This window comes from Carlito syrichta, unplaced genomic scaffold, assembly GCF_000164805.1.
Source record: "Carlito syrichta isolate Samal-C Ts95f unplaced genomic scaffold, Tarsius_syrichta-2.0.1 Scaffold309261, whole genome shotgun sequence".
NCBI classification, from domain to species: Eukaryota; Metazoa; Chordata; class Mammalia; order Primates; family Tarsiidae; genus Carlito; species Carlito syrichta.
The window spans coordinates 1-70,046 of NW_007253357.1; the positions used below are offsets into that span (position 1 = coordinate 1).

Genomic DNA, 70,046 nt, shown 5'->3' on the forward strand with positions numbered 1-70,046 from the left:
GCACCCAGACTATTACCACATTTTTATTACTTTTCAAATGAAATTCTACTCTTCTCTAAATAAGAGAGATCTAGTGCAACTACATAGTACTTCTTGCTTCATACAGTCTCTCAGTTAACTCTGTCAAGAGCGTCTCTCTCCTTGCCATGAAGACAGATCTCTGCTTTCAATTCTTTCCTTTGTCCAGTTGGTCTTTAAACATCACATTTTGAGAACTATTGAGTACAGTGCAGGAAAACTGGGACAGCATATAACTTCTAACTTAAGGACAAGTACCCTGTAAAGGGTAAGGCCCCGTATTGTCAATTATTTGTACAAATATAGAAAATACAGATGCGTGAAAATAATAAAAAATAAATAACACAAGTCTTTTAAAGAGATAGAAACTGAAACATAAGGCAAAAATAAGAAGACAATAATTTTCATAACTCCTTAGATAATTCTACTTGAGAGCTTCAGTTTGTGAGGAATATTCACTTCTATAATTTAGAAAAAAGCTTCTATAAGAAAAAAATTAAGCAAAGATTGACATAGATATCTCTCTGTATCAATGGAATAAAAGTGAGAATCTATAAATAAATTCATATGCGTATGACCAGTTGATTGTTGACAAGAGTGCCAAGTCCCCTGGATGGAGAACTAAAAATATCTTTAAGTAATGGTTCTGGGAAAACTGGGTTTCCAAATAAAAAATTATCCTATTGGAAGTTTACCTCTACCAAATAAAAACATGTACTCAAGATGAATCAATGACCTAAATATATGTAAAAACTAAAGCTAAAAATTCTTAAAATAAGTGTTAATAAGTATTAATCTTCATAACTTTGAATTTGGCAATAGATTCTTAGATATGACACTAAAAGCATGATCAATAAAGGAAAAAACGAATAAACTGGACTACATCAAAATGAAAAACATCTGTAACTAAATTAAAAAGACAACCTACAGAATGGAAGACCATATTTGCAAATCATATATCCAAAAAGCGTTTAATACCTAAAGATGTTTTTACAAAATTCAAAAACTCACAGACAAAAAGATAACCCAGTAAAAAAATGGTCAATAACTTAAATAGATATTTCTTCAAAGAAGATACAAAAATGGCCAGTAGCTACATGAAAATAATGCTTAACATTGTTAGTCACAGGAGAACTGCAAATCCAAACTACAGTAAGATATTTCATACCTACTAAGATAGTTACAATCAAAAAATGGTTGGGGAAATTTGAACGTGCATATATTGCTAGTAGGAATGTAAACTGCTGCAGCTGCTAAGGAATAATTTAGCAAATTCTTGGAAAGATATGCCATGTGACCCAGCAAATCCACTTTCAGGTATATAACACAAAGAATTGAAAATAGGCACTGAAGAAGACATTTGTATGTCATTATTTATGCTAGCATTTACACAAGAGTTGAAAGGTGGAAACAACCTCAGTATCCATCCACAGATGAACAAATAATCAAAGTGTGACATATGCTCACAATGGAATAGTATTTAGTCTTAAAAGGAAATTACATCTAATACGTGGTACAACACAGATAAACCTTGAATACATTATGCTAAGTAAAACAGACGAGACACAAAAGCTCATTTATTGTATGAATCCACTTATATGAAATATCTAGAATAGATAAATTCTTAACTGGAGGTTATCAGGGCAAGGATAAGGGTGTCATTAGAGAATGTTATTTAATGATTATAGAAATTCTGTTTAAGATGATGAAAAAGTCTGAGGCTAGACTTGATGACAGATGGTTGCAAATATTGTGAATGAAATAAATGTCACCAACATGTACACTAAAAATAATTAAAGTGGAAACTATTTTTCCAAAATAGAATTTTTTAATATACATTTTATATTCTATATATTACCAAAATAAAATTTAACCAATATAATTAACGATGATTTAAATTTTTTATTAAGACCCTGCATAAATTTTTAAAAATGATATTGGGTTAAAAAGCAAAGAAAGAAGAAAGTCTATCCCTTGTTCTTTCTTCTAAGGAAATTAATTGAATTATTCACCTTGAAAACATAATATCACAGTTAGATTTTCAGCATGAATGATATGTTAATCTTAAGAACTCTCCACGCCAAAAAACCGAAATACAAAGGTAAACATTTACTCAGAATAAGGAAATATATCACAACAAATTGCAACTTGAAAAAAATGACATATAAATATCGAAAAATCTACACACGTAAGATTTTTGTTAATTGACTTGTTATACAATTCTATGCTTTTCTTATGTCTTTTTGTTATTTATTCTTTGAAAATCTCTTCATATTTGTAAACCATTTTTAACAGGATGAATAGAAAGGTGATTTTGTATTTCCTGTAGTATAATCTGTACTGAAAAGTTTAGTTTTGTGGTAAGAGTTAGTTTCAAACCCTAGGATCCTCAGTATCACTTTAAGGAATCATTATCCGCAGCCATTGCAGTTCACTTTCAGTCACCTACGGCGCTCACCCATCCCATAGGAATAAATGCATGTCCTTAGGGCTGTGTTCATTATTCCTCGGGATTTATGTGTAGCTCAGGTAAAGTTTTGAACTTCCTTGGAAGATTTCTAGGCGAGGTTTTTGTGACACATGATATGTATACGTCAGGCTCTGTGAGGTTTCAGTCTTCTGATAAAAAAAGAGATTTAAGAAAAGCATTTAATAGTGAAGTTCAAAGTGACCATAAAAAGCATCTAGTCCAGGAATTTTACAATTTTACTCATCTAAGATCCTCCATCACAATTTTTTCATTTTCATATACTACTTCTGTTGTTATTCCCTTACCATCTGTTTTTCCATTGCTTACTTAATAATCCACATTAATCAGGCTGTACACACTTCTACTCATAAAGTCACATGTTTAGAAATATACTTGTTTTTCTAGTGTACAATAAAATGCATTTATAGATTAAAAAAAAGAAGAAAGCAACAAAAAGAGTCTGTCTTTGTCCACCTATTACTGCTTCATGTCCTGTGTGTTGTTGCAATAGATGTTAAAACAAAGCAAGTTGCAGTGACTAGGGGAAAAAAAAACAATAAACTTTTATTGCGGGAGTTAATAATATAGGAATAAGAAATCCCCGAGATCAAAGAAACTTTATGGAAATCCTGTTATCTTTAAAGGTCAAAGGAATTATCCTTTTTATTTAAGTGAAATGGTGAAAACAGATATGCGTTTATCTTCTGTTTTTATTTAGAATGTTTTTAAACAAGAATGATGTTCATTAGATTCTAGCAATGCTTTGTACACCCAAAAGTCATTTTAATCAAGTGAAAAAAAGGAAAGGAAAATTGAATAATAAAGAAAGAGAGAAGAGCCAAGCCCAGGGTTAAAGAGGAACAGAAAAAAAGAGCTTGATTTGGCCACTTCTTGTATGAATCTATAAAAACTTTCTTGTTTCCTCAGTAAATCTACACGTATAAGTAACCATTCCATACCTGCCCTATCTACATAACCTTTTGCACTTTGTTTTTTATCTTTTTCTCCTACAATCTGCAAGCTCCTGGAAGAACTGAGCAGACCTTATTCCCACAGACATTCCTATTGCCTAGTATCATGTTAAGTACATCAGAGGTGTTTAATATCATTGAATAAATGACCAGAATGGAGAAACAGATACCTGAAAAAGTTATTGTAACACCTATTATTAAGAATAAATTATAATAATAATAAATAATAAAATGAATAGCAGTTCTGAGATCAGAGGCCCATGAGGAGAACTGAATGATTATAGATTTAAGGAGATAAAAAGACTAGAAAAAAATGTTATAAACTTCTGTACTACCTCAGTCTCTCCTGTATGAAAATATCTCACAAAATTCATGCAATTGGCCACAGGCACAACAAGTGGTTCATACCTCTGAATCCTGAAACGAGGGAAAAATCCTTGTGGAAGGCAAAAGACATGTCGTCTCACCCTGCCATCGGCTATATTTTCTTCACAGTGAGATATTTTATGTCCAATAGGAATTCTGCCAATATGAGACATCTAACAGGATCATGTATAGTCAGTTTATTTCCTAAAATAATATTTTCAATAAGCTTCCACTTGTTTTAGCACTTGTCATACATAAAATAACAGTTTATAGGTGGGTTCGGTCGCTCAGTCTGTAATCCAAGCACTTTGGGAGGCTGAGGCGAGTGGATTGCCTGAGCTCATGTGTTGGAGACTCTCCCCGGAAGTTGACGAAACCTCACCTCTACAATAAATCAAATATTAGCCGGGCGTGGTAGCGTGCGCCTATAGTTCTGGCTACTTGGAAGGCTGAGGCGGAAGGATCGCCTGAGTCCAGCGGTCAAGGCTGCAGTGGCCGGGAGCAAGTCACTGTACTCCAGTGTGGGTGACAGAGTGAGACTTCAACTCAAAAAACAACAACAAAAAACCAGTTTATTTATACTATTTATTTTTTATCAGACAAAACAGATAATATCCCTGCCACCACAAAGGTTTTATCTTAATAAGAGAAAGTCAATAACATTTTTTAAAAGCCATGCATTATTGCAAATGTGCTAAATGGCAAGAAGAAAACACCTAAGATTCACTGACAGAAAATATCTGGAAAACTTACTTAGATAGGATGGACAAGTAAAAGTTTCCTTCCAGCTATTTGCTGCACTGAAATCTGTAGTCATCATCTTTGTGGTTCAAAAGGAGAGTTAGCACCCCAGGGATCAAATTTATGTAAATATATATTCCTTCCTTTACTTTTCCTATATTTTGATAACTGGTGTATTATTTTTTCTCCTGCCTTTCTAATATTAGGAAGATTTATTTTATTTTTATTGATATTTAATTGCACATCTTTGTGGGGTATATTTGATATCTTATGAGTTTGTAACTTATTATTCTAAGATAATCATTTAACTTCTCTGAGAAAGAAACTGAGAGGCATTAATTGAGCATAGCTCCTAAAATTCTTTTGCAGATAAGGGAATAATTAAGAGTGTCAGCACAAGCAATAAAGAGAAGTGGAAATAAACTGAAAAGCACTTATCTCACCTAAGTGGGAATATCTACTACTATGCAGCCCTAGGTGATTGCTGCCACACAAGAATCTTCAGAGTGTTCTAGAGAATCCAGAAATTTAAATTTTATGTGAAATTTAGTACGTTTTAAAAGACTGTATAGGGCAAAAAAATAACATAACTCTCTAAAGTCATAACACTACTCTAGGCTGTCGATTTTCTCTGGTTAAGAGCGTGAACTCCAGAGTCAGGCAGAGAGAACTAAATGCTCAACTAACAGCTCTTATACAAATAGATTGTTTTACTTGGCTCAGTTCCTAATTGGCGGAGCTTGTTTTATCATCTGTAAAATGAAAATAACAATAGAGCCTGCCAATGATTGGGTTGTTAGAATTAAATGAAAAAATGTATATAAGGTATTTTAGCACCATTCCTACTACACATTAAGTTACTCAGTGAATCTAGTTATAAGAATAACAACTGAGCTTTTACTATGAACCAAGTACTTTCCATAGTAACACCGGATTTAAAAAACCTCTTTCACAAACTTATGAGAATAATATAATGTGTTTACAGATGGAAAAACTGAGGCTGAGAGAGAAAAGAAATATTCTCAAAGTTTCGGCACTACTGAAAGTAGAAGCTGGGATTCCAATCCTGGTCATCTTCCCGGAGCTTTAATTTCCTTATATCAATCTGTTTCTATTAGACACAGATTCTCATCTGCAGAATTGGCATCTTCTGTACTGAAGAAACAATTAAGTAGTTTCAGATTGCTCTTTCTTAGTTCCATCTAGAAAATAAAACCAAGGTGATGTGTTCTTCTATGGTTTCTTGTATGGTTTATGATCTGAAAACTTCAATCAAGTAATGGGAAAAACTTTTTATTTTCAAATTTTTATATGTTATGCTTGGTCTGAAACCTTGATTAACTCATGAAAGAAAACTATTACAAAGAATTAAGCAGGCCATATTACATATTTAGCAATATTACCAAATTAATTAAAAATTCCACTATCCTCTTTTATTGTGAATAATCTGACTTTTCATCCTGCTATAATTCCCTTTTTACCCTCATTTCAGATTAATTTTCTATTTTCTAAAAAGAAACACAAAAATTTATTTGTGCAACAGTTAATATCATTTAGAATTTATGTAACAGGCATATGGCTTCAAATTTATTAAATTAGAAACAATTCTTTGTTACATTTTATCTTTAGTCTCCATGCAAAGAAATGAAGATAAAGCAAAACTATCCAAGCAATGGAATCCAATACTTCATTTTCCAGCATCTAATTTTATGTTGCATACCCTAGACCAAGATTTGGCAGCCTACAGTTTGTAGGCCAAATATGGTCCTCCACCTGTTTTTGTGAATAAAATTCTGTTGGAACTCAATCATACTTATTCATTTATGTATTGTCTGTGGATGTTTTTCACTATAATGACACTATTGAGTAACTGTGATTGAGACCATGTATCCTGTAAAGCCAAAAATATTTGCTATTTGGCCCTTTTCAGGAAGAGGGTTGATTCAGGAGGTTTGAGATATTTAAATCCTACAGGTTTCGAAGAAAAGCTTGGCCCTTGATCAGCTCCTAGGAAGTACTCATAAGCCCTTGGAATATTCTGCCTGGAAAGAATGTCTTCATTATCTGGGACCTTGGGCTATGCCTGATAGTTTATGCTAACTGTGTGTTCTTAGGTCACAAAGTTTTAGCTTGGCCTCTGGGGAGACCTAGAAAACAACTTACAATAAATTTCCATATATATATATCCCCAAGTAAAGAATCCTAGGATATAAAAATGTGTTGGGATTTCTTTTTCTGTTTGTTTGTATTTTGAGTTGGAGTCTCACTCCATCACTCAGGCTGGAGTGTGGTGGCACACTCACAGTCACTCCAGAGTCGACGTGCTGGGCTCTGGTGATCCTTCCCCCTCAGCCTTCCAAGTAGTAAAAACTACAGGTGCACACTACTACGCACAGCTAATTTTTTGATTTTATTGTAGAGATGAGGTCTCACCAAGCTTCCCGGGCTGGTCTTGAACTCGCGGGCTCAGGCAATCCACTCGCCTTGGTCTCCCAAAATGCTTGGATTACAGGCTGAGCCACCGAGCCCAACTGGATTTCTTATCCTGTGTTCAAGAAGCAGGGGTCTCCAATAAAATCCATTATCAGAACATGCAATTAACAACAACAACAAATCATTTAGGTAGTATGGTGCTGTACATCAGAAATATAGCCAGTGAATGTAATGAGAGAATTTTAAATTCATTCAGGGAAAACTTAAATATGGTAAAGTAATGTTAATAGTGTTTTAGCCTAAAGGAATAACTGCAAAGTCATTTAATAGGAAAGACACTTCAGGAGTGAAAATGTCCTGTTAAAATAAGTGAGAATCAACTTTTATGCCTTACTGGTGTGGCAAGAAAATCTGACTGACTCTAGAAATCTGTACTAGTGTTAAATTACACAGAAAACATTCCAAAAAAGGAGACAGGGACGTATTACTCAAGCATTATCCTCTTATCTCAGATCGATCGTGAGTTTGGAACAAAAAATTTCTAAACTGTACATAATTTTCATAATTTTATATTTTATATTTGCAAAATGAAGGATACAGCAGAAGAATTTTAGCTAGTAATAAACAAATCTTTAGAATTTGGGGGAAGTTATATATCATATTTCTATTTAATTAAATAACTTAGTTTAAAAATACAGATCATTGGCCTGTACTCTGAGGCAGGCACTAGTCTAGGTGGTAATGTGAGAATGTGGAAAAACATAATTAAAACCCTGACTTCATGGTGCTTCATTTCCAGTGTAGAAGAAAAATAAAAGGAAGTACATAAACAAATAAATCATATTAATACAGAGAAATATTATGGGCTAAATTACATCTTTCCAAAATTCCTGTGTTGAAATCCAACCCCCTCCTTGGAATATGATTATTTATAGATTAGGTCTTTAAGAGATACTTAAGTTAAAATGAAGTCCTTAAAGTGTCCTTTAAACCTATGCTACTGGTGTCCTTATAAGACAAGGAAATTAAGACACAGACACACAAAGAAAGAAGACCATGTAAAGACATAGGGAGAAGACGATCATCTGCAGGCCTCAGAAGAAACCAACTCTGACAATACCATGACTTCCAGGCTCTACAACTGTGGAAAATGCATTTCTGTTGTTTGAGCTGTGCAGTCTGTGGTACTTCATCAGCACAACCCCATCTGCCACAGGGACACAGCTATACAGATAGGTTAGAGAATCTCAGGAAGACCTGTCTGAAGAGAAAACATTTTGACTGAACAAATCATACCAAAACCCAGGTAGCCATGTTCCTGGCAGAGGAGACGGAGTTGCAAAAGCCTCAGAGAATGCAAATGAGGCCAACGAGGCTGAAGGAAGTGAGAAAGCAGGAGCACAACATGAGGTGACTTTGGAGAGGTCATCCTTAAATCTGGTTGCATGATTTTTGAGATCTATAAAACATAAGGACAATATGCCAAGGCCTAGAATTGCATTTCTATTCCCTTCTCACTTTTGGAATCCATAAAAACAAAGCTTTGGGGCTGCCAAAGTCAGAATTGAAGCCAACACTTAACTGAGGGCTGAGGACCTACACTTTACTCTCAAAATGTGAACTATATAAAAACCACACTGAGAATTTGACAGGTTTCATCATCCGAATAATTTATCTGTTGTCCATTGCAACTTGATTACCTTTGAAGGAGATAGAAAATAGAGTACCATACGGAAGAGAAAAAGAATAAAAATTGATTCAGGGAAATACAGAAACACAGTGATATAAACACTGAATTCGATGCTGAAAGATGTTTCCAAAATTGCTTTGATAAACTCAAATAATATAAGAGAGTTAATGGTTAAAAAAAGAAAAAAATATGACATAAAAAATGCCCTCCTATCACCCCAGCTTCCCCATAGACAGAGTTAGACATACTGTGAAGATACAACCTAATTGAGTGCTTAAGAACACTTTCAGCTTTAGAAAATATTTCTCAGAACAGGCATATCAAACCTCTTGAGATTTCAGAAGAAATCAAATTTGTGGTGAAATTATTTATAAACTATATCAAGGGTAAAAATATGCAACAGATATTCCTCCTCTTCCTTGCCTGTTTCTGAAACTTATGACAAATATCACCAAACACTCCTGACCCTCTAATAGCTTACTGAAATTATCTCAATTGGGATGTTCTCAATTGTTCTAAGGAGGGTAATACTATTCAAATTATTTAAATGTGGTTTTCACCTTTACATTTCTGTCCATAGACATCCCCGCTAGTCTGTCTAAGGTCTCTGCTACCTAAATGGGGGACAGAGAGAGGATTAACAGCTTGTCACAGCAAGAAAATAAAGAGGGGGAAAAAAAGATAATCCACTTTTCTCAGCAATATGACAATAGGCTTGGAAGTTCACCTTTGTTAGAGGAAAAAAAATGTCATAAATTCCTTTATCTGCTATTTTGAAATGAGATTGCAGGCTTAATGGTCTTCATAAAGGAGCTTTATTTTAGAGAGATAGATGTTGACCAAATAGCAAGCAGAAGGTGGTGATAAGGTTTCAGTCCTGATACTCAGGCATATGACATATACTTCTTCACTGCCAAAATCCCCAAAACGGGCACTATGTTAAAAAGTTTGATAAAAATTTAGAGTTCTAGAAGTCAATTGTCTTATAGACTATCCCTAAGCAAACCTAGAAAGGGCTATCTTTGACAAAGACCAGGCCTCCTTTGGTTCCCCTGTGGCATGGTGTACAGAAACCCAGAGGTTCCCATGTGTCATGTGAAGATAGTGAGTTAGAGTCTATGGATGTGCCCTAGGGAGTTTCCTATAGCAAAACAGAGGGAAATCCCAAGGCAAAATCTAAGAAACTATTAATAGCAGATTGGGTTATGGAGGTGACTGTGCCTCAGCTGGGAAATACCTGAGAAGTGACTTGACACAGAGTTAGGTCTAGCTGTCATCAGTCAAGTAGTAATCCAGACTAGTTACACCTGGCAGAGATCAGAAAGATCCCAGAAGATGCCATAAAAACATAAAATCCTTTCTGCCCTTCATCACCAAAAGGGCACATATTATAAATACCCCAACATGACCAACTAGAAAAGGAATGGGGGAAAGGGTAGAACTTTAGGACTAAGAATTTTTCTAAAAGTACTTTCATTATTACATTACTCTGAATTACAACCAATGTGGAGTTAAATCTTTGGTTGTCACCCCCCTATGCATATTATTCAGCAATATAGAGTTTCATGAGGAAAATTCCACCAGTTAATTTTGTTTAAAGAAGCTATATTTTATTTCTCTCAGTATAAATAAATTTGTAAACCTACTCAACAAAAAACTATTTAAGTTTGTGGGCCAAGTGTTTTCCCTGGACATTGCTATCATGAATGTTAACAGTGTTTGTCTTTGTGACTCTGTTTTTTTCTAGATATACTTAACCAACTTTTCTCTACGACTTCAGATTGACACATTTCCTCTGTAAAATGTCAGTTCAGACAGATTATATCAGATCCTGTCAGTTGGAAGACGTAATTCTTTTTCAGGGCATGTTTTCCTAATATCCATGGTGTTGATTAACAGTTTTTAATTTGAAGACTAATCTACTTCTTTATTCTCAAAACTCTTCAGAGAAGATGGAGTGAGGAGAGCAAATGATATTCCCAAATCTACAGCAAACACAAAAATCAGTATATTAAGTTATTTTAGCTCAGTCTAATTATATTTATTTACAAAGTATCCTACAAATTGCACTTTTGGTAATAAGTATTAAAATACATATAGACTAATTATGGATTCATTAAAGTACTTTAAACAAGTCTCTTTCCCTGAGATTCTAAATTTACAAACGTTTCTCTCCCCTCCTCCCTCCTCTTCCCTTCCTGGCACAATATTTTCTCACTATTTTTCTAATTGAATTTCCTGGTTTCATCTTGTAGGCATAAAAATCCTCCCATAATAGCCAGGGTTCACTTTGACTTCTATTTCTTTTATCTCTGATTTCAAAAGAAGTTTTTCATGAAGAGGAAAAACAACCACATGTACTATTATGTAGAGCTGTGCATTCCTATCATTCTGAAAATAAGTAGCATAATTTAATATTATGAAAACATATGCTCTGTTCAGATATTTATGGTCTCTCTGAGCAGTGCCATTTTTACCAATGCATTTCATATTAGTATTCCTAGGGGGCTAAAAAGGGTAAAACCAAAAATCTTCATTTCTTCCAAGCAATGACCTCTTTTGAAGCTATACTGCAAATGCCTGAACGGATAAAGAAACTCAAGATGAAAAGCAACAAACACAGAAGTGCCTTCAAAAGCTTTATTTCACATGTTTTCCATTATAAAAAGGATGCTGTGCTACCATTTCATTTATTATTTTACATACCTAACATAATTTGCAATTCTGTGCTTAGATATTATAGCTATCTTATTAAGTTGTTTTAATCATACAAATACCAGAATTAATTTAGGTTTATTGACAAAATTTTGTTTAAAAACGAGCAGTTTTCAAGAATGAGTTAGTTTAACCAATTACAGTTTTCAAGAAAGAGTTACTTTAACCAATTACAGTAGTGTGTAATATCTTGATCATTCAATTTGATAAAGTGAAAAGAAAAAACAGGCCGAGATCCTGGGTTGTGGACTATAGCAACTACAATCTCTGTCTCAGCCTTTCCATGATCTTTGTTCTCTGTCTTTCTGTGCCCCCATATCTAAATGTCCTTTTCCTTAAATGAGCACCCGTCATACTGGATTTAGGACTCACCCTAATCCAGCATTATTTTATCATAATTTCATCTGCAAAGACTTTGTTTCCAAATAAATTCACATTTTGAGTCCTCAGGCAGACATGAATTTTGGAGGGACACTATTCAACCTAGTACATAGATATATAGGAGGTGGTCCTGGCATAGGACTTGCATCAGGTAAAATTAAATAAGTTATCATTTGAGTGATGTTACTAAAATAAGTCCCCCAAAAAGAATAGATGACAAACTGTCATTATGTTACTTTTATTTAGGTAACCATACATTTGTATTACTGGGTGAAAGAGGGAAGCGTCTTATATTTGTCTAGTAGCCATGAAGGATACATTTAGAATAGAAACATTTGAAGCTGGTTGCTCTACTTGCACACACGAGTGAAATTCATTCACTTGCTTTATTAAATGCATTTTTGAGTGCTTACCTTTACTAGTCACTATTCTAGGCACTGAATCTCCAGCAGTGGGGTAAGCAAAGTCTCTGACATAGATACGAACATATCTGCACTGGCATGCAGTGTTAAGAGATGAGAAGTAAATACAGAGTGATGAAAGGTGTCCTGCTAGCTGAGATGACATTTGATCAGAGACCTGAACATAGTGAGAGATGGTCAGTCGTGTATATATTTGGGAGGAGTAGTCCAGGTAGAGAACAGATTGCATTGGAATGGCCTGAGCATCAGAAGACAATAAAGCTTAAAGAACAGATTTGGAAATAGTATGATCTGATTGCATTTTTAAATATCACTGTGGCTGCTATATAGAAAATAGACTGTTGAGAGAGCAATACGCAATGAAGAGTGAACAGATATGAGCTTACGTTGGTCCAGTGAGAGGTGTTGGTGATTTGGTCAAAGGTAGTAAGAGTAGAAATGGTGAGAAGTGACTGGTTCAAGATATATTTTGTATTTGGAACCACAGGATTTACTGAGAAATTTATTGTGAGATATGAGGGGAAAAGAAATATTGTGGAAGAATCCTTAGAGTTTTAGGCCTGAGCAACCAGAACAATGGAAATTACATAAATAATATGGAAAAGCTACAGGTAAAGCAGATTTGAGAGGAAAATCAAAGAATTATGTTTTGATATATCAAATAGATGTCAAGTTAAATGGTTGAATATAGTAGTCCAGAGCTCAAGTTGGAGCCAGAGGTAGAAATTCATAACTTTTCAGCCTATGTATAACATTTAAAGCAATTAGCCTGTATTATGAGGTTTGAAGTTTCCAAATTTATAAATATAGTAAATACATATAATCTGTTCTCATTCAGTTATCAAATATTTCTAAAGTGTTGACTGTAATCTAGGCACTGTGTTAGATCCTAAAAATACAGCAGTGAAAGTATACATTCAAATATAAATACATAGCATTAAATAATTTCTAGGTTTTCCATTAAATATTGCTTCAAATATTACAGTAGTCATAAATTGTTTGTATCACTCAACTTGGCAAATAAATATGCCATCTGATTCTTTTATATTAATTTAGTTTTCTTAATTAGTTGACAACCACTTTGAAAGCAAAAGCTGTGTTACTTTAAAATATATGAACATATTATACATGATACTTGTCACAATTCTGGAAACATTAAGTATCCAAAGAATATTTATTAATTGAGAATATTATCAAATTCTGGTCCCTAACTCTATTTTTTTTTTTTTTGAGTTGGTGTTTCACTCCATCACCCAGACTGGAGTGCAGTGGCACGCTCCCAGCCACCACAGTCTCGACCTGCTGGGCTCCGGCGATATTTCCGCCTCAGCCTTCCAAGTAGCTGGAACTACAGGCGCGCTACCTTGCCTGGCTAGTTTTTGATTTATTGTAGAGACAAGGCCCCGCCAAGTTGCCCAGGTGGCTCACATCCTGGGGCTCAGACAATCCACTCGCCTTGGCCTCCCAAAGCTCTGGGATTACAGGCTGAGCCACCCACCAAACCTGGCCCCTAACTCTAATTTTAAAAGGCTATAGTGGATTTACTTTCTTCACTTCCAATAGTGCCAAGTTATTTTTCTTTATTTTATTCACATACATATATTTCCTTCAATTTGCAGTCAAATTCTACTGCAACTGAAAGAGCAATTGCCAGGCTAGCAATACACGCTATTCTAAAGAAAAAGATAGACATGCTAAAAGCCATATACTTAAAGCATGATTTTTGGATAATGGCTATTCATTTTTTAAAAATTTTTATGGTCCTTTTCACTCTTCAGGATTTTTTATATTATGAATGTAAATTTCTAGAAAGTGTCTGATATCTGAAGAAAAACTAAATCTGTTTTTTCCTAAATTCTAATATATTAATATATAATATGTATTATATAAATATATTTTTGCATATAATATATGCATGATAAACTTGAATGCAATTGGTTTTCTACATATGTACATGACTCATTACTTTTGGTTTAACCAAATATTTTTATTTATATATGTATGTATTATGAAATATATTTATAAGGTTAAATGCTTTTGTCACAGGTTATTGCTCTAATATAAATTCCAATTGTCTTCTTAAATGTTTTCAAATAATTTTGAAAATACTCTACTAAAACAATATTGTTTCATGCTTCAATGTTAAAACAAATCATACACTATGTTTCCTGCAGCTGTTATGCAAGTCTTTAAAGATGCAAGATAAAATGTTGCTGAAGTCGAGTCACTAAAAAATGCCTTAGAAGAAAATCATTCTAAGGATACGTTGTGTTCAGGTGATAATAAAAGTAAGTTACGTCATGAAGGAACTATTAGAAGTGAGCAAAAAATGAAGGAATCCAAAATATCTGCAAAGAAACCAATAAATAATTCAAAGAAAAAAATGGGCAAGATGGAACATGGACGCAAAGCAGTGGACATTTCAAATTCTCCATTGAAACCTTCAAAAAATGATCCTGTGGTTTCCACTGAACCCAAGAAGAATTCTGCTGGCTCAAAACTGAAAACAGTAAGTCAAACCAAAAGAAAGAAAAGGTCTGATAGCTCGCCCAGTAGTAGCAGTGATGGCGAAGAAGGATTACATGAAGAGGAGTATTTTGATGATAGCACAGAAGAAAGGTTTTACAAACAGTCTTCCATGTCCGAGGAAAGTGATAGTGGTGATGACTTCTTCATTGGGAAAGTCAGACAGACACGAGAGAAGAATAGTAGTTGTCATTCTCCTGTTAAGGAACAAAAACCTCTCCAAAAAGTGTTACCCAAAGAAGATACACATGAAATTCATTGGGATATAAGAAGTGACAAAAATAAGGAAAGTACAGATGCCAGGAAGTTAGAGTCACTGTTGTTTCACACTTTATCTGGATCTGAAGGCTCTAGACGGTAAGGTTATTTTTCTGTTATGAAATAATTATTAGCTATATTTTAAAGATAAGAAATATCTACATGTTCTTACAATGAGGGAAGAGACTGTAATTCTAGTTTGTATGGCTCATCCTGTTTTTAGACTTGGTCCCTCCAAGTTGATAGTGGGATAATATATACAAATATACATATGGCGTTGCCACATTAGTCTAGCTTCATCAGGAAATCAGACGTTGTAGCCAAATAATGTGCCTATCTAATTTAAGTTTTATTCCTTCAGTTTTTCAAGTTTTGAGTTAGTTTTTGATGACCCATGTTTGAAAACATTTTATATATCTCTCTTTATAAACAAAATTTTCTGAAAAGTATATGGGTTTTTTTGATTTCTGTTTTGATAGCACAGGACCATTCTTGTAAACTTCAGTCATTTTACTGTCTACTCCCATTTCAGTATATGAGGGGAGATCCAAAAAAACCTGGAATTTATTTATTAAAAATTGTGTATCTATTCTTACATGTTTAAACTTCAGCCACCTTCAAAGTGCTCTCCATTTGATGCACTACGCCTATTGAGACAATTTTTCCACTGCTCAAACAGTTTTTGAACATGTCAGTTTTGATGCCTTATAGTTTTTCTGCTGTTTTTTGTTTTGCCTCTTCCACTTCAACAGAACATTTCCCTTTGAGGACTTTTTTCATCATGGAAACAACAACAAAAAAAAGTCGTTGGGGCAAGAGCTGTTGAATAGGAAGGGTGGGCACGGGGGTCACGCCATTTCTAGTCAAAAACTGCTGAGCACTCAGCATGGTGTGAGCAGGAGCGCTCATAAGTCACCCATCACAGAGTGGGCAAATGCGTTGGAAGATCTCCACAAAAAATTCACGGAAGCCAAACACAGCCTCTCACAACAATGCTAGCTGATACGCTGATGCTGATGGGTTTCTAAAACACCTAGTGGAGAAAGCCTTTACTACAAGGGGCCTGCCCTCCAAAAGATGATTCTGTTTTTTGTGGGGTCTCCCCTGGTATAAGGCTGCTTACCTTAAAACTGGGTTTTTCCAGAATACCTTATATTTGGTGATGTTGCTGTCTCCATCCCTGCTAGTAACCACCACTTTTTATAGCTGTTCTGTTACAAATCATTAAGTTTAACTTCGTTTATAATTCTAATCTGATAGAGGTTATCTTCACAGTTTAGAACGAAGATTATGGTTAGTTAATTTCTTCAGTAACAGCTGTTTTCTTCACTAAACAGTTTTTGTAAATTTTTGTAAAGCAGGAATATTATTTAATGGAATAGAAAAATGGGGTGTAGAAATTTTCCAAACATGTAAGAGTATAAAAAAGACATAAAAACATCTTTGGAGCCTTAAAAATAATTAAAATATTTACTTATAGCTTCCAAATCTACCTCAAAAAGCTATATTTTTCCTCTGCATTTGAAAATAACACACTACTATCCCTTCCCTTTCCCATTAAATATAGATCTTAATTTTTGTTGTACAAGACTTATTCTTCTATGGGAAAACTTTAGGAATTCTCTATCTAGATAGTCACCAAGAGTAGAGGCAAGATAACCAAGATAGGATATTTTTCTGTTGCAAGCAAGGATATTTTTCAGTTGCAAGTCTCTGTAAGGCTGATGAGAGAAAAAGAATCTTATGTGTCTATAGTGATATTGGAGTCTAACAACTCTTGATGCAGCTAAAACCTATAGTTTTCCTAATTTTATTGATTGCTGGTGGGATGAAAGAGTATGATATGCCTTGAATGAGTTTTATCATCAATTTTAATATGTTATCTTCTTAAGATCAGAGGATTTATTTATCTTTTAAAAATCATAGCCGGGCTCAGTGGCTCAGCCTGTAATCCCATGCCTTTGGGAGGCTGAGGTGAGTGGATTGCCTGAGCCCGCAGGTTCGAGACCCGCCTGGGCAGCGAGACCTCATTTCTACAATAAATCAAAAAATCAGCCAGGCATGGTAGCGCATGCCTGTAATTCTGGCTACTTGGAAGGCTGGGGCGGAAAGATCGCTGGAGCCCAGCAGGTCGAGGCTGTGGTGGCCGGAAGCGGCCACTGCACTCCAGTCTGGGTGGCAGAGTGAGACTCCAACTCAAAAAAACAAAAAAAAAATCATAATACTGTTTTTCTTCTTTTAGAGATTACAAAGAACAGGCTCCAAAGAGCAAAACCCTTGGTATGTATTAAGGCTACTTAACCCTCATTTGCAATTAAACTGTGTTTTACCAAAGTAGAAGGATGAAAAATTATGGTTATTTGATATTGCCTGAATGAATTATGTGCCCACAGAAATGGAAACAGAGCATCTTGCAATTATCAATATTAGTTTTTATTGTTTTCCTATGTCCTGCCAATGGGAAAGATTTAGACAAAGTTTATTAGTAAAAAATATATCTATTTAACTTATGTTGAATTAAATCAATACTTTTTTAAGTAGACAATTATACTTTAATCACTTAATGCCATGCCATTAAACATTCAGTCACAAGTTTTTTACTCTCTGAGTTGAGAATGAAATTAGAGTACTTTCAGATTAATTTATAAGAAATCAAAGTTTACTCTGCTTGTGAGAGTTGAATTCTCACACAGTACCAGACTTTCTCTGGCTTAACATAATTAAAGCTTATTTTTCTTATTCACATCACAGTCTATCGAAAATCAGCGGAAAGTCTCTGTTCCACAGTCATTCAAGGACCAGGCTTCTTCCATCTTTTGGTCCCTTCCTCCTCCAGATTCTAAATACTCTCCATTTGCCAATAGAGGAAAAAGGAGTACATGGAGAATTTTGCAGGAGGTTTTCATGAGCCTCTCCTGAAAGTGGCAGAAATCAGTTCTGCTCACATGTCCAGTATTCAGTCACATGACCCTTACCACAAAGAAGCTGGGAAATGCCATCTAGCTGTATGTCTAGAAGAAAATAGGAAGTGGAATTTCTTGAGCACATTCACTTTTTCTGCCACTGACCATCCTTTCTATCACCAGATGCCAATTTCATGTTTCTTCCTACATATAGAGCAGCATACTTACCTCATTCTCAAGAAAACCACCCCAAAGTTGCATCTAGTCACTACATCTAGCTCAGAGACTGGAATCACTGGGTGATGATACGGTGTTTTCTATCAGATGTCATGAATGGGACTCCTCAAAGTCAGGTGACGTTTGTACTAAAAGGAAATACATATCATGGTGTACCAACATATACCAAGGTAACCACATTTAAAACTCTCGGTCAGTTCAGGGAAAAATGGAAGGCACACAATAGGTCCCCTACCTGAAATTCTGCTAAGCAAAGATTCTGAAGGCTCTGAGAAGAATTTCCTTAATGGCTTTTGGGGTCCCCGGCTGCCTTCTTGGGAGGGTCTTTGTTTCTTGGCCATATCTGAAGTGAGTATTTAATATACCTTCCAAGTCACTGGTACAAAATAAGGTCCTGGAGTTTGTTGAAGTCTAATATCAGAGGTTTTTTTCTAGCCTAGACTTTTGATTTCTTTCACTATATTCTTCCTCAAAAACTTAGTGGATTTTTGACCTTTTTGTTTCTGTTAGTCTGTTCATGGCCTAGTGACCACACTGAAATTTCTTTCCTGGTTCTCAAACTTTGCCTTATTTATGTTTGATTGTTTTTTGTTTTGTTTTTTTCATATCCCCACTGTCATTCAATGTCTGCTGCATTAAGACTGACCAGGTTTGGATGAGAAGGTCATGCCTTATTCTTATCTCTGCTCAGGACTAAGTCTCTGTGGGCCTGTATTTCTTAAAACCATTCTCAGTGTTACATCTTACTGCTTGGGAGGCAAAAGTTTTTCTAAACCTTAGGTTCTCTAATATCTAGACTCTTTCTTCTGTCAGTTCCTTTTTTTTTTCTCCCCTGGTACATTGTCAAGGACAGTCAACACTATACTAGTTTATTCTTTCCAACCATTTACCCTTGTACTGCAAACTCCAAAGGTATGTGGCCTGCTTCCCAAGTTATCACTGGCAACAGTTTTACCTATTTCTTTCTTTTTTTTTTTTGAAATATATATCATCTTTTATTTTATTTATTTATTTTTTATATAGTCAATATTTTTATTGATTATAAAATAATCAATTTTTGATTATTTTATATTTGATATTATGGGGTACAGTTAAGGGTTAGGTATACAAATATGCTTCGTTCAGGAACCCTTGTTGATAAGAGGTGTCTCCCCGTCCCCATACAGTTATGTAGTACTGTTAATCGCACCCCCCCCATAGTTTCCCACCACTGTCAGTCATTTTCTTATAGTATTACATTGGATGTTCAAGGTCCACTATATGACTGAGAACATGTGATACTCAGATCTTTGTTTCTTTGAGAGATTACTCAGTATTATAGATTCTAGTTCCATCCAGGTTGCTGCAAAATTCATGGTTTTGTTCTTTTTTATGGCTGCATAGTATTCCATCGTGTATATATACCGCATTTTAAAAAATCCAGTCCTCTTTTTATGGACAGCATGATTGCTTCCAGGTTCTTGCTATTGTGAACAATGCTGTGATAAACATACGTGTGCAGGTATCTTTTTGATAGAGTGATTTGTGTTCTTCAGGGTATATTCCCAGTAGGGGGATTGCAGGGTCATATGGGAGGTTGATATTTAGAACTTTTAAGAATCACCACACTGCTTTCCACAGAGGTTGCACTAGTTTGTACTCCCACCAACAATGTAGAAGAGTTCCCTTTTTGCCACACCCTTTTCAGCAGCTGTTATTTTTTGAGTTATTGATAATTGCCATTCTGACTGGAGTTAGGTGGTATCTCAGTGTGGTTTTGATTTCATCTCCCTGATGATTAGTGAGGTTGAACATTTCTTCATGTGTCCTGTTGGCTGCTCGGATGTCTTCCTTTGAGAAGTGTCTGTTCATATCTTTTGCCCATTTTATAATAGGGTTGTTTGTTTTTTTCTGTAGCACTTTGGTTGCTCACCCCTCAGTCCTAGGTATTCATTTCCTTACCATCTACCACCAAACAACTGAGCCAGTGACAAATTTTTGTGTTCTTAAAATGACTGTACCATACTTCAGAGTACCAATTTCAGTATTATTCTTAGTAGACCACCTACTGTAACAAGTATTTACCAAATCTCAGTGATTTATTGCTCATCCATCAATCTCTCTGCTCATTGCCCCATTCCATCATTGTGTCTCTGCCTCCTGTATATCCTTTGAATTATTTTCATTCATCGGTGCTAGAAGATCAAATATGAGATGTTTATGGTCCAGGCCTTTTACTCACATTTCATTGGCCTCACCTAACTGCAGTAAGAATGGAAAATATATTCTGGTTTTATACCTAGAAGGAAAATAATACAGGGTTTGACAAAAAACATAGCAAACACACCTCATTTACAATATATTTGCAAGCATCAGGTAACTATAAATACAAGGCACTTCCACCTTTCTCTCAATGAGAAGAGCCAAGTAAAAAGGTTTTTGTGTTTTTTCTTTTGCTTAGTTTTTATATTTAAAATATCAGTTTATTTACACATATAATTACACATATAATTATATAACATATAAAATAATACATTCATTTAGAAATATTGTTTATTTAAATCTTATTTTTCTTGAGACAGTTTTATTTAATCTTTTCACCATAAGAGTTACTCTTTGAATAATCTAACAGATTCCTAGAGTATATGTTATTTGTACAAGATGTAGGATATTTTTATTTCTGTCTACATGGTGTTTTAGAAATGTTATCCCAAACTGTATACTTGATGTAAAACATTATGGCATGTGCGTTTTAAAGAGGTCTTCAAAAGACTTTTGACAATTATATCTAACTTACAATGGAGAAATTTTACACCCCAAGCACTGATTAACAAATCTGTTATTTTTTTCTTTCTGATTCCATCAGTTAAGTTTTATAAACATCCAAAATATGCATCGACTCATGTCTTTTCATGCTAGTATATCTTGCTCAAACAATACTTGAACAGTATATGTTCAAAATCATAAAAAGTGCCTCATAATATAAGATCCTGTAGGAACTGGAATACAGTTTGTCACCCTCATATCTGGAGGATAACATAACTAAAAAATAACTTTGTTTTATACTTTTTTAGTAGACATTAAATTACCTTGCAACAACAACTTTTGGTTCAATAACAGAAGAGAGTGGAACCAACTTATAGCCCCTTAAAACATAAATCAATCCCATCAGCATTGTCAGACTCGGTGTCTTAGCACGAATTTTTTGTCTACATCTTCTTCATACACAGATACCGTGCTATTGATGTTCCTTTGAAAATACAAGATGCTGGGTTTTCAGACCTTTTACGTTAGCTGTACTGAAGTTTCTTTCTTTTTGTCATTGTTAATAAGGCAGCACAGCACATACTATGAGGTACTTGATAAACATTTACTTGCAAGGGTTAGAAAGTATGTGTAGCAAAATTGACTGCTCATGTGTAGATTTTTAATTCCAAATTATTGTCTGTTGGACTTCAATTTTAAATTGTAAGGTACTGCATTTAAGAAAATAAAATTTAATTTTTAAGCACTGGTTTGCAGAAGATGAAATCTATTTCTCCTGTATGCTCTTTGGGTATATAGCTAGTTTAAAGTAATTTTGTTTTCTCTTTCTAGGTTTTCCACAGAGTGGACCTCAGATCAAGAATCAGTTTAGTAAGAAGCCACAAAGAGGATTTGAAAATACAAAACAGCAATTGCAGCTACCTCTTGGTCCTTCATGGGAAGCAAGCAAAAAGCAAAAAAAACAACAATCTAAAATTGCTGTGTTGCAGGGGGAAAAGATTACATTTGCTGATTGATTAGTGCCTCTTTTTGTGAACTTTTCCATTAAAAAATTATTATTATTTTTAATTAGCCTGTTATTTAAACTTGAATGAGTCTATTGGGGAAGAGAATTACAGAATGCTTTTTAAATTTTTTTTATTTTTTAAGTAATTTCAAGTTACGTTTACATTTTTTACAAATAAAATTTGTAGTTAAATTGATTTTTAATAATATTCCCCATACTGTTTCCTCTATAAACGAATTTTGGTATCATAATGATCTCAGATTTTCTCATGCGTGTTTATCATAATGTATATTTCACTGATTCAGCTATTTTTTTGTCTTGAAAATATTGGCAGTGCGGAGAACTGTCAGGGGAAGGGGGGGTGGGACTGGCAGTTGAGGGAAACTGCTGGGGGGGCATACCTCATCAACAAGGGTACCTCCATGATCAATGTTTAAATCCTACCTAGCCGGGCTTGGTGGCTCAGCCTGTAATCCCGCGCCTTTGGGAGGCTGAGGTGAGTGGATTGCCTGAGCCCGTGGGTTCGAGACCTGCCTGGGCAGTGAGACCTCATCTCTACAATAAAATCAAAAAATCAGCCGGGTGTGGTAGGGCATGCCTGTAATTCAGCTACTTGGAAGACTGAGGTGGAAGGATCGCCGGAACCCAGCAAGTCGAGGCTGCGGTGGCCGGGATTGGCCACTGCACTCCAGTCTGGGCAAAAGAGTGAGACTCCAACTCAAAATAAAATAAAATAAAAATAAATCCTACCTAACCCTGAATTGTACTCCACATCTTTATAATAAATAAATAAATTTTAAAAAATGATAGTGGAAAAAGAAGAAATCATATTTATTTAAAATAGATCAGATCACCTCTCACCTTTATTAAAAATTATTCTTATTATCAAAACTAAAAATAGTAACTTTTATTATGGATGTACAGACAAGTTATGCAAGTAAATATTAATTTTATCATAGTTTTAATTACTTGTGATCATGCACAGAAATTTTTGACTATTCTTAAATAGTTTTCCAGGACAATTTTTGATTTCTTTGATTTCCTTTTTTTTTTTTTTTTTGAGTTGGAGTCTCACTCTGTCGCCCAGACTGGAGTGCAGTGTCCGCTTCCGGCCACCGCAGCCTCGACCTGCTGGGCTCCTGCGATCCTTCCTCCTCAGCCTTCCGAGTAGCCGGAATACAGGCATGCGCTACCACGCCCGGCTAATTTTTTGATTTATTGTAGAGATGAGGTCTTGCGGCCCCAGGCGGGTCTTGAACCTGCGGGCTCAGGCAATCCACTCACCTCAGCCTCCCAAAGGCGCGGGATTACAGGCTGAGCCACCGAACCCCGCTGGATTTCTTAATTATGTTTCATTTACTTAGGCAAATTGCTTAAGTGTAGCAACACAGCCAAAAACTGGTTTTATGTTTTACTGCATATAAATATATTCATTAAATCAAGCATGTAAACTACCTAGTTATTTGACCATGTATGCTTATAAAAATTTTTTGAATAGTCATAGTTTGTAATTTATAAGAACAAATTTTGAAGAGGTAGGATTAAAAGAGTCTTTCTGCTGATGGCTAAACAGAGAGGTTAAGAGATGAGTCACTGAGGAAGGGACTGCTTTATACATCACAGTTCTGCTGTTTAGAAGGAAAAAAGAATTTTTGAAATCTCTTCCGATGTTTAACTTCTGCTACTCTGGGAGAAATTAAACGTTCTTGGTTAACTAAATAATACTAATCCATGTTTCCTGCACATTAGCGCTGTTGATGGCAAAGAAGGCCATCTGATTAGCCTGAATTTACAAGAGTCATTTCTATTTATTTCAGGAACTTAAGAATTTAGATAACTAGAACAGTGGAATTCAACAGATCATGCAGAGAAAAATTGTTTTGGCTGTGCTGAACGTATAATTTATTTTTGTTCTTTTATTCTTTTAATTTTTTATTTTGACAGTATTTCAAACGGACCAAAAAATAGTGAAAGAAACACGTCTCTGGGTCTGCTCAGAGTTTACCAAACCGGGATATTGAGGGCACTGTCCTCCAGACTCCCAAGTCTGCCGGAGACTTCTTAATCCCAACTGGAGGAAGTTAAGGTCCACTAAAAAAGGTAGAGGGAATCGTTTGCATTTGTTCTCTGTTAGATTATGTTACATGGAAAGTACTGTCAGACTTTGTTCTGGGGTACAGTGAAGTTACTTAGACTCAGATTTGCCCTTTTGAGGTGTGTGCATGAGACTATAACAGCCATTTGTCTACGGCAGTGGTTTTCAGCTTGGAGTTTTTCCCCCCAGGGAGCAAGTGATATGCGAAGACTGGGGGTGGGGACGATGTTTTCTAGAGTACATACACAAAAAAGAATTTTCCAGCCTGAAATGTAAACAGTGCTAAGGTTGAGAAATCCTGGTTTGGGGATTATTTGGCCTCCTTGAGGCATTTCCATTCTAGGAAATCTTTCTGCTGTGGCTGGTGAGAACACAAATTATCCCTGGACTTATGTATAGTTCCATTTCTTTCTACTAGTGGTTGTTTCTCTGGCCAATGTATAGATTCTTCATACACATTGCATAGGGCAGTCTTCTCCCAAAGAATCAGGATCCTTCTACAGATCTTTGGAGCACTTTCTTTATGTGTATTTCCTTCCTTCCTAGTGTTTTTGCCTCACAAGTTCTAATCATATGCAGGGGGCCAGCCCCTGCAAGTTTTGGGGAGTCCCTTGGAAGACGTGGTGGCGTCAGCGAATCTGTAGGGACAGATATTAAAAGAAAGATGGAAGGATAGATATAAAGAGGAAGAAAGAGAAAGAAAGAAAGTGGACAACTGTTCAGTGAAATGAGCAGAAGCCGTTTATTGAAAGTTACAGCAGGTATTTATCCCCAAATTTACCCAGGCAGTCTCACAAGTCTTTCACGTGAACACAAAGCCAGGTGCTGGAGGGGCATCCCCCACCCACCAGATGGTTAGGTGTGAGGAGGGACAAACCCCAAGATGGTCTTATTGTTCTTTTTGCTAGTTAATGCTCTTCAAAAAGCAATGCAACAATCCCTACTAGCCTAATGATGTTCTGATAATCAATAACTTTTAAAGCTCATGCAATACCCATGATGACTAACTTAAACTTTATTACCTTTCTATTCTATGCTAATACTACTTAAACAATGCTACGGAAGCTCTTAGTTATAGCTTAAGCCAATTCCTAAAGAACGTGGCCCGGTCCAAAGATCACGCTGGGCTCTACAGGATGTGGCCCAGTCCAAGGTTCACAGTGGGCCATCTTTTGGAACAATAGATTATAATCTCTTAACAAAATGGCTATTCTAAAGTCCTATATATCTATCCTAATTTCTATGAAAGTTTCTAATTCCTAATCCTAATATATAAAGCTGGTCATCAGCAGCAAAGCTTCTAAAAATAAAACCCAAATATAAACTGTAAATGTATTAAGGCCAAAACCACAATAGTAGAAAATGGAGACAATGAAATTTCTAAAGTTAACTGTATTAAGCCAGCCTAAAAGAATGCAACCCAGTCCAAAGTACATGCTGGGCCCTCAGGAATGTGGCCCAGCCCAAACCTTGTGCTGGGCCATTTCTGATAACTCTAGTTAGTCATTTATACCATTGAAAAGCTGAAAACAAATCTCCGTAAGTATATACTAATTCTACAAGTATACTTTTAAATCTTATAAAGAAGTTTGTACTGTATAAAAGGCTCCCAAATGTGACCTGAATTTGAATTATATCTAATACCTGAGCCAAAACCACAATTTTATGGAAAACAAGAACAATGGATTTCTAGAGTGAGCCATGCCTGTCACAGTCACAGAGCCTTCAGCTTAGATCAGCAGAGTTCCTTTAGATTGCTTGTGCTGCATGGTAAAAGGGGGAGGAAAATGGGGTAAATGGCTCCCGAACACATCCTAGCAGTCTCGGGGTCCACGGCCCTCCCTGATCCCTAACGCTCAGTGGGCCTCCATGGCCGGTTCCCAACAATCATAGTAGCCTGCCTGAACTCTGAAGTCTGTCTCTTCAATTCAGTAAGGCCACTGAGTTCTGGGGTTCTTCCCTCTGTACTATTGTTTGAAACCTCTTCAGGCAGCAAGCTGGTGTACGAATAGGGCTCATCTCATTTGTTTTTCTTCTCTCAGGCATTGTTTTCCTGTGCTACCTATTGTCCATTGTCTGAAAGCTGTTGTTTATATATTTTGTCTGATTTTCTAGTTGTTTCATACAGAGGGGCAAATCCAGCCCCTATTATTCTGTAGTGGTCAGAAATAGAAGCCCTTCATTATTTATTTTGATGTTCAAATTGTGCTTAATTTGGCCATCGGGAGCCTCCTCAAACTGTCTCCTGTGTCCTGTTGACATGTAAGTCTTTCCTTTCTCTAATAATGACAAAGCTGGTTGTCATTATCCACAATATATTTACAAACTTACTCAACCCTAGTATACACTCAGGTTAGTTTCAGAATTGCTCAGTGTTGTCTCTACAAAACTGAAATCTATTAGCCAAAGGAGTCAGTAATTGTTTAGAGTTTATTTATTTATACATAGCCTGAGGGCACATGGCTTTAAAACTGTGTTTGGAAGTTACCTGGGATAATAACAGCTCAAATCATAGAGCAAGGACTTGTAAAAATCCTCCATAAGAGTAGTAAGTAAACAGTTCAAACTATCAGAATCATCTTTTTCAGAACTCTAGAATCAACCAAAGGCTTGCAGCAATCCAGAGAGCATTTACTCAGGAAAAATGTTTTAATCTTGGATCTTGAATCTGAATCTGAATCTTGATCAGAACAGTGGCCATTGTTAATACTTGCCCTGTTTCCATCCCCTCCTTTCCAGATTATGGTAGCCACAAAAACCAATAACCAATAGTTACAGTGCAAACCAGCAGCCTGACAACCACTGGAGGGAGTTCAGAACAGAGTTGGAGTTTCTTCAAAGACACATTCCCTGAGAACTATCATTGTTTGACCTGTCTGATGGTTCACTAGACAACCCCACACACGAGGCTGTCTTTATCATCTGAGTCAGAGCTTACCCATTGTGAAAAGCCTTTTCCCTGAGATTGCTTTTCAAATACAGTTAGAGGGAATTGCTTTACCATCAAAACTGCATCAGGCAGTGCATAACAGTTGGAGTAAACAGTAAGTAAACCAAAAAGCTTAAGAGGAAATCTGAAGAATGTACTATCTAAAGGAACTTGAATAAATTCTGACATTTGGGGGTTAAAGGAGATCATGCATATGCATATGTCCGTGTGTAACTCAGGAAAAGCTAATCAGGCCCTAAGGTCTCACTTCTGGCTGACCCTGAGGTGCTGCACAAGTAACAAGTGAAGGCTAAAGAGAAGTTATCAACCTTTTGTCTGAGCGGTGAAGGCATGCCCAACACACACAGCTTCTCATCAGAGAAGTATTCCAGGGTTTAATGAAATCTTTGTCCAATTATTAGCACACTACTAAGGTAAATGAATCAGATTTCAGTGGCCATACCCAACAAGTAACATAGGCTTTACAAATAAATAGTTCAGAAAAGTCACTAGACAACAAAAAGCAGTAACAACAAACCCTAGGGAAGGGGGGGAATCTGATTTACAGAGTTGCATGTTATTTTCAACAAAAAATTATGAGAAAGTATGGTCCATACACTGGGAGAAAAAAAAAAAACAGTCAATAGAAACTCCTTGAGGAAGCTCAGACTTCAGACTTTAAAAAGACATTAGTGAGGAGAGGAGGAAAAAAAAGACATTAAAGAAGCTATTTTTAAATATGCTCAAAGAACCAAAGGTTTGAAAGTATATCTAAAGAGCTGAAAGAAATTCTACAAATAACATCTCACCAAATAGAGCATATCAATAATGAGGTAGAAATTATGAAGAAAAGCCAAAAAGAAATTCTGGAGTTGAAAAGTACAATTACCGAAATGAAAAATTCATTTCAGTAATAGGCAGAAGGAAGATGTGCCAAACTTAAAAAATATCTCAATTGAGATTATACAATTCGAGAAAGAGAAGAAAACAAGAATGAACAGATTCTTAGAGACCTGTGAAATCCTATCAAACTGCCAACATAGGCACAATGGGGTCTCATGGGACCCAGAATTTCCACTCATAAATACCCAAGAGAATTGAAAACGTGTTTGTACAAAAATTTGACCATGACTATTCATGTAGCATTATTCGTAATAGCTAAAAAGAGGTTTATTTTTAAAGAGAATGCCTAAGTGTTCATCAACTGATAACAGGTAAATAAACTGTGGTATATACATACAGTGAAATCTTACTCAGGCATACAAAGAAATGAAGAATTGATATATACTACAATGTGGATGAACCTCAACATGCAAACTGAAAGGAACCAAACAAAATATGGTTCTACTTACATGCAATATCCAAAATAGGTAAATCCATAGAGACTTAAAGTGGAGTAGTGATTGCTAGGAGCTGGTAGAGGGAGGATTACTGAGTATCTGCTAAAAGGTCTAGCATTTCTTTTTGGAAAGATGTTCTGGAATTGGATATTAGTGTTGGTTCTATAGCCTTGTAAATATACAGAAGCCATTGAGCTGCGCACTTTTAAGGGGTGAATATTAAGGTATGCAAATTATATCTCATTAAAAATAATAACAGAGTTACCTAGGTGAAAACTTTAATTTTCCTCTTTCTCCAGTATGTACAGTAGTACTTCATTTGGAACATAGTGAGTTTCATATGGTTCTGATGGTATTTTGTTTTAATGATTTTTCTCCATCCGTAGTAGTTTTCTTTTCCTGGTTGGTAGTTTTATGTTTATGTATGTGAAACATTAACAGCCTTCCATAAGTCAGAGCTATACAAAACAATATATCCAGAGATGGCAACTTCCTCCTTCCCATTGTTTCTGTTCTTTCCACCTCATCCCCAGTAGATAATCAATACCTGGTAAATCCTTCCTGTGTTTGCACAGATCAACAAATACTTACCTGTTTTCTTATTTCCCCTTCTTTCTTACATAAAAACTAGCATGCCTTGGATGTTTAGCTGAATTTTGCTTTTTTCATTTAAAAATATACCTTGGCGATCACTGCGGATTTGTTCACAGAGATCTTTCTCATTTAGAAAACAAAAAACTATAGCTCTCCATTGGACAGATGTGTAAGAATTTATTCAGCCATTCCTTTGTGTAAGAATATATAGATTATGTTCCATGTTTTTCAGTTACAAATAATGTTACAAAGAAAATATGAAAAAATAGGATGTCTTTTCATATTGTTGGGGGTATTCATATATATTTTGGTGTATATATATATGACTCCTAGAAGTGGAAATGTTGTGTCAGAAGGTAAATACATAAGGAATTGTGTCAAAAACTGCCAAATTCCGTCCATGAAGGCTGTACCAGTTTGTGTGCCCACCACAGTATAAGAGAGGCCTATTTTCTCACAACCTCACCAAGAATATGGTATTATGCATGTTCGTTTTTGGCAATAAGGTGAATGAAAAATGTTACTTCGGTGTAATTTGACTATCACTATTGGAATAGTTCAATACTTTTTCATGTTTAAGGACCATTTTGTAAACAATTTTTGTGAATTTTATATGTCTTTTACCCATTCTTTTCACTGTTGAGGGTTCCCCCGCCTCCTAATTTTTAAGCTTTCCTATAAGGGATACTAACCCTTTATCTGTTATATGTATTACAATATTGTTTCCAATCTGTCAGTTGCCTTTTGATTTCATGTTGTTTATTTTTCTATGATGTTTGGTGTTTTGCCTTTATTTTTGCCATGTAGTCAGATACATGAGTTTCCCTTTTTTATTTCATTTTTACAAATGAATTCAGAATAGTAGAAAATCTCTAATGCAGTTTGTTTGCTACTTTATCTGATATTAGTATTGCTGCCCTTGCTTTTTCATTGTTTCCATTTGCCTGGAATATCTTTAGTTTTCCCTTTATTCTCAGATCTTCGGAGTCAGTCTGTTTTAGGTATGTCACTTAAATAGAGCGTATAGTTGAGTCTTCATGAGCTGAACTGATGCTCTTTTCTAATTAATAAGTGAATTAAGTTGTTTCACATTTGTTAAGATGACTATGTTTGCTCTCAACCGTTGTCAGTTCTTGTGCTGTACTTATGCTTAATAGATTTAGTCCATTTCTCTTCATGTGTTTACTGTGTTTTAAAAAATAGGTATTTAGGAAAGTTTATATTTATGTTATGGTTATCCTTGGGCTTATGCCTTTTTCAATGTCCTTAGTCCCCCCTATTTTTTTTTTATCTAGAATATATTGTTCATCTTTAGTGACATCCTTTAATTTGTTGCCTAAACACCAGCTAATGAGTTTCTTCTTTCCTCTCTTCATTGTCCTTCCCCTCTCGTTTTTAGTTGCACTGTTTTTAATTCATCAGAACATACAGCACATAACATAGAGCATTATCATAGCAAGTTCTATCCTGTTGTCACTTTAATTTTAATCTTAGGTTGGCAATTATGTATATTAAATGGGCCAGGCACTGTAGCTCACACCTGCAATCCCAGCTATTTGAGAGGCTGAGGCAAGAGCATTGCTTGAGCCCAGGAGATCAAGCCCAGTCTGAGCAGCATAGCGCAACCTCGTTTCTACAAAAAAGCAAAAACTTAGCCAGACATGATAGCACGTGCCTGTAGTCTCAGCTACTCAAGTGGCTGAGGTGGCAGGATCAAGGCTTCCCTTCAGCCTGCACGACAGAGTGAGACCCAACTCAGAAAAGTGTATTAAATGGTAAATTACTGAAGTTTCCCCAGACATTTTTTGTTTTGATAAAGTTCATTTTCTAGCATATTTCTCTGAAGAGCCATGGGAAGAACTTTTGGAGTTCTTGATGTTTAAAATATTATCTGTGGTTTTGATACTGTTGGGGATTGTGATTTCCTGCCCCTCTTCCTTGTGGCAGCTAAACCCTTCATTGTGCCTTTGGTGAATATTTTTTAGGAGAGTTTCTTGCCTCTCTCCCAGATAGGGGATCTATCCAACAGTCTGGGTGCAGAATACTTCTGTCATTCCTGGGATACAGAATGTTTTTTTTCCTTTTGCCCTTCCCCAAGCTGCACTGAGTCTTCATCTATGTCCTGGGTGACAGTGTTTAAGGTCCTTGCAGTGACTTGAGACTTAATTTTTTTCAGTCGAGGAGAAGGGGCCTGGTGAGGTTTTGAGTTTTTTCTACTGTAGTAGCTTCTTCTCTTTAAGGCCTGCATCATCAAGGCAGGTTTTATCTCTACTCCGTCTCCTGTGTTTCGTCTGAGTGTCCAGTGTAGGCTCATTTCATGAGCCCAGGAGTGGATGCAAACTTCCTGTATGACTGCAACTCCCAGGGCTTTGTAATCTCAGGTTAGCCTACACTCAGCTGTGGCAATTCATCAAAAAGTTTAGCCAAATGTTCTTACCTCTGTGGCAACCGATATTTCTCCTGTGCTGTCACAAGTAAGCCAGTGCTCATATCTCACTCCTAGGAGGTGCCTGTACTGCCCTAGATCTCTGGCTGCCTGGTTTTCTCACCATGTCATCTCTCTGGTGGGTTTAAGAAAATTTATGATTTGGGTTTTTTTTTCCCAATTAGAATTGTTAGAGTGGGAGTCATGATTTTACCAGTTTCCTGTATTCTGTGCCCCAGTTTTATTTCTTATGGTGCCTTATGTGTCATAGAAGTGTTTTTAATGTAACCGAATTAATCAGTGACTTCAATTTCCCTTTGTACTTTATATCTCACAAGCGCCTACCCTTGTTGGAAAAGGCAATCTGCCATAAGCCTCAAGCATCTTGAGGGTTCTTGTTAAGTGTGCCAAGAATACAAAGCCCCCATTCACTCTTTACCTGGGTCACTTCTCAAGGTTATATTTGCATTGAGCAAGCTGAATGGATACCAAGACAAAAATCAGCCAACCACAAATATTCCTCTCTTACAATGCAATCTACGGGTATCCAACAATGGCCCATAATGTTTCTTCCATAGGACTTGGGAGAATATGGGCTTACAGGAGAGTGTTAACAGCTGACCTGGGTTGCTTCAAACGCTGCACATTCCCAAGATATGCCTGCCTTCCAGACTGGCCCTTGGTCAACTCCTGGCAGATGAGTTCTGAACGAACATTTCTGCTTCATGAGAGTGTTTTTGCATGCATAAGGCCTTGGGCCATCTGTTACCAGTTTGATCAGATAGTTGATCTAACAGTGATTTGTGATGAGTACCTATCTGTGCTCTGGGGACTGAAGTCTGAATAGCTGAGGTCAGTCATACAGGTGATGAATGGACTTCCAATAAAAACTGTGGAAAATAAAAAGGTGAGCATCCTGGTTAACAACCCTTTGCACAAGTTGGCAACCCTTCTTATTACTGCTGGGAAAAATAAGCATGTCCTAAGAAAGGCCTGTCTTCATAACTACCTTGGCCAGCTCCTGGGAGATGACCTCTGAGTCTTTGAGCCACATGCTACCAAATTTGATCATAGAGTTTATGTTAGCAAAATGATTCATGGTGAACATTTCTTTGCTCTGGGAGGTTGGAGTCTGAGTAGCTGGGATCAGTTGTGTAAGCTATTTATGCCCATGTGATTGATACCTATAAAAACCTTGAGCACTATGGCTCAGGTAAGCTTCTCTGATTGGTAATATTTCATGTGTGTTTTCACACATCATTTCATGGGGTAGTTTCAAATGACTTCACTGGGCGAGAACACTTGGAAGCTTGCACCTGTGCCTTCCTGGCCTTTGCCCCAGGTACGTTTTTCCTCTGTTGATTTTCACCTGTATCCTTTTCACTTTGATAAACCATGACTGTAAGTATAACAGTGTTTTCTGGCTCCTCTGAGTCTAGTGAATTATTGAGCCTCAAGGGTCATCTTGGGGACCCTCAATTCAAATGGAAAACTGACAACATGCTCACATGCTCATATTCTCTTGTTTTTGTTATGAGGAATGATATTATTTGTCTCTAATCCAGGATTTCATGTCTTCTGTCTGCAAAATTATCAGGTTGCAAGTAGGGTAAACTCTTGCTCTGTAATGGTCATAATATCTCCAAATAATTCTACTAAGTTTTACTCTAGTACTTACATAGGTTTATGTTATAATATAATTTTAATTCATCTGGAATTTAGCTCTGTGTCTTCTGGCAGAGATTGACAAACTACTTAAACCAATTAGTGCACAACTAATCTGCATTTCCCAATCTCTCTTGAAGTTTGGTTTGGATCACGTGACTTAAGAATAGCTTAATTCTTAAGTGGAATGTGAATGCAAGCCATGTAAGCCACTTCCGTGTCTGACCGTAAAAAACTCTTATATCTCCCACTCTTATTTTATCCTTCAGCTAAATGCCAATTCCCAAGGAGATACTAGATGCCCCTCTTTTTAAGATAAAGGAACAACTATCAGCCTGAATAACCGCAAGACTCTTTCCTCCACTTAAGCCACATGGTCTTAAGCGATCATCAAATAGCTACTGTGTTAAGCCAATAAGAGTTTGCTGTTTAAAAAAAAAAAAAATACAGGTAACACTATTCCAATGCAGAAATTGGTGCTAGAACATGGGTACTGTGGGAAAAAAATAATAATACATGGTCTAGCAGAAAATCAGAATGAAAATTACCATCCATACTTTCCAGGGTTAAATAGTAGAGATACATGCCGTGCAGTGATGGAACAATTGTTAAAATGGTCATTTGGAATTTATTGGAAGGTGGACTACATGCCTAGTGACCCTACAGCTATAGGAAAAGATAGGAAAATGGAATGTTAGTAGTGAGTCCTGGTTGTTACTGTCTATGTTTATCAAAATGATAGAAAAAACGGGGGGGGGGGGCTTTGGGGATCATTTTCTAGTTTGTAAGCAAAACAAAAATGAAATGCAAATGGTTGAAAAATCCACTAATTATGGTCCTGAATGATAAAGACTATGCACAAAGGTCCATGAAAACTTCTGGCTCCTACACATGATACCTATGGCATAAGAACAAGGGAAGGAAAATACAAGTCAGACTTAAGAATTATATTTAGGAGCCGGACGCAGTGGCTCAGCCTGTAATCCCAGCACTTTGGGAGGCTGAGGCAAGAAGGCTGCACACAGGGGTTCGAGACCAGCCTGGGCAACAAGAGCAGCCTGGGCAACCAGCCTGGGCAAGACCAGGCTGGGCAACCAGCCTGGGCAACTCGAAAAAAATATGTATATTTAGGAAATAACTTTGGGAGGTGCTTCTAGCATATGTAATTGAAAAGACACCTTTCTGTCAAAGACTAAAATCTTTGCTTATTTTTAAGGTCAACTCATATTCCCCAGAAAGAAGAGAAAACCGTCTTTTGGTCTCCATAAACCAGAAGGGTACAGGCTGAAGCATGTAATGTGAAAGCAGTAGAATGTGCTTTTGCCAGCAAGAAGGAGGCAATGCTTGCAAGCTTATGTTCCCTCATGGAGCAAAAGTCTGAAAAAAGGTCCTAAAACTCTGGTCTCTAATAACCAACGACCTTCTGAAACACACCTGAATTTTCATCCCAACATTCTCACCTATTCTCAGCATCATATGTTCTCAGGTTCATGTCTATAAACCCTTATCCCTTCATTTTCCATTCCCTACTGCCTTTTCCTCGTATACACAGATATGCTCATTAACTCTTCCTCAAATATTAAATCTTTATATTTTAACTGCACAGGACATACATTTCTCAAATTTGCTTTTTTTTAACTTCATGTTTTCAACATCACAATCTCTAGCTCACATGAGTAATCTGCTCTTGTAGAACTCTAATTCACATTAACAACACATGAAGCTATTGCAATCATATAAGTGCTTCTCAAACATCTCTTTATTCTCAGTTTCTTACTCAGTTTATATAAAAGGCTACATGTACTCTCTATCTATCTGTTCTGAGTTCAATTATGAGTTCGGTCTATAACACTTTCATCATCTCTGCAGATCTCAAAAATTACTCAGATCCATGCAGTTCTTTCATATAAAGCAAAATCCTCTTGCGTAAGTGCATACCCATCAAGAGCACATGCTATACAGATGACATGTATGGAAAATGAATACCTATACCTGTACAGAACTATGCCGCAAACGCACAAACACTTCACACTCAACTTCACATAAAATGGCAGTCTCACTCTCTGCACTCAATACATAAAATTGCCAGAAAGACAGATAAACACAGACATGTACATACATCAGTATATACTCATGAATGATGACACACTACGTAATAGTGCAGACACACCCTAAATTTCACCATGTTCACACAAAATGACACATCAAACACTCTCTAGCAATCTCAGAGAAAAACTAAACATATTTTCAGAAGTAATAGCTTGGTTATAGTCTTAATGGATGTTTATAAACTGAGAAAAGATGGTGGGTGATGAGTTATTTTGTTAGGAACTTGAGTATGCTGTGTTTCCTGAAGCTTGTGAAATTCAAAGCATAGCCCTTTCCATTGGAAATGTAGATTAAAGGAAATAAGAGAAAAAAACTGTGGATCTGCACGACATCTTGAAGTCCATGAAATACACAGAACTGATTCAAAAACTACACAAATGATGACATGTAAAACCAGTTGAAATTTATAAACAGGGACAATTCTGTGATAGGTTGTGAGTATGGTGGATGGAGATGAAAAACTTAGTCACAGCCCTGTAGGGGCAGGGAATACTGACAAAGGTGACACAACCGACCTGGTCAAGTGACAACTGTGCTAAGAGTCAGTAAGCATCCAAGGGAGGAGATGTGACCAAAGTTGAAGGGTGAAGGCTAAAGCCAGTCCCGGGTCTCACTGGAGGATCCTACTGACACTGATAATCTGTGAGTTCTCCTAAGACTAGGGAACAGCAGAACTCTGGCAACAAAGGCCAGAAGGGCAGATATCTGAAGATGATGGTGGAGGCAGGAGGTGCCATTCAGGGGATTCTTTCTGGCAAATTCTCTTTTCAGATAAATAGAAATAATAATAACAACGAACATGGGCATCTTCCCATATAAGCCGGCAAGATTTCATGCCACCACAGGTAATCCAGCCCCACCCAGGCACATCATCCCAACAAATACTTCAGAAAACAAGATTTTGGAACTTTAAACAGTCACTGAATCATAATATTCATAGGGAGAATTCCATGTGTGTTATTGTACATAGTATTTTTGGATTACCTCTTTAATGCAAAAAAAAAAAAAATCATGGATCTGATTCTCCTTCTTTTCCCAAGAGATAATAGCGAAAGATACCCATAATTGTGAGCGTTTCTTGACCCAAGACATCAAGGAGACATTCGAAGACTCCAACTCTGACTAAGTGACCTGTGTCTCCTCTTTTAACAAGCACGTCCAAAGAGGTATAGGGATAAAGGAGCGGTGGGACAAGAATGCAGGTCCAAAGGCGGGATGGAAAGATGAGCTAGAATTGGAATTAAGCTCATTTGCCTCACAACTGACATGAAAGACCCCTTCTTTCAAGGACTATGCAGGATCTCTGTTTCCACTGAGTAAGCAGAAACAGACTATGTACACTTTACTGTTTTTATTGGAAGAGACTCCTACATGATACAAATAGAAAAGATAAAAATTCAGGAGAAATGTGCAAGCATATTTTTAGAAGAGGTGTCTTGGGCAAGTGTGTGAAGTCTTCATTTGATACCTCCAGCACTATGTCCAGTTTAGGGGACCTTCAAAAAAGTTTTATTACTTTATTTAGTTACCTAGTATCCAATCAACTTAACTACATACCCCTATTTGTATCTATACCACTGTATCTCTCTTTATCTCTATCAATATAGAATTAATATAAACAAATAGGTTCATAAATATATATAATTCTTCCTTTGACATTCTCAATATTATTTTTTTCATAATTTCTCAAAAAAGAGTTGAGCTAATGACATAATAAAACATTTAATTTTTAGTTACTACATATTGTATTTTAGGCATGATTCACAATTTCCAATATTCTGTCTACATCTTCAAAAATATCACATATGGGATACCCAAACTTCTTGACATATTCTCTCCACACATAATTTTCATATCTTTCTTTTAACTTATCTTTTGGAGGTGTGAATGGGAAAAATCATCTTAATATCTGGGAAAACAAGTCCTATGTTGGCAACACTCCACATTTTTTTTAATAAACAACCTAAATGATTTATCTCAATTTTCTGGAATATTATTTCCCAGAAATTCATTAGGCTGAAGAGGATGCCCTTAGACATGTTTGATAATCCCAGATCAGTCTCAGACCTCAGAAGAGCATCTGTCTTCCTCAGAATACTTATCCTGTGTCTCTACTCCAAGAAAGTTATTTGATTATAAGGATAGTTATGTAGACCAACTGCGAAATCTGAGCTGAGACAGGAGGGGCAACAGAGTTGCTCATTCCAACTCTTCCTGAGGTTATTTTCCTGCTAGTCAGGAAAGGGCTTCAGACAGAGAAACTAGGACTGAGGTCTCTAGGGAGGGAAAGAACAGGACACATGCCTTCAAGAACAGCACACATCTCCTCAGTAGTAACCACCAACTTGTGAACCCTGGGGCAGCTGTGCGGAGGTAGTAGGTGCTGCTGATGAATGTATAGAGAATTAGTGAGAACCATTCTTCTTGGATTGGCACAAACTCATACTTTATCCTCCTTTATACCAAGAATGACCTTATTTCTCTCTCCTTTTACTTAATCTCAAATACATATTCCTCCACTCTACATCTTTTCCCTTCTCCAGTAGAATTACATAGATACACTCTTCCACCCTCATTCTGACATATCATCAATCTCTGACTCATTCTGTTGCATGGTAATCTCATAAATACTTAACATCCCTTCACCCAGACACTCTGTGTACCCTCCTTAAGCTAGACCAGACTAGCAAACATTTCTGTCCTTAAGAGAATGCTCTTTCTTTTTTTTTTTGAGTTGGAGTCTCACTCAGTCGCCTAGACTGGAGTGTAGTGGCCGCTCCCGGCCACTGCAGCCTCGACCTGCTGGGCTCCGGTGATCCTTTTGCCTCAGCCTTCCAAGTAGCTGGAACTACAGGCACGCGCTACCACGCTCAGCTAATTTTGATTTATTGTAGAGATGAGGTCTTGCCAAGTTGCCGAGGTGGGTCTCAAACCCACGGGGTCAAGCAATTCACCCTCCTCGGTCTCCCAAAGTGCAGGATTACAGGCTGAGCCACCGAACCCAGGCTGAGAATGCTCTTTCATATGTGGTTTTTCTCCCCAACATGTCACTTCATCCATAATGCCTTCAGCCCTTCCTAAAGCTGTACAACCGGCGAGCTCATATGCATTTCCTCAAACACATACTTACTGTCTCATATTAGAACAAAATGAAACAAAGAACAAGTACATACCTGTACATGTTCACGTGCATCATCACACTGCATAACACATACACACACTCATCAACATCCCCTTTCACCAATACCAGAAATACTCAGCAGATATATCCCAGGAAACATATACAACTTCTTGAAATGCACCGCCTACTCATTACACAGACATCCCAGTACGCCTCAAATAATAAATACCATGTACAGAATTCAGAAACATCACGCATACATTTCCATTACACATATCCCCATACACATATATGCACACATACATTTCCATTACACGTATCCATAACATATCCATTACACATACACGTTTCCATTGCACATACAAGGACGTTCTCCTGGCCATCTTAATGCTTATATACTTCACATATGCTATTTAAGTTTACACTTGAAATTTTCATTCATAGGTTATCAGTGAGATGCGCCTTGTCTTGAATTCTCTGCTATCCTTCAACCTCAGGACCTGGAGGAAAACAAAACTTTGTCCAACATCTCAGATAATTGACCTTTTTATACATATACAGAAGAATCATTGAAGTCCTCAGTAGACATTAAAGCAGAAAGAGCCAGGAAAATCTACTATATGAAGGTCCAATTAAAAAGGGGTGTGGCTTTTTTGGAGGAGAAGACAGAGCAGGTATTGGAGCTCCCCAAAAAGACATTTAAAACGAAAGAAATGACCTACCAGGGGAAGATCCAGGAAAATCCCTCCCTCTCTTATACATCAACAAGGGACCTCCTCACTTACAGTGAGTCTGGCTTAGATCACAACACCCAAGAGGAACAGGAGGAGGTTGAGGGAAAGCAGAGGCACTAGCTCTAGAGGGTTGTCCCAGGGCCAAGACGCCCAAATGGCTGGTAGGCATCGCGAGTGGCTTCAGGTGCATTGCCTGCTGGGGGTTCTTTCCCAGGACGGAGGTGCTAAAGAATCATGTGGAACATGGAGTCAGTGAGGGATTCAGCTGTCGTGCTCTCCATCTTGGCTTCGACAGACTGAAGAAAAAAGGAAAAACAGAAAAGGGAGGAGACTGAGGAAAAAGAGAGGAAATCAGGCCAATGACATCGAGAAGCAATAAGAAAACACATACAGCATGAGAACATTCTCATGCAATTAGAAAATAGCCAACTACTAACAGAAACTGGGTCCACTCTTCCAAGATGAACTAAGGGTATTGAGAGTAACAGCCCCTTCAGCTGTATTCCCTAGCCTAACACCAAACCAAGAGGCACAGGTCAAGGCAGAGAAAAGGACTCTGTCCCTGACGAAGGGTTGATACGATATGCAGGTCAATCCTAGTCCTGCTCTTTCCTAGATGTGACTAGGAGGACATTGCTGAGAATCTTTAACCACTGGAGAACTCACACGGAGTGGAATTTTTTTCTTTTTCCTGTGACCCATTTTCCATGGTGGATACTTAGAATGAGGAGGAAAGTCTGTTTCCTCAAAGATGTTAATGTAACCGGGAAAGGAAGAATAGAGGCTAGGTTTATGTCCTAATTTCATTTTAAGAAAATATTTATATGACTTGCCTTTTGGAGGACCCCCATATTCTATTTTGAAAGTTTCCAGTATTCATATCTTATTCTATGCTTTTGTTTCGGTTCCAAATGCCTTGTTTTATGTGACAGTTGAGAGAAGTTAAAAGTCAACAAAACTGCAAAGACTTTGTAAAGCCAGGCTCATAGCACAATACATACAGTGTTTCCTTTTTACTTAGGAGAATCTGTCTACCATTGGATACCCTGACAGTGGCAGAATCCTTTTCCCTGCAATAAGGAAAGCTGCCTCACTTATTATTCCACATCCAGGTTCACTTTTGTATATGCGTTTAGTGCAGACCATAACTTCTGTGTCATCTTTGTGGGTGATAACTTCAATTTCACTCCAGTTTTTCAATTTCAGTTTTCAAAGCTTTTGCTATGCCTCTTTTGATTTTTAATTTGAAAGATGTTTATTTTGTTAAGCAGTGAGCCAGGACCTTCAACCTTTTTTAATTTCTTTGCCTGCTACCAGCTCATAACCTGATCCATATGATTTCTGTGTATGGAGTGAGTGGTTGGCTTATCTTATCTGACACCAATAGTCATATAATCAGCATGCTTCTGTCCTGTTAATCATAGATAAAGAATTCCCATACTTAATACTAGGGAATGGAGTTACTGAAATCTTTCCCATGGAGTGGGATAACCATGAGTAGGGCGCGAAGTACAGAGCAGACCATGTTTTTTCATAGCTATTTCTCTCAAATTGTCCAAGAGTAATTGTTGTGGCTTTTAATTTGAATCAGAATTGTGGCAGGCAATTTCAAATATCAGCCTAGCCCATAAGAGTTGCTATGACTCCTTGGATCCATCTTGCACATGTGTCACTCGAGTCAAGGACTTGGATAATCCAAATATTCTTCTTTTATTTTCAACTTTTAATCGACCTCATTTGAAGCTCCAAGTATATTGAAGAATTACTTTTAAAAGTCTCCTTGTTAAACAAAACTCTGTGCATATGAACTTTAACCTGCACCAATTGGTATGTTTCTTTAGAAACTGGAGTTAACTTCTAGTGTGTTCTGCGAAATTATGTATATCCTCTTGGTTCACTGAATTTTGTTAATTTTACCAGAAACAAAACTTTTTACCTTTTACCAATTTCATTTTGGGCATCTCCTATTTATTCGTGTGTTCTATTTAATTACTCACAATTTATATATCAATTTCTTTAACCTAGATTTTCTCATTTGCCTATAAATGTGCATATATGTTCCTTTCTGAGATTTACAATACTCCCTATGCTTGACCTCTTCAGTTTTAGCATTACTAATTTCGAGTATGAAGTACATTTTTTTTTAAGTTTACTACTTTCTACATTGGCAAGCACAGATTTACGAAAGTACAAACAACCATTTATTTCATGTAATAAGAAAAAGACATCCCCACTTTCATTTTTTGACATGTTGAGAATGGATGCCACAGATTTAAACAGTGTGTCTTTAAGTTTCAAATGAGTACTATGCTTATATTATATAAATCCTTCCTAATCTTGGCATTGAAAATCTTAAAACACTTGTTTCCTTACATGTAGGATGAATTAGTATTTGCTTTTTAAATTTTTTTTTGCATTTTTAAAATTGAAAATGTAAAGAACTCATCAACATAGCATGCAGCTATCATAAAATAATGGAACTTTATATCTTTAATTTTACTCTGCAAAGTAAACTTATGAAGTTGCTGCTGTCTTACAATTAGTAAGCAATAATTAAAATACTAGCATTTTCTTGTAGCTTAGAAAGACTACTCATATTTACTGAGTGAATTACCAATACTAGGAAGTGTACTTGAGGATATAGGATCTAAGGCACACAACCATAATTTCATCATGGCATAGCCATGCTTTTGCTTATTTTTTGTACCTGGGCAGCGAGACTTCATCTCTACAATAAATCAAAAAATCAGCCGGGCATGGTAGCGCATGCCTGTAATTCCGGCTACTTGGAAGACTGAGGCGGAAGGATTGCTGGAACCCAGCAGGTCGAGGCTGCGGTGGCTGGGAGCGGCCACTGCACTCCAGTCTGGGTGACAGAGTGAAACTCCAACACACACACACAAAAAAAATCAGAAGAAAGTAACAGAGTTTTGTATTCTGAATTGATAGATGTTAAGTTGATAGGTAGACAAATAAACAATAGTCTCAATGGCTCTAAATACTATAAGAGAATTATGCAGTTATCCTGAGAAGTGTGCATTCCCATCTTAGGGCAAATAAGTTTGTCATTTCGAGACAACATTTTTAGTGTGTGATCTGTAACACGTAGAGTGATCCCAACAAGTTGAGAATCATAGATCAACCTATTTGCAAACCCAATTTTTAATGTTTCTAGGTATCTTGAACACTCTTGTTTTATTATAAGTATTAACATTGCAAACATTTTCATTCATAATGAAATAAAACTACTATGCAAAATGAGAAAAAATAAAATTCCCCTTCATCTGGAATAAAGTATGCTATCATTAACGGAAAAATAAGTAGTACAATAATTACACCTATCTAAAAGATTATTAAAACGGGGAATAATGTATTTTCTGTACTTTTTTTAGATTCAACTTAGAACCATTTAGAAATACTTCTTCAGAATTGGTGTTTGTGGAGTTTAGAAAAAAATATATTCTGGACATTTGAAACTGTCACAAATGCATTTTTAAAAAATGTATCCCTCCTTAATATATTAAGATCTTGCATGATCACATACATGCTCTCAGGTACATTGATAATGTACTTTCACAATTAAGCAAAACTAGCCCTTGTGGGATATATTGATGTGTTGTCAAATCAATTAAAAAGGCAAATATCCAGTAAGATTTACATTTTGTTGCCAGATCATATTGGCTAGATAAAAGTTTTTTTAAAGCAGTTCGATTTTCTTTATATGACTAGGTCCCTTTACCGTTACAGTAAAAACCTGTATCTATGTTTTGTTGGAAAATAATATGAAACATCAGAAACACAGACTTAGTTCTTGCAACAATAAAACACAAGACATAGTGCCTTTCACAAACAACCACTAGAGTAAGGACCCCTGGACACATATCGTTGACCACTTAATTTATACCAGAAAGGACTTTTGGTCTTTATCAGGCTGCCAGTAGTTGTTAAGCGCTTTCCGAAATTTCTAAAGCATAAAAACACCATGTATGCAATAATTTTCTCTCAGTCCAGCAAGGATTATGATGACTAAAGTAGGTCTACTTTTTGAATGGACCCACTGTTTCTGTTTGCTATGGAGAGAACACCTTATCCTCTTCATTTCAAAGTAACAAGCAGAACAGAATATTTAGATGAACGTGTAAGTTCAAACCTTTGTGACATGTATGGAAATCAAAATTTTTTAGATTACAAACATCTCAATTGTTCTGGGGTGAAAGTTACCATGTTAACTTTTGTGATAGATACAAGTAAAAGAACATACCTTAGCAATCAAGGGTTAAAGTCTTATCTTGGGACCTAAGTAGAATAATCAAACAATAAGCCCTTAGCTGTTTGTTTCCTCTCTCTGTCCTTTCAACCTTGTCATTCATACACTAGATAAAGGTCGGAAGTACTCTGTACCCTCTTGATGATAGCTGTAGTAATTGCTATTATATTTCTCAAAATGAGCAATGCAATTAAAATTTGAAAATAATAAATAACGTAATCTCCGTCTCACCATCTCCCTCACCCAGAAGCGGCAGCCAATTCTTCTAGAAAAGAAGAGGGACTGAATACCTATTAAGCAAAAAAAGAAAATGTAATTCAGAGCCAGCACAGTGGCACATGAGGGTGCTGAAAAATTGTTTGAGCACAGAAAATAAAGGTTGCAGGGCACAAGTACTCTGCCTTTAACTGGCGTCTGCATTCCAACTTGGACAACATAGAGAGAACTTGTATCTTAAAAATATTTAAATGTAATTCAAAGGCCATTTCAACATACTAAAAGGATCAGAAAGATTCTGCCTTCCAGTGGATGAGATGGAAGAGTGGTGAGAGGAAAAATCAGGAAGAGTACAAAGTTCAGGCTTGCTTTCCTCACACTCATAATTTCAAAGGTGAGAGTGTGTGATGTAATGATCTGGAAGGGTGCAGAAGACACCAGTAATTAAATTGGTTCTCTCATGTGGGGGTAGGTAGGACTGGGGGTTGGAATTAAGAAGTGGGACTGAAAGTATATCTAGATCGTACTTAGTGTTGTATTGCATTCCACAAGATATGTAGGTGATTTTGCATGGTTTTAACAAAGAAAACTGTTTAGGCCAATTATCAAAGTAGATTTAGCTATCTCTTGATATCTCAAATAATGCCTTTGTAAACAAACTCGTGAAAATGTTATCTCACCTTAGTGGGTGAATATTTTTGTATTACTGTCCTAGAAGGTCAAACATATAAGTACATCTCTAGTTTTATTTAATGTGGCTGATTTACTCTCTTCAGAAGAGGTAGTGTAGTGTATTTTCACCAGTGATACCTGAAATAACTTGTTTTCTCCATTCTCACCAACAGAGTACATTGTCAAACTTTTGTATACTTGCAATCGTGTAGGTGAGAAATGATACATCCTTGTTAATCTATATTATTATTAGTGAGATAGAATATATTTTCATATAGTTAAAGGCCCTTTGCATTTTCTTTTTGTTACTATACTTATATTTTGTCTACATACACACATATGGGACATTTCTAAGTAATTTATTTGTTTTCCTGTTGACTTTGATTTTGGTGATTTTATTTAAACAGAAATTCTTCAATGTTACAGACCTGACTGTAGAAATCTTTTTATTTATTTCTTCGGTATTTTGTTTCCCAATTAGATTTCTGTGTTTCTTGTTTTTAATGCACTATACATGTTTCTGCTATCACAGTTAATTTTTTATCATTTTTACATTAAAGCAGATGATGGCCTGTAATGTTGTCTAATTCATTTCTTTTTCAAATGGTTCCAAGATGCCTCAATTTAATTTATTTAAATATTCATCTTTTCCTTCTTCCTGTTTTTCACATCTTTATTATATAACAAATTCTATGTGTACTTAGGTATTAGCTAGATTTTCTGTTTTATTTCATAGATACTTTGATTTCCCTCTGTGTGTGTCTGTACATGTCACTACAAAATTGTCTGAAAAATACAATTTTTGCTGTAGGTTTTAATTTTTCATTAGTTTAGACTCTTACTGTACTCCACTAACCCTGGGGATTTATAGACTATTATCCTTATTATTATTTGAATGTGTGAACTTTTAAATCAACCTGTTCAGCTCCAGGAATACCCCCCTGCCAAAAAAAAAAAATCCAAAGATGATTGTTGGTATTTTTCTTGAGATTGCATTACATTTGTGTAATATCTTGGGAAGAATTGGTTTCTTTATGATACCGTATCTATCATCATAATAGTGTTTGCCACTTGTTAAGTCTAATTTTGAGTCTTTTGAAATTGTTTTAATGTTATACCATAAAGTTTTATATGTTTCTTGTTAGGTTTAGTTTTAAAGATTTTTCTCCTGGTTTTGTACGTGGAATTCCTTCTTTTATAACATATAACCGACTAAGTGTTTAAGTATGAAATCTTTTGATTCCTGTTTTTCAATAATGATTATAACAATACCATATGTTTACAAATATGGTTATCTGGACTTCTTTATTTCACCATTCTATTTTCAAATATGCACATTGCCCTCTCCCTATTTACACAGAACTTTATTAGTACTCTGATCAACATCCACTGCTTTGAGTGTTTTGCTTTGTCATTCAAGCAAAGAAAACTTGTAAAGCCCTTATGAACAACAGACATTTTTTTCCTCTATTCCTTCCAAAGGTTTTGTTTTTAACTAGCATTGGTTAATTTTCTCATGTATAGTATCTCATTAAGACTCAACTGAATATTAGGACCCTCTGCAGGTGTCCAGACTTGCCCTGTGTAGCTCTGATCTTGGCACTGTGCCACACAAACCCTAGGCTCCCTGGATTTCTTGGAGTCCCGTCTCTGTCTCCCAATTCAGAGGGAACAGGTGGCTCAGGCTAGGTTTCCTGCTCTATAAATTGTCCCTGCATCTTTTTCCAAGTAAGAGAATAGAGCATTTTTTAGAGCATACTGTTGGGGTACAGATGGGTGAGGGTGGATGGATGGAGAGAGAGAGGCGCAGAGAGGTGCAGCCCCGCTGGAGTTGGCAAGCCGGAGGTGCCCGCTGGCAACCCCAGAAATCCGAGTAAATACAAAGAATTGCAACACACAGAGATGAAAGAAGATAAGATTTATTTAAGAAAGCCTCACCCCCACAGACAGGGAGTGGGCCTACACTCTAGGCGAGTGTGGTGTCGGTAGACCCCCAAAGCCTTGGCTTAAATCCTTTTCCTTGGAGATGCTGCAGGTGACTGCCATGACTTCCTTATCGACTACCTGTGGATGTCTTGGAGCACCTGTGGCACAGAGGTGCACTCATGTCTGTCCATATTATCATAGTCCCTAGAGAAGGGTGTGACAAGGATTCTAATTCTCCTGCACCTTCCCGAATGTCATTCCTTAGAGCTAATGGACAGTGCACCTCCCTTTATCTCCTAGGCATTCCCAGTGGGTAGCTTCAGGGGATCCTTGGCTTCCCTGTAGACAGTGCTCAATTTACTGGAAGTTCGAATCCCCACCTGCTCTCCCTCTGAGTGATTATAGCTCCTGTAATTACAAGTTTCCTGAAAACTTGCATGATGTCCTAGGCCTTATAAATTCCCTTTACTTTAGGCAAGCTTGATTGTCGCTATGAAATAACTCTGATTCCTGGCACCAGGAAGTCTGTTTCTGAAAAGACAAAGTCAGCAAAGTTAATTTTATCTAAAGTGTGCATTTCTCTAAAAACATAGCTTCTACTTTCTCATCATTGCATCAGGCTTTAAGAACAAGATGAGAAATGGCTTCCCACTCTTGTTCTGTCCTTTCACATACATCATTAGTTTCTTATAACTCAGTAATCACAGATTCACTGCGTGATGTTGAGAGTGGTGTTATTTCATGTCTTTGCCCATTGCTTTGGTTGTTGATGTCAGAAGAAACTCTGGTCCTTGCTACTTCACACTTTTCCTATCATTACAATTTCATTAAAGTAATCATAATAATTCAATTAGATATTATATAAAACTAAACTTTATCTCAAGATATTTAAAATTTGTAATTCAAAATAAATCGTTGTTTTCAGTCTTTTTAGATTTTCTGAAGCTTCCTGAATATGTCTATATAATAAAGAACTTTTTCAACTCTTTATTAATGTTTGGATTACCTTGTGATTTTCCATCATGGGAGATGAGGATTTCTCTTTTGTCTCTCCCTCACAATATTTGCATACATAATTTGAAGACATGTGCCTGGAGAAACACACAGATTCCTCTTACTTTCATTTGTACAGCTTACTTTTTCTAAATTTTTCAAGGTTTAGTTAGTTCCAATCAGAATTCTTTGGTAATTATTGACTATTATGGTTATTAAAAGCCTGCCATAGTTTTCTTTATCTGTTGTCTCAAACCACAACATGCATTACAGTCACCTGGAGAGCTTGGTAAAACACAGCTTACATGGACACCCTTCCAGAGTTTGTGATTCAACAGGTGATGTTGGGGCCACAATGGATGTTAGGATCCAACACCTGAACTTGGAAGGGACCCATATGTTCAAACAGTGGCAGATTATTACCTGGATGACTAGGTTTCAGGCTGTTGAAGAGAGATTTATCAAGGCTCTCTCCACATACTAAAATTAGAAATAAATTCATCAAGAAACAAAGGACTTTAGCAGAGTAATAACTACTACGGGCTCTGCAACTAGGCTTACAGAATTCACTTTTCCTGTACGTTACTTAATTAAGCTCCCTCTACTTAAGATCCATCATCTGTCCTGGGAATATCAATAGTTCCTATATATCAGTTTTATTGTGAAAATTTCATAATAAAGATGATAAAATCCAATACCTCGTAGATGACCCATAGTGAGGTCTCAGTTTGTTGCTAAACATCAACAGCATCATCAGCTTAATTATTATTACCATTAATAAGCTGATATGGTGACTAAGGAGAGCATATTAGAGTCAGGGACTGACTCAGCTCTAGTGTAAACCTTCAGTAAGTACAGCCTCCAATTGAGCAACTCTGCCTTAGCAGAGTATGAGGTATGAGGAGCAAGGACAGAAATGAATGTTGTCTCTGCTGCCTTCGGTGTCAGGAGTGATCATTCCTTGCTCACTGCTCCAGAGGTGTTGTGTCTTCCTATATCATTTACGTAATGGAGGTAGCTAACTTTCTAACTTGCAGTTAGAATACATTTGAGATCTTTCACAGATTTTAACTAATATATGAACACATAATTGTTACAACAAATGTGTTACGTATATTATACATACAAATGTATAAATTTGATGCCAGTAAGAAAATCATGCTATCCATTTCTTGTAGTATGAAGCTGATAATGTTAGCGGTCTTTTAAAAAGCAAACATCTACAGTTTGAAATTGTAAACCACAAATCATGTGTTATGTTATATAAATATATATGTCAAAAGAGTCATGGTTTTTGAAAAATCAGTGAGATTCTACAAATATTCATTAATGGATTTATTTTTGAAACAGGTTTTCTGCTCAGATATAACTACAATGTGAGCTGTTGGATATATAATTTGGGGATCTCCATAACTGAAAATGAAGGTTACCAGTGAAATTTAATCTGTCCTTTTGACTTCAATATCTTTAAAACTCAACCCATTCTCTAAAAAATTCACAAATTTCTTTTGCAGAGGAAGGAAATCATTGCAGATTAATTCTGTTTGAATATTTTATTTAGATTTAAATGGGTGCATATTTATTTGTGGCCATATTTTACTGATCTACTTGTTTTTCCCTTTCATGCTTATAAAAATATTATTCTGATAAATTTTGCTTGGCAGAGACTTGTGTCTTAATTAAATCTGCCTTTAGTAAGTGAATTTTACTTCTAGTCTGAAGACAGTAAAATTAAATTAGTTAAATATAAGATTCTCAAACTATTTTAAGCTGTTAATATTTTACTGTTTTTTCAGGGCAGATTAATACATCTATTTTACTCTCTCCTTTCATTTCTAAAATTTGACGTTCATCTCAAATATCTGTTATACTGTCTCTCAGCATCTAGTTGGGAGGTTAGCATTTGACTTAACTAAGATTGCCAATTGGTACATTCTCTCATTATTTTGTATTGTGTTTTACAAATAAACAAACTTTTAGAACATCAAATGCATATCAAGTATTTCATAATTTCTGACATTCCACAATAAATCATGAGCTTCAAAAAATATTGAAATAATTTTATTTTTGAAATTCTTGCATTTGGTGCATAGTTTTAGCTTATCTCAATTCTATTCATTATTTACTGCAGAGAAACACTTGATCCTTAATCTTAATTTATTAAAAATGTACAGAACAGAAAACTATAGCATTATATAGTCACCAATATGCATACCAAATAGCAATTGCAAAAAATAATTCTTTTTTGTTTAAAATTTCTGGTTGTAGGTTACTCTCAGTCTTAAATGAGAAACCATGATGCAGACAAAGTTCTGTCTCAGGCTCCAAAGCTTTCTATTTTTTATATCTCAAGTTTCTTCATGGTCCAAAGCAGTGAGTCAAATCTCCCTACTGGTCAAGAACACTAGAAAGTAAAGCAGTAGAATAGTGGATTCAGAAATGTCTAAACCATTGCTAGGAGAATCCATGACTACAGAATTGACTTCATTCATCTGTATAATCACTTATGGGTGAGATTTTAGGTTCTGAAAAATAACAAATATACGAATACCTCCCAAAAAGTCCATATTCTGCTGATTCTGCATATTTCTTTGTTGTAAACACCAAAAAGACATATGGCATAATGTTTTTTTAGAATTGAAGTACAACTTGAAGGGGATGGAATTTCTATATTTGCTTATTTCCCTCATTTTTATTGTGTTGTCATTAATATAGTACCTAACCACTACTCTTGCTTCTCCTCTCATGTTACCTTAATTATTTTTTCTGCATGAAAATTCACAAAGATATTTAGTACTGTGGTCAGAATTTTCTGAAAATAACCACAATATATAGCTTTTAAGAAGAACTGACATTATTGTGTCTGTCCCCTAGCTTTGACAAGAAAAATCATTTCACCTATGACTGTATTGCTGCTCAGTCCAAAGTTATTCTGTCATGTTTTGTGTCTCTGTTAAAATGTCATTTCTATTCTCTTCTAAGATCCATTGACTAACATGCTGTATGATTCACAGATGGTAGAGTTAGACAAAGATAAAAAAAAATAAAAACAATAGTTTTGGAGAAGTTACAAGGTGATAGAAATCATTTTTATGAAGTTTATCAAAACACATTATATAAATAATAAAGTATATATAATTTCTAATAAGGATAGTTGAAATTCCCAATAAAACGAATATCCCCTGCTATTTTCTTCAATTTGTACCTTTGTTTTGCTCTTCAAATGTCTTTGTTCCCCTTTTAACTTGTCCAGGAAAGAATGGTTTCATTAATCTTAGCAGAAAGTTCTGACAAACCTGTCCACCAGGTCATTAGTATAATTGCAACATAGGGTAAATGATGGCTTCAAAGAAGTTTTTACAAAGACAGTTAACCACATTGATTAGCAAGCCCAAGCAGATCCATTCTCATAAACTCCCACAGCAGAAAGTGGATTGAATGAAGGATCTCTTTAGATATTATTTAAAACTTGATTCTCTATCCGTCCAGTGACAGCATTTTAAAGATTCTTCCAGTGATTTGAGCCATTAATATTAATCATGGCTAAGGGCAAATTAATTTGAGCTTGAGCAATATTTATTCAATTGTAAATATCTAATTTTATATATATATATAAATTATGTCTCCCACAAAGGAGATCAAATCATAAATCAAAAGGCCAATCATTGTCTGTCTAAAATTACATTCCATTGTGGATGGAAATAAGCTAATATTACTTTGAAGTATATCACGAATGTATTAAGCTGATATTACTTTAAAATGTATGATGTACAATATTTGGCAGAAGGATAAATCCTCAAGAGAAGATTTGTATGGTTTTATTATCAAAACTTTGAACAGAAATATATCTTAATTTCAAATTATTTGACAGTTTCTACCTACTAAGTACTTCTTCAATATTGCTTATTTTCTTGATTCTGCCCTTGGAGGCTACATCAAACTCAAGGCCCAGTAATTTTTGAAATCCAAACACTAAATGCCATGTGTATGTATTTATTTAAGATAGAATGCCACATTGAAAGCAATGAGAAATTGAGCAGGAGAGGAATTGAACTTCTTGCCAGTCTTCCTGAACAAGATGTTCACATTGTGACTATTAGACTGAGTTTAAATTAATTTTCAAAGAAATAAATGTATATCTAAAAATAACATTACAAGCATTCACAAGGCATTTTCAGATTGCTTGGCTACTATCTGATAGTTAGAGATTGCAGCAGCTATTCTTAACGCAGTCTTTAAAAATGAATGCGTTTTGTTATGTCTCCACTGTATACAGGTTTGAGTTATTAAAAGTAGATCCCAAGTTGTAATTATACATGCAAAAGATTTACTGGGGATAGAAGCAGGAAAGGCAGGGGAGAGCCTTCAAACCATGAGGCAAGTCTTACAAATATGGACAGAGAGAGGGAAGGAAGAGCATTGTTTAAAAAAGAGTTTAAACTGTAGTAACTCAGTTACAAGAAAATTTTGGCTGGCACAATGAGTCTTCATTCAAGAGTCAGATATTGGAGGAGTTCACATTTTGCCAAAATAAGGCTGTTGACTACCCAAGCCATGCTACGTCATTGGCTGGGAGCTGCCTGTGAGATACTTGTCCATGGTGTGTAGGCAATAGTGAAGCCAGAGGTGTGCAGCGGTGACAAGTCCATCATGGCTCCACTAAGGAGATCTGAGTAACATGGTTTTATGACTGGCATAGGCACAAAAAGCTATTAACCATCTATTATTTTAAAATGCTGTACATAACACACTAGATCTATTGCAATATTTCTGCTCATTTGTTTATTTTCTATAACTAAGAAAATATTCCAAACAAAATATGAGATGAATAGAACAGATGAGAAGCAAATACTTTTTAATTGTATTCATATTTTAGTTATTTAAATGCATAAGCATAAAGTGATAAACATACAACTTTTATCGAAATTATTCTGTAACATTACAATGGTAAACAAGATCTACCAAGATATTTTAGTGAAAACAGCCAATTATTCTAAAGTTTATTAGGAGAAAAATGTGCAAAATAGTAAAAAAGTTATGGAAATGATATAAAATACCACAAAGTAAATAAGAAAGTTTGCTGTCTTATATACAAGGGAGAACCCCCTCAAAAACCAAAATGTACTTATAAAATATTTATAAAACACATGGATTAATCTTACATGTTTAAACTTCAGTTACCCTCAAAATATTCTCCATCTGATGCAATACATCTATTGAGATAGTGTTTCTGGTGTTCAAAACAATTTTTGAACTTGTCCATCTTGATGCCTTTTAGTGCTTCTGCCATTGTGTGTGTGTGTGTGTGTGTGTGTGTGTGTTTCACCACTTCCACATTAGCAAAATGTTTCCCTTTGAGGACGTTCTTCTTTTCTTTTCTCTTTTTTTTAATGAACTTTTTTCATGCAAGGAAACAAAAAAAAAAAAGTTGCTCTAGGTGAGATGGGGTAATTAGGGAGGGTGGGTTATGAGAGTCATGCCGTTTTGGCCCAAAACACCCAGTGCAGTGTGGGGAGGTACGTTGTCATGGTGGGACAATCATAAAACAAGATTAAACTAAACAGAAGTTAATGACATGGGCCATGTTGATAAATAATAGCAACTTTTATGACTTATGTTTAAAATATTGTTCATTCTTAATATGTTATTTTTCAGATTTAAGGAAATTCTTTTTTTTAAAAGGCATTTACGTACTTACAGCTTATAACAATTTGGTAAAGTATACTGTTGTGAACAGAACAGAAATATTTCTCTTTTTTCCCTATCTAATCCTTCCAAATTCGAAAACTACAGATTTTATCTGCAGTCACTGTAAACAATTTTAAATATGACATCTTAGTCAAACCTTGGTAATAGAAATACAAGAAAAAGCAGATAGAATTATTCTTTAAAAAACAGGAAAATTGAGGCGTTTAAAATTAGATTTCTTGGTTTTATCCTCACAGTTCACAATTAAACATTAAGCTAAAGTATAAGAAAGAGAGAAGAGACTACATATTTTCTAATTTAGAGACATCTAGGAATAGTCATCATTATATATTTTTTATGTTGATAGGATCTTGAGCCTAATTGTCTAGACTCTACCACAGTATTAAATTAGATGTTTAATTTCCATAACAGCTTTCCAAAGGACGCTTTAGGAAAAATGTATGTATGGTCAAATGCTCTTGGAAAATGCTGCAAACAATAATTATCTCCAGAAAATGTAAATATTCCCTATCACAAATTAAGATTGGATCACCTTGAAGTAAATAAAGCCATTTAATTTGACCCACAATTTATAGGCTTCTTTACTGTGGGATGATTTTAAACCAATAACTCCTGTTATGATCCTACTAAATCAGTCTTTTTATAGCACATTTTAAAAATGTGGGAAAAGATGATTTGAAGAAATAAAATGTGGTCACATTACTATAGTGCACCAAGAACTGGCTTCCCTGATTTAAAATATATATTGGACTCCTAATTATTACAAATAGAAAAAAGTAAGTATACATTTTAATAATATCTTCTGGAAAAATTATAATAGTTACCCTTTTTGTAATGTACCTGGTGTTGCCTATATAAAGAATTAAACAAAATTACTCCTTTTATTTACTATTAGGAAGAAATATTATTCTACACATGAGTTGAATATTTTCTTTTAGCACAACTAAAGTGTTTGGTTTAGCAATTAGAAAACAAAAGAACTGAATTAAATGTATTATTACTGTAAAACTTTGGGTTTGTTTTTTTGTTGTTGTTTTGAGTTGGAGTCTCACTCTTGTCGCCCAGGCTGGAGTGCAGTGACATGCTCATGGCCACCGCAGCCTCGACCTGCTGGACTCGGGTATTTTTTTAAAGTCAATTTCTCTAATTTTCTCTTTTCTTTTTTTTCTTTTTTTTTTTTTAGTTTGCCTTTTGCCCAGGCTGGAATGGCATGGCACACTCACAGCCACCCCAGCATCGACCTGCTGGGCTCCGGCAATCCTTCCACCTCAGCCTTCCAAGTAACCAGAAGTACAGGTGCACACTACCTCGACTGGCTTTTATTTTAGAAACTCGCCAAATTGCCCGGGGTAGTCTCGAACCCACCGGCTCATTCACTGGCCTCAGCATCCCAAAGTGCTGGGATTACAGGCTGAACCACCGAACCCAGCCCTAGTTTGCCTATTTTTGAAACCTGTATCTTTGTTCTGTTTGAGTAGACTGGCTCACATATTTTCACAAAAGCAGCTACTCAGTATATTTGATACATGTATTTTGATATTTCCTTAATAATGACCCTTAAAAATGACTTAGAGTTTTATATGTAATAAATTTTTAAAATGCTATTGTATAAATTTAGGAATGACTTGTTATTGTGCTTTAAAAAAAACTGAGCTATAGATATAAAAATAATGTAGTGTGTGACTTTAAAATTTTCTTTTAATTTTTCTGTGACTTCAATTCTTCATCTGGAAATTCAGGATAATATTGCAACCTACCTAATGGGTAATGAGGATTCAAGAACACAATGATGTCAGTGTGTAAATATTGGTTACTATACTAATTGGTCATATCTTTGTGATTTCCCTGAAAAAGCAGCAGCTATCAAGCAATAGCGTGAGCATTTGCTCGACGCTGACATCATAGTCTTCTCTTATCCAATTTCCAGATTTCTCTAAGTCAATCCCCTGCTTATATGTGTGTAAAATCATAAAAGACATGTAGAAATTGAGCGAATCGGGCTCAGTAGTGCTCTGTTGCTCTACCATGCATAATAATTTGATATAATTTATCTTGGCTTTTCCGTACAACAGAAGCAATGTATTTAAAAGACACCTGGGGATTCAAAAATAAATAAGATATAGATTTCCATGCACTTGGAAATGCTGACAATTAAAAGTTAAGTTGAGAACAATAAAACAAAACCTGGGAATATTTTGAAAAGTGAAAATGATTAATTCTTCGATGAAAATATTGCTAAAATAAGGCATTGCTTGAAAAATATACTATTGAGAAAAAACTACATTTAGGCGACTACATTCACAAATTATAAACACAAAAATTACTTATGTGCTTTTGGCAAAGTTCTTTATACTGGCACTCTTCAAAACATAAAGATGATACTGATTCATTTATGACCATTAGGAATTTTATAATATAGTAAGAGACTTGAGATAGATTACAAAATGTAAAAGAAAGTAATAAGTCTTTCATTCAGAATTTAACTGTGGGGGGAGGCTAAAGAGGAGAAAATAATCTAAATTGGTACGATTATTTTTATTTAAATTTTACCAATTGTCTTAAGTTTATTTGACATGAGTCTGATTTGCAAATAGCTAGTCTTAAGTTTTGAGATTTAGAGTCAATAGTATAAGTGTTCAATATTTCTCAGGTACAACATTAAACAGGATCATAATTATTTTGATATTAAATTCCCACAGCAACTCCTTAAAGAAGTAATTACGAGCTGTGTTTTACAGATGAGGAAACAGATTTACAGGAGTCAAGTCTATGGTTGCTAAGTGACACAATCGAAAACAGAAGCCAGGTCTCTTGGATTTGGAAACTTCCTCACTATCTTGACTCCTTACTATGAATTTCAGTTTAGGAAAAACAGAACAATTGTAGTCTTTTTTCAAAGATTAATTGACAGTTTCTATAAAAGAAGCCATGCAAGGCGAAAAAATTGTCAAGGTTATTTATAAAGAAATGCAAAATTTTATTGTATTTATTTTGCAAATTATGAAAATAAGTCAAAAGGAGTCATAGGTAGTTAACTGGCATATATTTGGAATACCATATCCTTTCTTAATCTTTCTTAGATTTTGTATGAAAACCATGTGGAATATATATATGGTCTATCCATGGAAACAAGGATTTTTTCTATTTCACTAGTGTCTTCAGGTTCCTAGACTGACATATGATCAGTACTTTTTTAGATGAAATACCAGTTTTTCAATGCAAATATCCACATGGGCCATGCCTTTCTTATAAATCATATAATAAGTTAGTGGTTCTAATATTTCTGACAATAGTGTGTTAGATTTATATAAAATAAAACTTAAACTCACATATTATTTAAAAACACATTTTTGAGAGTACAGTTTGACAGTCTTCAACTAATACAATGTAAAGGAGAAAGAGTGAGTGAAGGAATCTATACCTCCAAAAATGGTATATTATAGAGTCCAGATTAAAACTAAACTGTAAATCAGATGTGCTTGAGAATGGTCAAAAAATGAGTTCTTGGAAAGAACTCATCCCTGAAGAAGAGAAAGCGAGACGCAAGAAGCAGATCACACTCACAAATCTTCAAGGACAGACAGAAGAGATAAATGCTGAGCTGTGCAGTCAATATAGTATCCATTCCATTATAAACTTCTCTCTAGGTCCTAAAAAGAAGCACTAATAAGTATGAAAAACATGTCTCAAAATTCTATAACACATAAAGAACATATACAGCAATAACATCTTAATTTTTTTTTTTGAGTTGAAGTCTCACTTGGTCGCCCAGACTGGAGTGCAGTGGCCGCTCCCGGTCACCGCAGCCTTGACCTGCTGAGCTCTGGCGATTCTTCCGCCTCAGCTTTCCAAATAGCCGGAATTACAGGCGCGGGTTACCACGCCCGGCTATTTTTTTTTTTTTAATTGTAGAGATGAGGTCTCGCTGCCCAGGCGGGTCTCGAACCCACGGGATCAGGCAATCCACTCACCTCAGCCTCCCAAAGGCGCGGGATTACAGGCTGAGCCACCGAGCTCGGCTAACATGTAATTTTGTAAAATAAGTTTATACAAAAATTGGAAAGAGAATCCCAAATCTCAGTTCATCAGAAACATCACTCTGAGGACACCAGTGTATTATTATAAAGAATCCTGGTTATTGCCCAAAAGACCACCAGGATGTCTAAATAGAAAGGAGAACTTTATTGGTGATATCAATTTGTAGAGCAGAAAGCAATAGTCTCTGAAGTGGACCAAAGGTTCTCTCTCTTTGAAGGGTGAAGGGCAGATTGTGTTTTATGCCTCATCAGATGTTTCATGTAACAGTAATACGTATTCGGTAGGTTTTGGGGAAATGCTATACATATTTATGAGGGAAGATGAGTGCATACGCAATGGGTAAATATATATGTAACATATATTTCATTTTCACTTGAGGGTAGGATGTTAGCATTAAAATAAGATGGAATTTGGCTTTTGCATCAAACGTGAGTTACAGAACCCAAAGAGTTTGTGTGGAGCCTCTGTAAGCTGGCTGAAACTAGCTTAGGGTCTGCAGTTGCTTATCAGAAAAGGATATTTGTAAGGCTGGTCTTTTGTCCAATCTGCCTTGTAGTTGTCTGGGTTATACATAAACAGAGTTAGGAATTTGCCTGATAGCTCCTATTATTAAGGAATTTAACAAGAGTAGCCATAAGAATTTAGGGAGTTGCGTTGCCAGCTACCCAGAACCCTTGACCTGTAGAGCTGTAGATAACTTTTGTTTCCTTAACCTTATAGTCCATCTTAGTTGATAAAGGGATGATTCTTTTGGTCTCTCAGATCACGTGGTAAAGACTATAGTATCTGAAGGAACCAGTGATGGCACCCAGCAGAGGCTGAATAGCCTTGTGTATTCAGTGAAATCTAGGAAAGGTGAGTGTACAACTCAATTACAGAAGTCTTTAAAAATACGTCATGGAGTGACTGATTAGACTTATATGTGAGCACATGTGATATATCATTCCTAAAACTTAGCCAATAAAGAAGGTGTAAGAAACCAAGAACTGTATTCTTATTTGAAACTAAAGGCTAATTAGTACGAGGAACTTACAGAGTTAGAGTAATAACTTAAAATAGAAAAGTATTTAGTATTACCATGCTGTGGTTTCTCATTTTTAGTGGTAATTTTAGGGTGATGACGATTCTTAACATTTAAAACAAATTTTTTTTTCAGAAGTTAATTTCAAAAGAAGGGTATAAAAATGTGTCCCTTCTGACTCTGACTTTCAGCAAGCAGACTTTTTGAGAACAAAGAGAGAGCAAACTAATTTAGTTCAATCCCCGAGAAGATATGTTCTGATCAGTATATTTTAAGCTTAATATTGTGAAAATATTTAGATTATCTGTTCCTAAGATGGTCTTAATATTCTCCATGTTCTCTTGAGTTTGAATAAACTTTAGACAGGCTTATTCCTGACTTAAGGTCCTGGAACTACCTTTTATTAGAGCATTTACTTTAGAAAAACTTTAGTTGTAAATTCTTTCACTGACCCTTTGAGATGTAAATCTTTTTACAGTATTCTTGTCAGGGATGTCTTTTTCAAGGACCTGGAAGCCATCTCTTCAAAATATAATCATCAAGGAAGATAGCATCACTACCTTTTAGTATCTGTGAGGGAGTAGCAGCCTAACTTTTGGAGAATGCCTTCCTCCATGTTGGAAAACAAACTTCTATCATAAAAATATAAGAAAGCTTATTGTTTTTTGAAGGTGTGGAGATAAAGTCAATTACCAAAACAGAAATTGCCTATGATCCCTTCAACCCAACTTTTTTTTTCTTTAATTGAGTTGGAGTCTCACTCTGTCGCCCAGACTGGAGTGCAGTGGCCACTCCCGGCCACCGCAGCCTCCACCTGTTGGGCTCCGGCGATCCTTCCACCTCAGCCTTCGGAGTAGCCAGAATTACAGGCATGTGCTACCACGCCCGGCTGATTTTTTGATTTATTGTGGAGATGAGGTCTCACTGCCCAGCCGGGTCTCGAACCAGCAGGCTCAGGCAATCCACTCACCTCAGCCTCCCAAAGGCGCGGGATTACAGGCTGAGCCACCGAGCCCGGCTAATATTGCCAATTTTTAAAATTGTTACTGTTTCTTGGGAAAAAATGTTTGTTGTATGAGGAGGGGACAAGTAAATGGATAAAAGATATTTTTAAAAATTCCATGAATTTAATTGCCCATGCTATCTTTCCCGTCCAGCTGACAGCTTGAATTAAGAACTCCCTAGTTTCTTAAATGCTTAAGGGAAGTACATTAAAAATAATAAAAACATCCAAATATAAATTAAATGGTGGCCTAACCCAAATTTCAAAAACATTGATTCCCAAGGAGTCTGGAAATAATTGAGAATTTCAATGACCTATGTCTGTATATCCAAGTTCTGTTTCATGAAACTCTAGTCCCCCCAAATGCTATATGAAGATATATTTCTCTTGTTGAATAATTGAGAAAAATCCTGCATATTATATTTCAATATGAAAATTTAAATTGCATATTAGTTTGTGAAATTCCGGCATTTTAAAATAAACCCTGAGAATGTGGTTAACTCAATAATTCTAAAATTATTTTTCTAAGGGATTTTTCTAATTGGCTTATGATTCTCTTTTCTGAGTTCATTTCGTGTATATACACCCACCATATTGAGTAAACTTACATGCATATACCAAAATTCCTGTAAGAAGAATAATAAAATTTATTAAAGTTTTTTTATTCTTTAATATCATCCGAATTAAACTTTTATAGCAGAATTTAGCACTTTTTTCTTACTTTTAGACTTTTCCCACATTTTGAAAAAGAAAGACTTTTTTCAGCTCCTCATTTTCCCTAAAGAAAAACCCAATTACTATGAAATATTATTCATAATCTTTTCATTCTCCCACCGACCATCAACCCAATATATATATGCTTCTCCAAAAGAAACTCCAAAATGTTATTTATTTATTTTTTATTGTTATAAGCATTGTCTCCTCTGTCTATGATCCACTCCCAAATGCACCATCCTGGAATATTTGTATTGGTCCTTTAAGATCCTGTACAAACACTGTGGTATCCATGATAAAATAGTATTAAACATTCATCTCATACGGCTTCTACTGGAAAAGCCTCCTGTACAAAGACCAAAAAGCTCAAAACTACACTTTATTTTATCTTACTTAAGATGTAGGGCACAGTTCACGATTACGTATACAAGTGGTCATCACACAGGTGAAGTTTGATCCTCCCTTTTGTCCCCATTTTTTGGGTTTTACGTAAGGTCCCCTTACTGGTGTTATATCCCACCCCCACCCCCTCTTCCTTGGCTTTTTTTGACTACTGCCAATCCCTTGCTTACAGGATTATGGTAAAAGTTCAGAGTCCACTTGTGAGTGAGAACATGTGGTACTCAGGTCTTTGTTTCTGTGATAAATCACTGAGTATTATATAATGACTCTAAATTCATCCAAGTTGCTGCAAAGTCTTTACCTTTTATACTTTGTTTCATGCATGTTTATTGCAGCACTATTTGCCATAGCAAAAGCATGGAAGCAACTGAGCTGTCCATGAAAACTTCGTGTTTTTGTGAGGTTCTTTTGCATCCTGGGGCTGTACCTAGAAGGGATTTGGGATATATTATTCAGATATGCTCCAAATTTGGAAGCCTGAGGAAGACATAGATTTTTACTTCTGCTGTCACTTTCACTGGCGAATAAGACCCAGTGGAGTTATTTTTTCCTAGGCAAATATTAGCAGCAGTTCCAGTGCATCATCATTGGCTTCATGATTATTTCAGGTATGGTACACTGAATTTGCTGGTGTGAAAGATGGAAGGCATGTAATGGTTTTAATGCTGGCTTCCCTAATAGTCAATTCACGACTCTCTTCCTAACTGCAGAAGTGGTAAATGGCTACTCGCTTAGAGTTCCAGCAGCTATTGCTGAAATTTTCCAATTATTCAGTCAGATTCCTGATCATAGAAGAGGTTGTAGTTACTCAGGAGATTGTTGTGCCACTTTGGGGGCCATTTAAAAACCCAGTTTATTTGCTTTTACAGCCCTCCTGAAGACTTAACCTGAGACCTAGGTAAAGAGTAATCAAGGCTCTTTCTGTTTAAATTAGTCAGAGTAGATTCTATTCTCTGCAACTAAATCCTGATCTTTAAAAAATGTTACATCATCTGTGAATTCTCTCTAATGAAAGAGACTGTTTTATTAGGACACCTTGCATATATTAATAGCATTTGCTAATTTTTATTTTATTTTATACCTATTTCCTATAGTGAAGTCTAATCACATTTTATAATTGCCACTTCTTTTCTTTTTGTGCTTCAAAAGGAAAACCTTTCTTGTGTTCTATCTTTTATTTGAGAAGATCACCTTCTTTTAAATTCAATTGATTGCCTTGGGACTCGGCCGTCTGATAAGCTTTAAAAAAACTACACACAAACTATCTGTCTTATTTTGTTAGGGTGGGAAAAACTTTTTTTTGTCAATTTCTACATTCTAAGCAAAATCACAAACTAGTATTATTTTTATGATTAATTCTTCAATAATAAGGTAGTATAAATATTTTCAATATACTATTTATATTTATTGTTCACATATTTATAGTTATATGTATAATTAACATAATTAACTTGCAATTTAATGTGCAATGTTTCTCAAATTTGTATTCCTTTCTTATTGATTTGAGATACCAAGTTTATTATGTACCACAAATGAGAATCTACTCTGGACATTTTTTTCTGCTCCAGTAAGCGCCTATTATTCAAATATTGCCACTTTGTTGTTCTTATTGTAATTTAATGATGGGTTGACTTTAGAGAGTATATATCCTCCCATATATTCTTCTTTCAAAAAAGTGCCATGTTATTCTCATTCTTTAATTGAAAGATTAAGTCAAGGAATTATTTATATCTTTAACAATTGTCTTCCTATCGGAGAAGAAAGAATAACTCTCTATTCAGGTTTCCTTTGGCTTTAAAATACAATTTTTTATTTTTACTTATATATTCTCGTACGTATCTTCTGAATTTTATGCTTAGTTGTTTATATTTTGAAAGGATATTTTAGTTTTTAATTATGTTTAACTTTTAAAAAAATTTTTGATTTTTTTGGTACATACTGGTTGTACATATTTATAGGGTACATGTGATATTTTGATACAGGCATACATACACTGTGTAATGATCAAATCACAGTAATTGGGACATCCATCACCTCAAACATTTTTTATTTTTTGTAATTAGGACCATTCCAAATCCACTTCTCTAGTTATTTTGAAGCATGCAGAAAATTGTAAGTATGCAGTTAACTATAATTGCCTTATAGTACTACCAAACACTGGAACATTTCTTCTATCTAACTGTTTTTTTTTTTTTTTTTTACCCATTAAGCATCTGTTATCTGCCCCTCCCAGTACCCATTCCAGTCTCTGGTAAGGACCATTCTGTTCTCTATGAATTTAATATTTTTAGCTCCTATATCTGAGTGAGAACCTGCAATATCTGTCTTTCTGGTTTGACTTATTTCACTAAACATAATAGCCTCCAGTCTTATTCATGTTGTTGCAAATGACAGAACTTCATTCTTTTTATGGCTGAATAATATTTCATCCTGTATATATACCACATTTTCTTTATCCATTCATTTGCTGATAGATACTTTGGTTGACTCCATATATTGACAATTGTGAATAGTGATGCAATAAACAATTGAGTGCAGATATCTCTTTTATATACAAATTTCCCCAAGACACTGTTGGTGGGAACATAAATTAGTACAACCACTATGAATGGCAGTATGGAAGTTCCTCAAAAAACCAGAAATAGAACTGTCATCTGAATGGACACTTAAAATGCATTCTTCTAAGTTTGTATATATTAATTAATTAATTTTTCAAACTGCCACATTAATGAACTAACTTTTAGGCCATCGTCATGCTAAACTATGGTGTGGCCATACACTCTGAGCTCTGGTCAGGCCATGTTTTCTTAAACTTTGACTCCCTCCCCTCCCTTGGGGAGGTGAATCCCCTCTTTCTCGCTCTCTCTCTCTCCCTCTCTCTCTCTCCAATTTACTTTCTAAATAAACTATCTTTTTAACAAAATAAATAAATAAACTCATTTAAAAATCATAAATACATGTTCAATTTCATTAAAGGTGTTTATAAAATCTGTTAGAATAATTGCTTAGCTATTTCCTTTCACCATTAGCTTATATCATTTTAATTTCAAATGTTACTTTTTAAATCAACTGGATACTTGAGTAGTTTATTTGCATGTCTTAAAAAGCTCATGGATTTATTTTTCAATTTTTTTTGTTTTTAATACATTAAATTTGATCTTTGCACTTATTAATTCCTATCTTTATATTGTTTCCTTTGTGCTATGTTCTGATATACTATTTTGATATTTTGATTGAAGTTTCTTACCTTTCTCTGCACATTCGAATCACCCTTCACATTCAATTTTTTTAAAAAAAGCAAATTTAAAAACTGAAATATGGAAACCAAGATCCATTATCAGAGTCTCTAATTTAGTCATCCTCATATGGGATTTTAAATATTTTTCTATAATGCAAAGTTAAGATAATTTGGTTTCAGTATCTCATATAAATAATCTAAATTCCCTAAATTGTAAAGTTTCCATTAATTACTAATATGATGTCATTCCATTAGTTTTGTGAATTACTATTTTTCTATTATTAATTTATTGAGTATTATATAATTATAGTTTTATCTTATCAATTTTCTTTAATTTGTGAAAAGTTTTATATTTCTATACTGTTGTATTTCTTTGGTTATTTAAAATTAAATTATAGTACTATAATATTTCATATTATAAAATACAATTATTTTTTATTACTTACAAACTGTAAGTTTAATTGTTGTCAAATATATTTCTTTTTTAAAATTGAACTTGTAATTGTCTATCTTTACCTATTTATATAAAGTGTTATTGTGAAGAATAAATGTTATACTGAATTCCACGTTACATTTTTATTATTGTACAATGTTTTATTTGGTTTAATGTAATTAATTTTGATACAGGAATACACTGTGTAATGACTAAATCACAGTAATTGGGATATCCATCACCTCAAGTATTTGTGTGTGTGTGTGTTAGGACCATTCCAAATCTACTTCTGTGGTTATTTTGAAGTATGCAGCAAATTGATTAAATATAATTGCTTTATTTTACTACCAAATACTGGAAAATTTTCTTGTAACTCTATTTTTGTACCCATTTAGCATATTTTGAGTTGTAAAGTTTTTATTGGAATGTATTATCTCTTGCTTTTATGTTTCCCTTATATATCCTTTTTGTATTTTTACTTTTAACCTGTACCATTACATTTTTATATATATACACCATAAGCAATCAATTAATTAACTTTGATTTTACAAAAATTTGGACATTTTTAACTTCTTATTTCAGTGTTAATTTGTAATGATTGTCATTTGCATTAAATCTGATCTTTCTTTGTTCAACTTTTATATGTTCCTTTTTTATTGCTTTTTTAGGTCGTTTCATTTTTTATTTTATTCATTTAATTAATTAATTAATTTATTTATTTATTATAAAGACGTGGAGTACAATTCAGGGTTATGTATACAAACATTGATCATGCAGGTACTTTTGTTGATGAAGTTTGCACCTCCCTCCCGTAGCAATTTCCACTAACTGCCAGTCCTACTCCCCTTCCCCTGACAGTTTTCCGCTACTGCCCATCGCTTTCGTATAGCATTATAATTGTTCAAGGTCACCTTATGAGTGAGAACATATGGAACTCTGTTCTTTGTTTCTGTGATAAGTCACTGAGTATGATCGTCTCCAAATCCATCCAAGTTGCTGCAAAGTCCATATATTCGTCCTTCTTTATGGCTGCATAATATTCCATTGTGTATATATACCACGTTTTTTTTTTTATCAAGTTCAGGTTCGATGGGCAACATGGTTGGTTCCATGTTTTTGCTATTGTGAATAGACCTGCTACAAACATACATGTGCAGGTATCTTTTTTGTAGAATGATTTGAGCTCCTCTGGGTATATTCCCAATAAAGGAATTGCTGTGTCATATGAAAGGTCAATTTCTAGTTCCTTCAGAAATCGCCACAAAATCTTCCAAAAAGATTGTACTAGACTGCATTCCCACCAGCACTTTAGAAATGTTCCCTTTTCTCCGCAACCTTGCCAGCATCTGTCGTTGTTTGTTTTATTAATGATGACCATTCTTACAGGGGTTAGGTGGAATTTCAAAGTGGTTTTGATTTGTACTTCTCTAATGATGAGTGAGGTTGAGCACTTTTTCATGTGTTTGTTGACTGCCCGTATATCTTCTTTTGAGAAGTGTCTATTCATGTCTTTTGCCCACTTTTTTTTTTTTTTTTTTGAATTGGAATCTCACTCTGTTGCCCAGACTGGAGTGCAGTGGCTGCTCCCAGCCACCGCAGCCTCCACCTGCTGGGCTCCAGTGATCCTTCCGCCTCAGCCTTCCAAGTAGCCGGAATTACAGGCATGCGCTACCACGCCCGGCTGATTTTTTGATTTATTGTATAGATGATGTCTTGCTGCCCAGGCGGGTCTCGAACCCGCGGGCTCAGGCAATCCACTAACCTCGGCTTCCCAAAAGCGCGGAATTACGGACTGAGCCACTGAGACCGGCTATTTTTGTAATATAATAGTAAAAATTAGAAAATAGAATAAATTAACATAGCATTAAATACTTTTATATTCTTTAGTAGTAGTTTTTATGTTGAGATAAGGAGTTGTGAAAACTACTATTTAAATTACTTAGTATAAGAAATATTTAATAAAATGTTACATATGTAGGCATGCCCAGCAATGATCTTAAATAAAAACTGCACATAGTTTACTATTTCAAATTGATTTATTAAGATATTATAATATAAAAATTTCTATATCTTATTTCAAATTATGCTAAAGTTGCTCCACCAGTGCTACAGTAAGATGAACAGATATAATTTACATGAGTATCATCCTTTGTGATGTTCAAATATTGTTTGCAACTATTCCTCTGAGAAAAGGTTGAATAAAAATAATTTTGTAATTTGGATTTTTTCCTTATAAAACTGAATACATTAGAATGTCATGTAAACACAATTTAATAAAACTGCCTTTTGAATAGCTGAAGTAATCTCTCAACAAGTTTCTTGTTTCATATCAATACACATTTTTAAATAACAAGGTCCATGTCAAATAGGCATTTGTTTTGTTTTAAATAATAAAATCTGTATAAGAAAGAACTTTTAGGAAGACATAAGGTCTTTGTTATTATTATTCTTAATTCATTTTAAGTTAAATACATTTTCCAAGTCACCAAGTTATACGTCATGTATAAAAAAAGAGTGAATGAAAAATTAAATAATTAAATAGATCATTGGGAATCACAATTTTTTGCTCCAGCAAAAATGGCAATTTTTTAAAAATTGCCTCACGTGACTTATTAACTAATTCCCAATTTCAACCTCTCTCAGTAATAAAAATAAAGTCCAAGTCCTTCCAAATTAGTAAATTGCATCACAAGGGAAAAATCCGGATTCTTCAGAAGAGTTATGAGGAATAGGATTAAAAATGTAATTATTGTATAGTCTCAACAATTATTATAGAATTAAAAAAATCTTGATGTGAACATATAAAAGGAAGAAATTCTAAAGTCATAATTAATATTGAAATATTTTCAGTCAGATATTTTTAACAAACAACTTATTGGTGAAAGTAATTATTTTTCATCACAAATGTGAATCAATTAAAATTGAGGGACAGAAAGCAGACAAGGTGATCAACACTAAGAAATACAAAATAGCAGATTGAGATGGCACAATCAGTTACCTTTTTATTTGCCTACTTCATTTGCACATCTGCTAGTGTCAAAGGAAAAGAAGAACACATCAAAGTAAGGATTTGGGGAAAATGTATTTTTTAAAATCATTTCTGTAAGGTTTAAATCCCTTCTTTACAATGTAAATTATTTCATTATTCCATTCCTACATTCTCAACTCATTTTTTTAAATGAGGTATTCTTTCATCATCTCCTAAGTATAAAAGTGTTTTGCTCAGTGCTGTGACAACAGGTTATTGTAACAGTTATTTTATTTCTCATCCATTAAACTTGGATCTGGCTTTCTGAAATTGTAAAATGTAAGTTTCCTTTCTCTTTTCTGCTCAATTTTAGACAAATTTTCCTATACGATATCTCTGAGTTTAGCGATTATATAGCTTATAACCTTCAAAATGCTTAGATCAACTCCTAATTAATTTACTTATACATTACTTAAACTTGAATACAGTCATTAAACATGGCATTGCTCACCTAAGAGAATAAAAATTAATAACGTAAATTGTATTAAAAGCTTTAACATAGTGCTTGCTTGGCCACCGAAGCTTTAAATTAATGGTGACACGTTCTTATTACTTCTAAGATGGTTCCTTTACCTGGAACTAAGGATATATTATTCGACCCATTGACTTTCCTGCTTGCTTGTATTTTGCCTTTTCTTTTATTTGCACAAATTCTCCACAAATTGATTATCACTATTAAAAAATGGAAACAAAATTCAGTGAATATTAAAGCGCAACTTGACACCTTACCTGTGTCAAATGCATCTCTCCAGAGACTGTATATGTTTTAGTTTTATAAATTACACACTTGCACAATATCTATAAGAATATACAGTATGATATTTCCACAAAATTTGAATATCTTTGTGTTTATACTCTTACATACTTATGAATGATTCTCTTAGATACTTTTGTAAAAGTGGAATTAATGATTCATAAGACACACTGAAAAATTTGCAACTGTATTTAAATATCTTAACCCAAAAGTTTGAAGATTTATGGTAATCCCTGCAAAAATCACGGGACTAGCAACAGGCTGCATTTACTGTCTTCTGGAGTTCTAAGAAATAGGGCACCTGGAATCCCTCTCATACTGTGCATTATCAAACATTTTCATTTTGGATAATGTGAACAGGCAAATAAATTAATGTCATTATTACTTCTTTAAATTCTCGGATTTCTTTCCACTTCAAAATATTTTCAAGTCACTCGATTGTGTTTATTTCTTTCACTTTCTTGTCATTTTCTAGCTGATTGATTTATGGGTTGTTTTGTTACACAAAACTATAATTTGGAAAAATTTCCTATCCAGTACATGCACTGCAAATATTTTCTTTCAGTAGACTTGGTTCAAATATTGTTTATGGCACATTACATGCATGCGCGCGCACACACACACACACACACACACACACACACACACACACACACCACATTGTCTCTCTCTCTCTCTCTCTCTCTCCATTAGTTCATTGCTGAGAACCCTAACACAATTGAAACTTTTAAAATGATGATGCGGTCATTATATTGTCTTCAAATCATAGGTAATTGTTCCTACATACTCTAATGTAACCAGCCTGGCTGTAAATAATCTGGTTGATAGTTTAGATTTTTTTGAGCTGGAGTCTTACTCTGTCACTTAGGCTGGAATGCAGTGACATGCTCACGGCCACCGAAACCTCCACCTGCTGGGCTAAGGTGATCCTCCACCTGAGACTTCCAAGTGGCTGGAACTACAGGTGTGCGCCATCACACTGGCCAATTTTTCTTGATTTCTTGTAGAGATGAGGTCTTGCGAAGTTGTCCTGGCTGGTGGAAGTTATATTTTTAAGTATTCAGAGATAGACTTTGCTTTTTTCTGTAGCATATGTTTTGTGTGTAGTATGTGTTTTCAAACTGTTCTAACATATAAATTCTGTGAAAGAAGAGAAGGAAACAAGATACATTTATGAGATTTACACATTTAGGTATAATAAGTCTTACTTGAAGGAAATACTTGCTGCTGCTGAAAATATTTGAAAGCCACTGGAAAAAACAATGGATCAGCTCATAGTTTGTTGTCTTTCTGTTTTTGTATTTTCTCTTTAGCACATACCATGTCCAGGCTTTTGTTTGGGTATTTGTTTGTTTTGTCATATATATCTAAGAGCCATAGTTTCTTATTTACCTAGATTCAAAAAAATGACATTCTTCAAAAATTATAAACACAAAAACAAATTATTATTTGTGTTAATATTATAAAAGTGGAAGCGATAGTTCTAGGAGAGATACAGTCTTGCGTGATTGAGATTATGGCTACGGGAGTTGCACTAATTGGTTTTTAATCTTGGCTTGAACTTGGCTAAGTTGGTTAACTGAGCCACATGTGTCAATGTTGTCATCTGCAAAATCCACTTACCTTATAGAGTTATGAGCATAAAATTAGTTATTCTTCTCAGAGTACTTAAAATCATGCTAGACACATAATAAGTGCTCAATGAATGTCAAAGCTGATATCATTATTTGTTATTAATTTTGCTATCATGATGAGTAGTAATAGTAATAATGGTATTTAAGAAAAAATAAGTTCTTTAGCATGCCAAGAGAGGAAACAACCCAAGAGAGGCAAACAAGATTGCAGCAAGAGAATTCCACATATCTGAATGTGCTTGATTAAACTACATATGAAATCAGAATGTAAAAATATCACCTAGTAAGACATTTTGTGGCAGGAGAAATTCAATTAAATATTTATAGAGAATTGAACACATAAGATGTTCACCTTCTAGATTCTATGTTCGGCTCTGAATATATGAGATCTGAACTCATAAACATCTAAAGGATATACAAGAGCTGACAGGATGATTCTAGGAAAGAGAGTGTGCCTATGTTGTAGGTAAAGCCTAGTGCCAAAAAGCACAGTAGCTCAGAAGCCAAAAAGTGACTGTGTTGACCAGAGTAGAAGAGTGAGAATGAGTGTGGGGTTAGAGATGCTAAAAAAAAAAGAGACAGATCACATCAGACAGTGCAAGCTTTGTCCAGGAGGTTTAACTATTGTAAAGGTATGGGAGTCTATTGGAGAAAGCACTTTGAAGCTAACAAGTGACAAAATTATATATATAATAATCTGCAGACACATAATTCTTCCAAATATATTTGGAAGAATTATGTGTCTGCAGATTATGTGTGAGAGAGAAGTAAGGAACATATTTTAATATTTCAGGGTGATACTAGCATGATGGGTATAGAAATAAGAAAAAAAGAGATTGTGGAGTCTAGGCATATTTATGAGCTAAATTACAGGGCATAGCAATGAACTGGATGTAAGATGACTGGAGTCTCACTGAGGGTAAAAAGCAGTTGTAGAAGATGCCCAAGATTCTGATTTAGCTTACCAACTGGATGACATTGCTACCTACTGAAATGGAACACCTAAGTAGAAGTAGGATTGAGGGGAGGGAGGAGCATTTGAAATACTCAAATTGAGGCACCCCTTGAATATCCAAATGAAAATTTCACCTCACAATAGTATAC

The 70,046-nt window shown here is 35.3% G+C and overlaps 1 protein-coding gene across 1 annotated transcript; it reads left to right on the forward strand.

Annotated features, from left to right (window-relative positions):
- The first annotated feature begins 7,193 nt into the window (after positions 1 to 7,193).
- LOC103269426 (serum response factor-binding protein 1-like) lies at positions 7,194 to 21,892 on the forward strand. The gene is given in 5 exon segments (XM_008067011.1): positions 7,194 to 7,271; positions 13,827 to 13,906; positions 14,380 to 15,090; positions 17,234 to 17,271; positions 21,708 to 21,892. Coding segments are annotated over 5 exon segments (1,092 nt in total).
- Positions 21,893 to 70,046: the final 48,154 nt, after the last annotated feature.